This window comes from Lepidochelys kempii, chromosome 1, assembly GCF_965140285.1.
Source record: "Lepidochelys kempii isolate rLepKem1 chromosome 1, rLepKem1.hap1, whole genome shotgun sequence".
Classification (NCBI taxonomy): Eukaryota; Metazoa; Chordata; order Testudines; family Cheloniidae; genus Lepidochelys; species Lepidochelys kempii.
The window spans coordinates 127,376,287-127,448,375 of NC_136380.1; positions in this window are offsets into that span (position 1 = coordinate 127,376,287).

Sequence of the window (72,089 nt, forward strand, 5' to 3'; positions counted from 1 at the left end):
ATTGTAGATTTAGTTACATAATAAAAGCTCTCTGAAAATGATTCTCAGTAATCTAGTCCACATCATTCCTAGACCCCAATTCAGTCTATCTCACCATATAGTGTAGTAAGCCTCCAGCTGTTGGGGAGTGGAGGACAATGGACATATTAATGTAAATCAGGTGTAACTCCACTAAAGGCCATGGAGTTACATCAGTCTAAAGTACAGTCTGGGTTCAGAATCAGGCTCATTGTGGGTATATTTTAATTGGGTATTGTAGTTATGGTTAAAGCTTTTCTTCTGCTTTTGGCACAAATTGTAAATAAACCTGAAATTACGTTAAGCCAGTTGCATTCAGACAGTAAGATAAATAGTAATCAGAGGAAATGAAAGCAGTTGTTGTATTTCACTGGAATCCATTAACAAAAAATCATATTTTAAAATTATCTTTTTTATGCCAAAAACATCACATCAAATGCAAAGCAGGCAGTGTGCCTGTTTGGCTTAGATTTTAACAATCTTCATCAAGTAAACAAAAGCAGCCCATGCTTTGGTAACTTGCTTTTTATTCTTAATAATACTCTTACTTTCTTACCTTTGTCTCCACAGGGCATGTTTTAATTTTTTACCCTTTTCACCAACTGTTGGTCTCTTTTGAGTGACACTGTCAATCCAATCCAACACCTTTTCATATGTTAAAAAAGGCCAAATTAGAAAAAAAAAAGTTTGGCTATATAAAAAGGTGACTTCTATAAAATCAGCATCTCTGAAAGGAGTTAGTCTCTGAAATGGTCCAGTTAAAAAAGGCACAATTTGTGCTAATTGTTCCCCTACCTGCTAAGGTTCATGAATCATGGGAGTTCTGAGTTAGAAAAAACATTTTCATGTTGTCCTGCTTTACTCTTTCTTTTCAAAAAACTCTTTTCTAAATTGACTGTCTAAGGATCAACATCATGGCAAATCCTAAAGTGAACTAGCCTCCTGGAAGATCAAACACCATCTGGATCGATCTCTAGCTAGATACAGTACTTAAGGTGGTCTGGCTGGATGTTCAATTTATGTCCATCATTGGCAAAGTGATCATGCCACTGAAGTTTTGGTGACCAGGTGATCTCTGGCCAAATAGTGGCATTCCTTGGTAAACACACTTCATAATTCATTGGTCTTCCATTCTAACAACATGTCCATACCACAAAAGCAACTTAAATTGAATCAGTGCTGATGGAGGCAGCTGCTGGGTCCAACTACAAATATCTTCATTTCTGATCTTGCCTCAAGATGTCACACCTTTGTTATGGATTTACAAACCTTGCAGAGACTGGTTCTTGTACAAAACATGTTCACTTGGAAGGGTATGTTCTACAGAACCCAAAGCTCCAAAGGGAAATCTATACTTGCTTCAACTCCCAGTATCTTCTCAGAACCCCCAAGCTGCCCTCTTCCCTCTAGGCTTCAAGGATCTACCCACTTTCTATCAGATGTCTTCTGGGGGACCAGTGGCCTGATCATGGGGCAAGATTTGGCCCACTTTTCAAAAACTGCCTTTAAATTTGAGTCAGTCATTTTCCATCCAAAATCATTAATTCTCCCAACACCCACTAGCATACAAACTAAGTAGTTCAGTATCTAGCTACTTGATATTTTGGCATATACGTTGCTTGTGCATGCTAATTTGGGGGTGGAATTGAGGCCCTTTAAAAATCAGGCCCACACTTGGTAAGCCTGAAGTGTAATTCACAGAAACTAAGCAAAGTTTATGCTATTAAATGGTCTTTTATCATGTTAAGGTGAATTAACAAAGCCCAAGGTTCACATTGCTTTAAAATTTGCAAGATAAAAGCTTTTGTGAACATTAGACTTTTCCATGGATGTTTTATGAACCCGTAATCACAGATTTTTGCAGAGCTCTCTATACTGTTACCACAAATTAAACTGGACTTCAGGATCAGATTTTGTTTGTTTCTCTTTCCTTGCTGTTTTTTGGAGGGGACCATTACTAACTGTTTGGCTGCTTGTTTAATGTTTCATTTTTATTATCAATTGCTTTTTATTTAAAAAGCTTCATGTTTTTTTTTTAAATCTAAAAATAACAGTTTAATTGTGAAACCTTTTTTCAAAAGCAGATCTGTTTGAACAAAAAGTGGAAGGAATAGGAGTGAGAGTCTCACCCCGATTCTGGCCCATTTATTGCTGGGTAAAGGCCAGAGTGATGTAAAGAAGCTGCAGAACATAGGGCTTCAGAGGTGCTGGGCAGTGCCAACTCCCCTAGTAAGCTGGGGACAGGCTGCAATAACTTAAACAGCCTCCCAGAGCTGTTGTAGCTACCCTGGAGGCTGCTTCAGTCCCCTATGCAGCCCAGAATCAGCCTAGGATGAGGTGGGCCTCTCTATGAGTTTGTGTTGCTTCTCCTCCAGCTAGAAATCTCACCCTATGTGTGTGTGCACACGGGTATCTCATGTCAACTCTTCAGAAATACTGAGTCCAATCAGGTTACAACAAATACTTACTTTAAAGATTCTGCTACACTTACTCCCACTTCGCAGTATCTCACTCAGCAATTAGTCCATTTCATAATTTTTTTCTCATAATTCAAAGGATTTCCTCAATCACCTATCCTTTCAGCTATTTATCCAAGTTTTTGGATCATGTCTATTGCCCTAATATTACCCCCATCAGTTTCGTTCCATACGCTCTGCCAAAGAAAAGAAAAGAAAAGAAAAGAAAAGAAAAGAAAAGAAAAGAAAAGAAAAGAAACAGAGCAAGCACTGAAATTTTCAGGCCAAATAGTAAAATTTCAAACAATTCTGAGTGGAAACAGGGTGTTATAATAATGGTAGCAACTATAAGAATTTTATTTGAGTTTAAATGCTTCAAAGACAATTAAAACACTGAATGTGTTGTGAAACACAAAGCTAATGAAATTACATTATCAGTCTGAAATTATATCCGTGTAATAGAATTATTCTATTTTATATAGGTTCTTAGACCACACTCATCACCGTGAGTGTGATTGCCTTCTGGTAATACATTATGCAAACAGACTGTGAAACTCTGTTTGAAGAAATAAGCAAGTTACTTGGGGACAGAGTCTAACACAGTCATGCATGAGGCCCAAGTAGTCCCAACTGTAGTCAATGGAACTAGTTGCAGAGAAAGGTGCAATCCCCTAGGGGATGTCACAATTATTTATTAAATCAAGCAATGGTCAACACAAAATATTGAAGGCTGTAGCCTATGATCTAGCAGAACGAGGTATGCCAAAGCACAATTCAACTAGAAACATGCATAATGAAACTTAGTATACAATTGTTGTTTCAAATGATATTAATGGCACTAGAGCTACTGAATTATCTGGGATTGCAGTTGAAAATGAAAAAGCATAAATAAAAGAATATATGTGTTTACACAGATATACAATTCTAAACAGGAAAGAACATTTTAGTTGAGCTGAAGTTGGACAAAGAAAATAAATCAAATTTTAAAAAATGAATTCATGACTAAAAAGGGGAATATAATAAAAGAAATTTGATCATATTGAACCTGCTGAGGCAAACTTGGGTAAAACATATTCAAACCACGCTCTCTATGGGGTGAACAAATTTAGTTTGAAAATGTGAGTGAATATAGGTTTATGAAAGAAGGATTATGAGCATTGGCTTGACTCCAGAATAATGCAGGCAGGCACTGTAAAAATTTCCCATAAATCTCTGCCTATGCACCTTAATCCAGATCTGCACAACTTCTATTGCATCAGTCCTGGGTTTCTCATAAGCAGAAACTGCCAATCATGCCAGACTGCATAGTGGGTTGGGATGTGAACATACTTACATGAGATCTCCACATTCATTTTCATTTGTGATTTAGGAAAAGATTTGATATTTGTTTCCAGAGGTGAATGGTAACAATTCAGTACTGCATTAACTAAAAGAAGATAATAAACAAGATATAACCAAAGTAGGAGATTATAGGAGAGGCATCCTTCATCATTAGTTCTCTGTACAAATATTGGTTTATAATAAAAAGAGAAAAATAATAAAATTGTCTGAATAATAATAAGTTTGCTCAGTGATACAAGTCCCCTGTTTTTAAAGATGAAAAGTTGGTCAACATAAATTTGCTTTTGCCAGAATTGTCCAAAATTGTCCAAACTTTTGGGAAAGGCAAGGAAAATTTTGAGCTTCACAGATTCAACAAGTAGAAATTACATTCTGTGACCTCCATAACGAATAATAACGCTACAAATACATATGTGTATCTTCAGACAAATCCATGTTTCTGTAGCTGCTTATGTAGCCCTCTGTACAACAACACACACTCAACCACAAAGGTTTCACAGTTGAAAACATTACATTCAAAGTGCCACCACATATTGAATTCATTCATGTCTGCTCTCTGCTATTAAATGTAATTTAAAAAGAGAAGTACTATGATATAGTTCCTCAGAAAATTAGTCAAACCGTACTACTATGCTCCCAAGTTGATCAATGCATTTCAATAGAACTGATTAATTTTTTGGCTTATTTTTCAAACAAAGCAACTAACAGTCACTTTTGGTTGATTTAGTCTTTTTCAACTGGTTAAATATTTTCAGATATAAGCTACAACCTTTCCAATTAATTTAGCTGATACCTAAAAGTAAACACTGAGCTAACTCCTGATTCTCATGCTTATGATGCAACTTAACGTTGAACAGCTGATTGGACGTGAAATTCAGTTGTGGCACGAAGGCCCAGTATATGCCCCTTTGTACTACTTCAGCCCCACATGGGGGCTGTATGGGAGGACTACAGATGAAGAGCTAACTAGGCCATGGTGTCTGTATATGGGCTACATACTATGGAAAGTGTGACTACATGGGCTCCAGATAGGTAGGCATGGGAAGGCTGGAATGTGGATGTCCTAAGGCCATAGGATCTGCATTTAAATAGATCCAGTGGACACAAGGATTCACACAGCTGGTATGAAGGGGCTGCAACTTCTGTCCAACTCATAGAATGGATAGCAGCTGCAAAGTCAGTGTTGCATAGTCACCTGCATACAGGTATAGATACCAACTATCCAACTTTTCTGCAGTCTTTCTGCAGTCACTGCACTGGGTGAGTGGAATGAGTTTCACCCTAGGTGAGTGTTTTTAAGTGGTTAATTTTCTTAGCATCAGAGGTGGCGACTTTCTAATGAGCCAGGGGGTGCTCGATCCCCGCTCTGCCCCAGGCCCAGCCCCTACTCCACCACTTCCCCCAAGGTCTCACCCCTGCCCAGCCTCTTCCCTCCCGTCATCTGCCCCCACTCCACCTCCACCCCATTCCACCCCAACCCTTGCTCCTCCCTCCCCTCCAGTGCTTCCTGCATGCTGCAAAACAGGTGATCACGGCAGGCGGGAGGCACTGGGAGAAAGGGGGAGGTGCTGATCGGTGGGGTCACAAAGCTAATGAAACAAACAATTAAATTACATTATCAGTCTGAAATTATATCCGTGTAATAGAATTATTCTGTTCTACATAGGTTCTTAGACCACACTCATCACAGAGTCAGCCCCTATGCTAGCAATATTGCTCTAGGTGAAAACAACATTTGTCAGTACAGGTAACAGGATCAGCCCTGCAGGTTTTGAAAAGTGAGTATCAAACACAAAATATGCAGCTAGAAAACTAGTTCAGTGATTCCTTGGTTCAAGTTAACTTTTAAACAGAAGCAGGTAAATAGTAACTAAATGAGACTATCCGCCCCTCTCACACAAAGAAAAGGAAACCAAGTGCACAGACTCTGTATTTCCACACCGTCTTGCAAGGAAGAGGATAAAATCTTGGAACAGCCTGTTTCATACTTAACTAAAAATGACACCCACATACTGAAATGAAAATGAATTCTGAAAGCTTTCTAGCAGACATATAATGAAACAGCAGGTGGCAGAGAACAAAAAGTACTGTTCTTGCACAATAAATTAAATTCATGTATTCTGTGGAGTTAGAAATATTTAAAGGGATATTGTCTACCAGGAAAAAAAATCACATTTGAAAATCTTTTACCTCCTATTGTTACAAGTAACACATAGGATTAAAAACATAGATTTTTACCAGCATCACAGCAGCAGAACTGCTGCTGCTGCTGCTGAGTCTGGGGCCAGAAGGGTGTCCGCTTTCCCTGCCTGGAGCCAGGCAGCAACAGGAGCCAAGGGCGTGCCAGAGAACTTTTATTCTTTTCTCTCTCAGACTGCTGCACAGAGTTTGGAAATATCAGGAACTTGTGGAGGGAGGGACCCCTTTCTCTGCCTGGACATTTACATGGTCTCTCCATATCTCATCACAGGGCTAGGAAGCTATAGGTGCCTGGATAGAGGAGCATCCATCTTCCCTCCTTAAACCCCCTGCCCGAGGCTTGGGAACAATGGGAGTGGAAGGGGTAATAGGAGGGATATTGTTCATTTTCTGAAACTCTTGCATACATCCCAAGGATAGTGTAGAAGCTGGAGGGCCTCAGGACAGTGCTGCTAAAAGGGAACCACAGGACTGGGTACAGAAGGAGCAGGAAGAGACCTGTCCAAGCACTAGTGGACCTTATCTACCCTAGGATTTAAAGTCTGATGTTAATATGTGTTCACTAATCATAGAATCATAGCAACATAGGGCTGGAAGGGACTTCAAGACATCATCTAGTCCAGCCCCCTACATTGAGGCAGGACTAAGTATATCTAGACCACCCCTGCCTGGTGTTTGTCTAGCCAGTTCTTAAGAACTTCCAAGGCTGTGGATTCCACAACTTCTCTAAGTAACCTGTGCCAGTAATTAACTACCCTGATAGTTAGAAAGTTTTTCCTAATATCTTATCAATCTCTCCCTTGCTGCAGATTAAACTGATTATTTTTGTCCTACCCTCAATAGACATGGAGTACAACTGATCACTCTCCTCTGTGTAACACCATTTGACATTTATGACGACTGAGTTGAAAACTAATGTGCTAACATGTTGTAAAAGTCAATTATTAAAGGCAGTGTGCCTTGTCTACACGTGTGAAATTGGTGAAAGTAAAGTGTAGAGGAAGGTTTTGAAATCAGCTTGATTGTACAGAATAAGATACTATAAAATATAAGTGCAAATGGCTCAATTGGGCCTCAAAGGCTGCTTTATCAAAAACATGATTTTTTTAAAAAACTACTAAATTCAGGAGTCACTCAGCCCTTCACTGGAAGGGATCCAAAACAGACTTGTCTACACTAGGAAAACTTATTTTGTTTGTTGCTGACAGATGACAGGCAGGGGTGCAATTTGTGGCTGAACACTCTTTAACTGAAAGTCTAGCCAAGGACAAAATGGATTCAACACCATTTCAGAAAAAAAGAGATTTAAATTTAGGGCCCGCTCCCTTCATGTGGGAGGAATAGTGGATTTTTTTTTGTCAATATCCCCTAGGACAAACAATCTCTGGCAGTTTTAAACATCATTTCTAAAATGGTGTCAAACGCTGCTTGTCCTTGGTTAATTTTACAGTTAAGTCATGCCTACCACTGGTTCACCTGCACCCACACTTGACACCCATTTTTGGCACTTGCTCCTTTTCCTAGGGTAGAAAAAGCTAATATGTTAATCTGCTGGTTACATAAGAACATAAGAACGGCCATACTGGGTCAGACCAATGGTCCATCTAGCCCAGTATCCTGTCTGCCAACGGTGGCCGATGCCAGGTGCCCCAGAGGGAATGAACAGAACAGGTTATCATCAAGTGATCCATCCCCTGTCGCCCATTCCCAGCTTCTGACAAACAGAGGCTAGGGACACCATTCCTGCCCATCCTGGCTAATAGCCATTGATGGACCTATCCTCCATGGTTGTTCTCAAGGCTGGCTGAGACTGATCATTTATGGTTTACAATAAAATATCCTGTATGTATATTGAATTCCAGAAATCTGTAAGTGCAGTCTGAAGACACTTCACTAAAACACAGCTACTGTGCTGGCTAAAATTTTATATTTGTTTTACATAAAAAGATATAGGGAAACAGACAACAATGAAAACTGTTGTGAACTGCATGAAAACAGGGGTTTTTTATGACTTCACTCATCTTGATTTAATTGCTGCATTGACCTTATGGTTTATTGGTCCCAAGATTGTACAAATATTTGTCTAGTTAAATATATAAAGAATAGGGTGTGGTCAGTTTTGTTAATTTCAAACAATGTAAGAAACATCCATGTGAGGGGAGGAGGGAAGAAGATAGGTTCCTTGCATGACTTGCATTGCTAGACATGAATAAATGTGCTGGAACAAACTGGCTCGGTTTCAAATCATATGCCATTTTCTCTCTTTTTCAAAAACATTGGCAGGTTTTTGAGCATTTGTCTTACTTTTCATCGTACAGCTGCAAGATTTAATTTGCTCCAAATGTTTCATGCAGAAGACAGACAGAATGAGCCTGGCCAATTTGCCCATCCCTTCTGTTGGAAAGGAAGATGTACAGGATCCATGCAGTAATTGTCAGTTGTTCACTCCTGAATACAAACACCTCAAGACTACTTTTTTCTCTGATCAAGGCTCTGATTAGGAGTTTGTTAAACAAAGTCAATAGGTATTATCCTGAGCAATTTAGTCTCTATTTTAATTGCACTCTTGGGAAAATTATATGTGCCTAATTAAACCATTCTACTGTAGCCAAAATCTGCAAACCCTAAAAGCCATAGCCTGTATACAAGTTGATAAAAAGTGCAAAGAGCAAGAAAAATATGTTTAAATATCAGTCAGTAATCACTACAGAATGTGATCCTATAAGGTGCCTAAAATATATAATCATTATAAACTCCTATCATGCTATAAGGAAACAATTTTTTCATCAAGGTTTCAGTAACTGATTTGGCTATAAAGCAAAATGAAAATGGAGGCTCTTTAAATGATTACTATCTAAACAATCATTTCTTGTTCTTTCTTATTTTTTTTTAAATGTGAACTCCTTAGTTTTCTATAAATGTTTTTGAGGAGTCTGACTGTTTGCAGTGCTAAGGTAGATCATGATACATAGAAAGCAACTTAAAGAAATGAAGATAAACAGGTAAAGAGATAGGTTGTGTGAACAAGCATAGTTTAATTCAAGGTTAGGAAGCAGATATACTTTAGCTGAAAACCAAGTCTCAGAAAAGCCTGTAATGACAGACAAAGGCTTGGTCTATATAACAAACTTATGTCAGTATAACCACATTGCTCAGGGGTATGGGAAATCCACAATCGTGAGCAACACATTATACCTACCTAACCTGTGTTGTAGATAGCGCCATGTTGATGGGAGGCCTTCTCGGGAGGTGGAGTGCCTTTGCCAATGGGAGAGGTTGCATCCTCACTAAGCTCTGCAGTGGTGTCACTGTAGCGCTGTAAGTGTAGACAAGCCCCAAGTAGTACTGCCCCTTTTCCTGATTATGTGGCATCTCCATTACTGGAGGTTTGCATGGTAACCCATTCAGTATGATCCTCTGCTAATCTTTTTGTGGATGAATAGTTCTTTTGATCCATGCAGGATCCAAGAGCTTCTTTTTCTGCCTCTTGTTCTGTTTCTATTAACTTTCCTGTCCAGTGCCTCACCCGCTGAACCGCTTAAAATATGCCCTCGAAATCAAATCTTTCTTTTCATAAGATCTCTGACTAGTGTTTGCTGAGTCTCAATAATCTCCAGTACTTTTTCTTTGGTTATGTGGTCTACCCAGGATATTTTCAGAATTCTTCTATCACACCATAATTCAAAGGATTGTAATGTCTTTATTATTGATTGTTTGAACATCTATGTTTCATGGCCATAACTTTAACACAGGCCAAATGTAAGTTTTGAAGAGTTGGAATTTATTCTTAAGCTAGAAGCCCGGTGCCAGCTCAGGTCAAGGCCTTATTGAACACTTACAAGTGCATAGCTGGAAACCAGTTTTGTTTACCTGTATGTTAGCATTAGCAAAATAGGGGTTGGTCATTAAACTGATAAAAATGTGTTTAGTGTTTATAAAATGCTTGTGGGATACTGCGTATATTGATCTCACTTATACTTTCTATACTCCATGATATAAAGTTATATTGAGTGTTTGCATTGTAAACCTCTGTAATTGTATAACTCAACAAACGGAAAAAGAAGCATTGATTAAGGTTAAGCACTCACCCTGCATACGAGAATGACCGCTGAAAGCAACTTACGCATTGTGTAGCATCAAAAGACAGAAACTTTGTAGTTTGCATTCCTAACTCCCTCCAAGAAGGGCAGACCTATGCATGAACTCATCCCATCAGTTTTGGGCTCTGGACAGGATGGGATAAAAAATCCTAACAAGGAGAAACTGGATCTCTTTGATGCTGTCTGGCCTCTGGGGGGTGAGGATTCCTAAACATAAGCATAGAGATCCCAATGCTGCTCGGCATGGGTTAGCCCTGACAAAAGACATTTTGAATTGAGAAATCACTATTAACTCTGTCACTCTTAGGATTCAGACTGCAACTCATTTGTGTTATAAGCTTGCTTGATTTAACCAGTGAATAACTCCTTTATTTATTTTTCCAGTTAATAAACCTTTAGTTAGTGTATTATGGAATTGGCTACACGCGTTGTTTTTGGTGTAAGATCTAGGGTACCAACTGATCTGGGATAAGTGACTGATCTCTTGGGACTGAAAGCAATCTGAATGTGATGTGATTTTTGGTGTAGGAAGATAGACTGGAGAGCCCAAGGAAACTGTGACTGGTAAGACTGAAATAGTGATCCAGGAGTTCACATTTGTTACTGGACTGGTGAAATCTAATTATAGAACACACCATGAGTTTAGGGTGTCTGCCCTGCTTTTGACAATATGCCTTGAGGTTGGCACTCACCATCATGAGCCAGTCCAGACAGTGTGACAATCACCATAGTTTTTGTCTTGTCCACATTTAACTCTTAGACCAATATTTGTTGCCATGTTCATATATAACCTCCACTAACTTTTCAGACCTTCTTCTAAATCAGCCAACAGCACTGTCATCTTCATAGTGAATGTTATTCACCCATTTGCCATTCATCTTAATACCTTCTTCACTTCCCTTGATTAATTTAATCAAATGGTCACTGTAAATGTTGAATAAAGTCAGTGACGTTATACAACCTTTTCTCACTCCTCTCTTGATCTCTGTTAGATTTTCATTTTCATCTCCCATTATAATTGTTTCTGATTCCAGTATAATTGTTTTATTACATGGAGTTCAGATTCATCAATCCCTACAGAGCTAGACATGTTGAACCATTTGTAACAGTAGATTCTGTCAAATGCTTTTTGGAAGTCCATGAAACGCAAGTGTACTATTTTACCCATTTTATCTGATCTTTCTAATATGAGTGTGATGTTGCACGCCATATGATTTTATGAAAATATGCTAATGAGTGTGAATACAATGCAACTGGAATATGCTTCACGCAAAAGGTTTCTTGTAAGGTACCATTACAAAGCTTATAATCTACTGAGTGTGGTCATCCTATTTGTATAAATGTACCATTCTTGTATCTGAAACTAGAAATCTGAAATATAACTTTGAGGTCCTATTGTAATTATGCAAAGTGTGGGCCATTAATGGTGGTTTGGAATCTTGATGGCTCCCATCAACTACTAAAATTGGTTGTAAATTGCTCTGTTTACTTGCAAGCCTTCCTGTGAGTCAGGCCAGGAAGAATGAAGGCTTGGGGTCTCACAAGACATGTGACCATGTCACCTGGTATTGGAATCCACCTTAAACCTGGGGCTTGTCCATTTAGAAGGAGGGGTGGGAACACAGAGATACAAAAGATTCCCGCCTTGTGCCAAAGCTATATAATGGGGTGGAACTGAATAAAGGGGGCTGCAGTCATGAGAAATCCCCTAGCTACCACCTGAGCTGGAACAAGGATGTACCAGGGGAAAGGATTAGGCCCAGACTAGGAAGGAATACAGTCTGTGAAAGAAGCTTATTGGAACATCCCTGAGGGTGAGATCTTATCTGTAATCAGTTTCTTAATGTATTAGGCTTAGACTTGAGTGTTTTTGTTTTATTTTGCTTGGTGACTTACTTTATTCTGTCTGTTATTACTTGAAACCACTTAAATCCTACTTTTTATACTTAATAAAATCACTTTTTGATTATCAATAACCCAGAGTAAGTAATTAATTCCTGGGGAGCAAAAAGCTGTGCATATCTCTCTATCAGTGTTATAGAGGGCGGACAATTTATGAGTTCACCCTGTATATGCTTTATACAGAGTAAAACATATTTATTGGGGGTTTGGATCCCATAGGGAACTGGGTATCTGGGTGCTAGACACAGGAGCACTTTCTAAGCCATTTTCAGTGAAGTCTGCAGCTTTTGGGGGATGTGGTTCAGACCTGAGTCTGTGTTTGCAGCAAGCTAGCATGTCTGGCTCAAGAAGACAGGGTACTGAAGTCCCAAGCTGACAGGGAAAACAGGCTCAGAAATAGTCTCAGCACATCAGGAGGCAGTCCCAAAAGGATCGCTGTGACCCAACCCATCACAGTGAGCTTCAACTTCATAATGGTGTTTATTGTGCTCTTTCCCCCTTTCCTTGGAAGATTCTATAAATAGGACCTAGTAAAGTGAAGTAAAAATGACTTTTCAGGTTATGAAACACGTAATTCCTTGTCAGAGCACTAAAATTAAATATTGTTCAGAGTTAAACAGTGCCTAGGTTCTAAAAAAAAAAATAAAATTCAAAGTCCCAGAATGGCATCGTACCAGAAGTACTGGAACACACTATTCCAGCTCCCCAAAAGAGTTTTGGGATGGCATTCTAGCTCCCCAGAAAAGTGCTGGAAGAGTGTTCCAAGGCATTCTGGCACATCTTAAATGCTGGAGTTAGAGAACTTTTGAAGAGATTAGTCCACAGAAGTTCTGTAAACTTCCTGATCATCCATGCAACACAAATAGCATAAAAGGATCTAAGAAAAAAGGAGAGGCGTTTTTGTTATTAAGGCCCCGACTGGGATTCAGAGATCTGGGTTCAATTCCTGTTTCTGCCACAGACTTGCAGTGTGAGGCAGGTATCCTGGGGAAGTTTGTGCTTTGCAGTGTGAGGTAGCTATCCTGGGAAGTTTGGGCTTTGTGCCTCTATTCCCCATCCGTAAAATAGGTATGGATTCATTTTCTCTCCCACCGTCTATTTAGATAATAAACTTTTTGGAGTAGAATCTTTCTCTTACCATGTGTTCATGCAGACTCCAACACAATGGGACCCCAGTTTTAGTAATGACCCCAAGTGTAGTACAAATAATGAACTATACAAAACAACCCTATATGTAAATCTGCAGTCAGTATATTTACTGTACTTTTAGCTGAATCTCAGAAAATTAATTTGGAAGAGACCTATTAGCACATGTATTGATTGTTTCCTAAATTATATTTTGAGTAGTTATTCGAAACCAAGTTTTAAATGACTCAGGAGAAGAAGCTTCCAACACTCAACTGGGGAAACTATTACACAGACTAACAGAACTTATTTCTAGGGAATATTTTCTCTCTCTAAATTTTATCCCTTCCTTTCCCTCTTTAGTGATTACGTCCTTTAAAAACTAGCATTAATTTTCTCCTTCCCTCTCACACTCACCTCATCATTGAAAACCATCAAGCAAATTATTGTTAAAAACCAAGCAGACTGTCCAGAAAATTAAGGTTTCAGAGTAACAGCCATGTTAGTCTGTATTCGCAAAAAGAAAAGGAGTACTTGTGGCACCTTAGAGACTAACCAATTTATTTGAGCATGAGCTTTCGTGAGCTACAGCTCACTTCATTGGATGCAACGATGAAGTGAGCAGTAGCTCATGAAAGCTCATGCTCAAATAAATTGGTTAGTCTCTAAGGTGCCAGAAAATTAAGCATGCTCCCAATTTAATTGTACATTTTCTCTCTCATTCCTAATGGCCCACACAAGATTAATGTTCTGAATCTGAGCAATGTTGAGCATCTATAAATTCCCTTTGAAGCCAATGGGAGCTGCAGATGCTCAGCACCTTCCAGGATTGTGCCCTATGTTGAGTGTGGCTTGTTTAGAAATGCTCTGTGGAGAACACAGAAATGCAGTCCCTTGTAAAATAATGCTGGCTGAAAAACATGATTCCTAAGCCTTCCCCCCATGTTTGGCTCAGAGATGCTGACCCACTTGTAACAATGACTGCCTCCCAAAATATCTCTAGAAGATCAAACAATAACTTAGACACTGAGCAGCCCCCATGGTTGGTGTTTAACAGAAAGCTTTTTAGCTCTCACGGTCATGTATTCCTCTGAATGGGTACAGGTAATATCACGTAGGAAGAGAAGAGACATGGAAGATAGGGAGAGATGTGAGCTGGAACAATAAGAGCTACTTTTATACCTTGTTCTTGCAATAAAGAATAAAGGAAAATTAAACAATTCAATTTAAATCTCATTACCCTTTTCCCGAAGCCTATTTTGTACAACCGCATTTCTAACCTGTATATCTGAAAAGTATTAGCCAAGAACTTCTAAACCAGCCAGCAGCACCCTACACTATTTGCCAAGTTTTCCATTATTATTGCAGATTTTGCTTCGCATTAATGTAGGGAGTAGAGTATAATATTATGAGACAGAGGAGAAATATAAATTTGGAGAAGTAAACTTTGGATGTACTTGCATAAGAAGACGAGGATAAATATCTTAGACTTTAGCCTGCTGAAGGCCCGATTTCTTATATGCAGCATTTTCTCATAACATCTTGGAAGCACTACTTTGCTATTTAACTCCCCACAGACCTCCCACAATATTGAATATTTGTGTTTATAGAAGATAATCTATTTGCATTGTAAACTCAGACCTAGTGGCACCGAGAAGTTAAGGGGACTGATAGCACAAATCTTACATTATAACAAAGGACTGGGTAGAAAGCAGGTGCTGTGGGCTAAGCTTGTGGTTTGGACATTGCCCAATAGAGGTCCTCAGTTTTAACTCTTTTATACTGTTATTTCTCCTAAGGCTTGAATTAAAGTCACCACATTCATTTAATTAGTTTAAGGGCCTGGGAGTGAATTTGGAAATGCGCAAATGTTCCGTTTATTCTGATCAAATTTAGATCTTTACCATTCAGTGATGGATGGCACAAATTTCAAATGGAAATTCTCTTATTTTTCATGTAGGCATTTTTCAGCTTGACGTTCTTTTCTCTGTAGTTTGTTCAAAAAAGGAAGGAAACGACGACGCAAGAAATTTGTTGTTTATATAGCTCTGGTCAGATGGATTTCTAGAGAGAAATAATAAAATGCAACTCTAATTAACATAGTGCCTTTCTTACAAATTGAAACTTAAAATTGAGTACAAGACATAAAGAGAATATGTAGTGTGACTACAGAAAACAGTGGTATAAAGACTTGTAAGGTGGATTCAGAGAAGCTTTCAGGCATAACTTGATAACACAGAGGGATACAGCAAAGCTGTTTCAGATGCTAGGAGCTCCAGAGAAGGCTCACATAACACAGTGGTTTGATAGGCAGTGGACCAGAAATATTTCCAGAGTGATGGTGGCATCCAGGAGGGCAGCATGGTCCATACACTGCATGTTCTGTTCATTTTCAAGGAGAAGGGCAAAGGGTCAAAAGCAGTAGATAGAAAGTTCTTATCTTCTGTGAGACTTTGGACCCTCTAGCTACTTATCTGGGTGTCTTCCTCAGGACTAGAACTTCCCTATGTGAGGGATGGTATGGCAGGAAGCTGATCCTTTTATATCTTGAGAACATCACTTTGACCTATGACATTTGACCTCAGCTTCTAGCATTCTAGGAAATTTGGCATATTAGCCCTCTTTGCTGAAGACTAGTACATCCTTGTTGATGTAAATATTGTCTGGTTTGGTGCTTTTTTTTAAAAAAAGCTAAAGATGTAATTTTCAAGAAGGAGGTGTTGTAGCAATAGGATAATACTGAACCATAGAACTGGAAGAGACCTTGAAAGGTCACCTAGTCCAGTCCCCTGCATTTATGGCAGGACTAAGTATTATTGAGGCCATTCCTGACAGTTGTTGAGTACCAGGGTTGCTTGTTTGACTTTTTAAAAGCCTTTATGGAGCTTGAATTTTATTTTCTTTGGAATAAAAGGAAAAAGCTGGTCCTTTAAAAATGGAGGATTCTGGGTAATTCCTGAATATTAACAAGAGAACTCGCAAAAAGAAAAGGAGTACTTGTGGCACCTTAGAGACTAACCAATTTATTTGAGCATGAGCTTTCGTGAGCTACAGCTCACTGTTTTCGAATAGAGGGAAGTTGCTTCCATCCTTCATATAACCTAAGTTAGAAGTAGCCAGAAGCAGTCAGCAGGCTTCACAACTGCTTCCTGTGATGTTACTTTCCCCTTCTTTGGGCAGGAGGATGAAAGTCACCCCCCCCCCCACTCTACCCTGTTCAAGTTCCTAAATTTTACTCAGCTGTTGATAGAGTAGTGAATACAGCCTGTCCCTGCTGCCCAGTGACTGCAGCATATATGGGCTGTTCCTCCCACTAAAAAACATACAATCAACAAGAAAGTGTGGAAGAAAAATATGAGGAAAGACTAAGGAAAGCAGCCTGGAAAGGAGAGTTTGGGAAAGTCCAGGAGGAGAAATTTGTTATGCTCATGGCAGACAAACAGAGAAGTTAAATAAAAACATAAAACCCTCTTTTAAGAAGGCTTCAACATAACACGACTTTAATTCTTAAAATCCAGAGCTTTAACACAAAAGAACCAAAAAGAGAGAGAGAGAGAAAGCAGGTTGCCCCCTAAGGCATAGAAGCACAACTCATCCCACTTTGCTCTAGCTGGGCTCTTTACAGACTGACTCTGATCACATGATTCCCTACAGGGCCCTCTAGCCTGCAAACAGGACCAGGAAACACTTTACAAATTAAAGTGACAGTCTACAATTCACACACAGTATTGAAATGCACCCACAAAGCTGTGAGAAGTGGATAGTAATGTTTCCTTTCTCCCACCCTTTGTCTCTCTTGCCTATCTAGCTTGTAAGCTCTTCGGGGCAGGCACTGTTTCTTACTGCATGTTTGCACAGTGCCGAGCACAATGGGGCTGTGATCTCAGTTGAAAGCCTTTGAGAACTAGTACAAATAAACAACACAAATATCTTTTTCTACCAGCAGCCCCTTTGACTTCAGTAATAAGTAAGCTGAGCAGTGATGAGGCAAAAGGCTGGAAGCTAGAATATGGCAAGACAGTTCTTTCATCTTTTCTAAAAACAATTTTATATCATTTTCTTTGTATGTAGGAGATTTTAAACCAGCCCTTCACAACTACAGAGGAAATGTTTTTTTGTCCTAGGACCAGATCAGAGGCCTAACTGAAATCTCTGAAGAATTTGATTGTGTGAGAGATGCTATTTCTTTCAATCACTTGACTATAACATGAACAGTTATAAGGTCTTGGCATGGAAAGTGGAGGATCAAGAGAGGAAAGTTGTTGTTTTGCTGGGGTTTTGTTTGTTTTGTTTTTTTAAGAATGTGGGAGACAGTAGCATAATCTAGAAAACTGGAGAAAGTGCCAGAGGCAAAAGGAGTTGTTGGCAATAATGCAGGGAGTAAAATTGGAGAGACAAGACCAACAACAGAAGAAGGAAGGCACCAGAGAAAGTTACTTTTCTAGACACGCAGGAAACTTTTGAAGAACCAGGAGACACAAGAAGCTATTGTTTAGCTTGTCATCACTGGAGACTTTAATTTAGATCCTTATTAGACCACAATCAAAACAAGTTTTGATAGTTCCACTGATTTTTGCAAGTGAACTTCTGTGTACATCAGAAAAATCACAATTTGGCATTGTAAGTATGTAATCTTCTTAGTAAAAGTCCTGGTCTGGATAACAGGGCAATTATTTCTGCTAGGGATTGAAGTGTTATTGAAGCTTGCTGTGCTTTTGCCTGCACTTTGGCTGGATCTAACTACTGCTATCGTGCGCCCGCTTTCAGTAATTAGCATTAAAACTCTGCAACTTCTGTTTTTAAATGGAAATATCAGGCTAGTTGAATATCAGACAGACATTTGAACCTGTGAAATTTTCCTGGGTTTTCAAGTTGGGGTATGGTCTATTGTACATTAGTGTTTCAATAGCACCTAGCAGCCCCAGTGGAGATCCCATTGTGCTCCTCGGAGGGTTCCGGTGGGCTAAGCATTGCACAGTCACATATGAAGGCACATTCTCCACCCTGAACAAAATAGACAGAGGGAGGGAGAAAGAAAGTATCAGTATCACTGTCTTACAGATTGGGTACAAGGCCCAGCAGACTAAGTGACTAAGCACAAAGTTACACAGGAAGTCTGTGGTAGAGCTGGGGCTGGAACCCAGATTTCCGTCCGGAGGCTTAACCACAAGACTGTACGTTTGCACAATTCTAGCCACTCTTTGGCTGAAAGAAATGGATATTTGTTAGCCACTAGATATTAGGCACAGACTTACTGCAGGGAATTTGTTTGAAAAGCAAATCCTGCCGTGAAAGGCTGCGATGCGTTCAGCTATAAGAAGTTAAAGTGAAAATAAAATTGTTGCATGGATAAAACATTATTCTGTAAATTAAATAGTAAAATGTGTATTGGAAGATAGTTGACAAGTGACAAATTTTTACAAGCAGGCATCTTGGACTAGTGGATAGGGCATTAGGAGTCAGAAGGCCTGGGTTCTATTTTCAGCTATGTCACTGACTTCCTGTTTAACCGTAGGCAAGTCACTTGCACCTATTGGAATTCTACTTTCCCTACCACTCTTTGTCTATTTGGTGTATTTAGACTGTAAGCTCTTCTGAGTACAGACTCTCATATGATGTGTGTGCTTAGCACCATGGGCTCTGATCTTGGTGGGTGCTCAGATTTTATTGCTACATTCAGGGGTGTTTGTAATACATAGAGTTATATTAGAACAAAACTGAAGAAAATAAATATTTCTTACCAAACTTTCTGGGTTAAGTTACATTCTAATGACCTACAAAATGAACCATGTGGGATATTTTACACTGTGGTCAAAGACTGACAATTTTGGTCCTGAAGATTTATAGAATTTGGAGGTGGGAAAGAGTAAAGACATATTACATCATCCAGTCCACCCACCCATTCAATGCAGGATGTCTTAGCCTTAAAGACCAAACCCCCTCCTATGTCTGATCAGGTATGAACAGAAAGTTTGGTAGATAAATAGCATTACTGAGGTCACGCTATTGCATTTCCGTTGGCAATCTTTTCTCATTCCCTTCTGAGTATTCTCTAACCCTGTTGTTACCTATTCACAAGCCACGCACGGGATTACAGAACAAACACAGGCTGAGGGAAAGGTGAGAAAAAAAAACTACCCCGGTGAGACAAATACATACAGCTACCATTTTTTCACATTCCCCATGCCCACTTTCAAAGTCAGCTTAAGTTACCCTCTAATCATCTCCCAGCAGTGGGTCAGTGATTCTAGCCACAGGGACACGCTCCTCTTTCCCTTTGATGTGGAGCCATAAGGATGGGAGAAAACTGCATGACAACAACTAAAGAAAAATGGAACCTCCGTGCAAGATTTGCTCTGTTCTGGCATTAGGTGTGCTGTTGTGTATTCTTTACTTCAGTTCTCTTTCCTCCTCCCAGACAGAAGTCGGGATCTTGCAAAGTGCTGAGTGTCTTCTGCTCAACAGAGGTAGACAGCACTCAGCACTTTACAGGCTCAGGCCCAGAAAGCACTCTAATTATAGCTCTTTGAGCTGCAGACTACAAAAGCCTCCTGAAGGCCCACTTCTCAGATTTAGCAGCGTGCTTTTTGTAGAGAGAGAGCACCAATTAGGAAACCTGTATTTAACAGACCACACGTAATTGCCAGTCTTGTGTCCAAACACCAGTCTGATGCTCAGAACTTTTAGCTCATTGTTAGTGTTTACCAAAACTATTATCTAAGCAAAGCTTAGTAAAATAACACAATTTCCAGCACTGCAACATGTTGAAGCATTTTACCTTTGAGGCAGTGTAAATACCTATCAGACCAGTAAGGTCTTGAAACATACTTTGTTGTCAGTTTATTTTTTTTGGTTCCCGTAGCAATAATTTTAACATATGTTATCAATTCTCCTTCGGAACAGGTACAAAGGGACCTAAAAGAAGTAGCAAGACTGGGTCTATACTTGTCTCACAAGTATGCCTAGAAAAGTAGGTCAAGAGAATACCTGGTACACATAAAAAACAACAACAAAAAACAGCAAACAAAAAAACCCCAACAGTGTTTGGAAAACTGTGTGAACTATGACCACTGGAAATAAATGTGATATGCTGAATATTAGTTATACAGAGTCATATGCCAGGAAATTGAACCTCACCCTGCAGTTTTCTCTTGAGCATTCTGTTAGGGGCATGGGGTTTTCGGCTCCCCTGTACCTTTTGGTATATGGAAGAAGCAGGAGGCAGGATCTACAAAACCAATACATATCCTGAGCTCCACAGAGAAAACTCATAGCACCCAAGGACCCCAGTAATCCCAAACTTCTGCTCAAGGCTTCCACTTCCCATGGAGGCACGGTTTGCTTTAGAGCTGTGTGGCCATTGCCGCCTTGCTGGTAGCTACCCCACTCCCTCCTCAAGGGATTTCACAGTGCAGAGAGGGAACCTACGGAAGATAATGCCAGGGAGTTCATCTTAGCCTATATAGGAGTTATTTCAGAACTGCCAGGGTATCTTCCAGGGTCTGATGAGTGGGAGTCCATTAAGATTATAGGTAACTGAATCAGGCTCGTTTTATGGTTAAACACAACATCACTCCACACACACTGACACACACACAAATAAAATTGTATGAAGCATATGCCCCCCTCTATTAACATGGACAGACATTAAGGAAACTGGCCACAGAATAGCATCTTCAGAGTGTGCAACCACTTTTCCTATGGAAGTCCCTTTATCGACACTCCAAGAAGTTGAGACTCTATAGTATCATAGAATAGAATCATAGAATTTCAGGATTGGAAGGGACCTCAGGAGGTCACCTAGTACAACGCCTTGCTCAAAGCAGGACCGATCCCCAATTAAATCATCCCAGCCAGGGCTTTGTCAAGCCTGACCTTAAAAACTTCTAAGGAAGGAGATTCCGCCACCTCCCTAGGTAACGCATTCCAGTGTTTCACCATCCTCCTAGTGAAAAAGTTTTTCCTAATATCCAACCTAAATCTCCCCCACTGCAACTTGAGACCATTACTCCTTGTTCTGTCATCTGCTACTACTGAGAACAGTCTAGAGCCATCCTCTTTGGAACCCCCTTTCAGGTAGTTGGAAGCAGCTATCAAATCCCCCCTCATTCTTCTCTTTTGCAGACTAAACATCCCCAGTTCCCTCAGCCTCTCCTCATAAGTCATGTGTTCCAGTCCCCTAATAATTTTTGTTGCCCTCCGCTGGACTCTCTCCAATTTTTCCACATCCTTCTTGTAGTGTGGGGCCCAAAACTGGACACAGTACTCCAGATGAGGCCTCACCAGTGTCGAATAGAGGGGAACGATCACCTCCCTTGATCTGCTGGCAATGCTCCCACTTATACATCCCAAAATGCCATTGGCCTTCTTGGCAACAAGGGCACACTCTTGACTCATATCCAGCTTCTCGTCCACTGTAACCCCTGGGTCCTTTTCTGCAGAACTGCTGCCGAACCATTCGGTCCCTGAACTGTAGCAGTGCATGGAATTCTTCTGTCCCAAGTGCAGGACTCTTGTCCTTGTTGAACCTCATCAGATTTCTTTTGGCCCAATCCTCCAATTTGTCTAGGTCCCTCTGTATCCTATCCCTACCCTACAGTGTATCTACCTCTCCTCCCAGTTTAGTGTGATCTGCAAACTTGCTGAGGGTGCAATCCACACCATCCTCCAGATCATTTATGAAGATATTGAACAAAACCAGCCCCAAGACCGACCCTTGGGGCACTCCACTTGATACCGGCTGCCAACTAGACATGGAGCTATTGATCACTACCCGTTGAGCCCGACAATCTAGCCAGCTTTCTATCCACCTTATAGTCCATTCATCCAGCCCATACTTCTTTAACTTGCTGGCAAGAATACTGTGGGAGACCGTGTCAAAAGCTTTGCTAAAGTCATGGAACAACACGTCACTGCTTTCCCTTCATCCACAGAGCCAGTTATCTCATCATAGAAGGCAATTAGATTAGTCAAGCATGACTTGCCCTTGGTGAATCCATGCTGACTGTTCCTGATCACTTTCCTCTCCTCTAAGTGCTTCAGAATTGATTCCTTGAGGACTTGCTCCATGATTTTTCCAGGGACTGAGGTGAGGCTGACTGGCCTGTAGTTCCCAGGATCCTCCTTCTTCCCTTTTTTAAAGATGGGCACTACTTTAGCCTTTTTCCAGTCGTCCGGGACCTCCCCCGATCACCATGAGTTTTCAAAGATAATGGCCAATGGCTCTGCAATCACATCCGCCAACTCCTTTAGCACTCTCGGATGCAGGGCATCCGGCCCCATGGACTTGTGCACGTCCAGCTTTCCTAAATAGTCCCGAACCACTTCTTTCTCCACAGACAGCTGGTCACCTCCTCCCCATGCTGTGCTGCCCAGTGCAGCAGTCTGGGAGCTGACCTTGTTTGTGAAGACAGAGGCAAAAAAAGTATTGAGTACATTAGCTTTTTCCACATCCTCTGTCACTAGGTTGTCTCCCTCATTCAGTAAGGGGCCCACACTTTCCTTGACTTTCTTCTTGATGCTAACATACCTGAAGAAACCCTTCTTGTTATTCTTAACATCTCTTGCTACCTGCAACTCCAGGTGTGATTTGGCCTTCCTGATTTCACTCCTGCATGCCCAAGCAATATTTTTATACTCATCCCTGGTCATTTGTCCAATCTTCCACTTCTTGTAAGCTTCTTTTTTGTATTTAAGATCAGCAAGGATTTCACTGTTAGGCCAAGCTTAACAGTGAAAGAGTAGGAGAGTAGCCACAGCAGGAGAGGGCAAGGCTAGAAGATGGCCACTCTCACAGTGCAAAATACATTTTTTTTACTGACTCACTCATTGTAAAATGTATTTCTTTTCAAGTCAATTTTAGTCTAAAAATTGATAAAAGGATAATGGAGGGACATATCAACCCCAAGACTTTATTTAGTCATTTTGTTAGACAAACAATTTTGGCTTTAGCTGTCACCAGTGTCAATACATGTGTCTAGCTTTTACATAAGAAATACAATCTACTGCTGACAGTGTGTGGGCTCAGTTACGATGGTGATTTATCTCTTATAGCAGACAACAAGTCTGTAGTAAATTGAATTTGTATACATATTTCCTTGACAAGTGTTTGTTTCTTCAATATTACTAGGGTTTGGATGGTTATCCAATTAGTTTCATGTTTCATATTCCATTTCATGGTTGAAGTTTGCCTACCTGAAACAGCAATAGGAGTCGTTCCAGTGATTTTAGTGGAACTGGATAGGCCTTCCTGCCATGCCCTGAAGGGAAAAAAATAGAATACACTCTTTTCTATAGCATTGTTAAGACAACTTCTGGAATTCTATAGAAGGTATATAATTCTTTATGTATAAGTTGATTTCCTGAGACAGAATGTTATCTCAGATTACACATATAGAGCCCAATGTTGCCCTTGCTCAAATGGGTAGAACTCCTAATCAAGTCATTAGAGTTGCACCCATTTGAGTGATAGCAGAATTGGGGTCATATTATTTTTTTATTTTAAACAATTTCAAACATTATCTTTGCTCTGGAGATATTTCTTCAAAGTGTATCTTTGTAATCCTCTTCGTTAAGGCTAATTGAATCTGAGGGCATGTCTGCATGAGCACTTACGGGGTGGCCAGCTGGGGTGTAAATCTACAGCGCTCCAGTGTGCCATGCCCTAACTGTCCATGAAGCCCCCACTGCTGTGCACAAAAGTTCCATAGTGCACATTGAGATATTGTGGTTTGAAACAGCAGTACATCAAAGTGCACTAGAGAACTTCAGTGCACATCAGCAGGGTCCATATGGACACTTGGGGCTAGTCTACACTTACAGCGCTGCAGCAACGCAGCTGCACCCTGCACCACTGTAGTGCTCAGTGAAGATGCTACCTATGCCAACAGGAGAGCTTCTCCCATGGACATAGGTACTCCACCTCTCTGAGATGCATTAGCTATGTCGATGCGAGAAACCCTTTTGTCGACATAGCGCTGTCTATGCCAGGGAGCTAGGGCAGTGTAACTACATCGTTCAGGGGTATGGACGTAGTTAGACTGACCTAAGTTTGTAATGTAGACCAAGCCTTAGTGTGCAGCGTGCTAGATTTACACCCCAGTTTGCCACTTGGTATGTGTTCATATAGATATGCCCTAAGTAACTTCTAGGCTCAGTTTCATTAACATTCAAGTGCAACACATTGATTGCTTCATTTGTGCAACAGAGAGGATCATTCTTAGTTTAAAGTTTAGTAGAAAATACAACACACATAAGGTAAGACCTTGTCCATAACAATTCACCACTAGAAACTGCACTGAAACAATCCTTAATTTTACAGAGACCTCCAAATAACTCCTCTGATCATGTTACAGCTTTTGCTCACTATCATTGGAGAAACAATGACTCAGAGGTGGAAATCTATGTAGCTCATTAACAATCCTGATCCATCCAGTCTTTCTTCAGACGTATTTAGAACAAAAATATTGTTCTCTGAAACCTCCACCATCTAATAGGGAAAAAAAAACTTTTCCTAATGAAATGAACCTATCCAATTAATTGAGGAAAGAGGGGGTATTAAAATACCATGCAAGCGCTAGCTGATGAAACTATAAAGATGACTCTCTTGTAGCGGAAATGTCACAAAATGTCAAAAGGTGGTTTTTACTCAGTCTGTCCATCACAAACTAATTATTTATTGATTGATTTACTTACAACACTGGAGAATGAAGTAGGTATCAGTGATTAATGTTTGGTACATAGATATGGAGTGAGTCCCTGAAATGGACACATAGAGTCTGACTCTTTACTGTGAGTGCAAAACTCTACCATTCTGATTTGTCACTGTTTGACAGCACAAGTGGCAAAAGTGAAGCCAAGATTCTTCTTCAATGTTATTTCTGTTAGAATTTATACATATCTCTTCTCAACTAAGGACCTTGTAGCTGAGCCAAAGGAATCTTGGGGGGAGGGGGGAAATTCTCTGCGGCTTTTACAGGAAGGCAGCAGAAATCTCTCAAAGCAGACATTATGAGAGAAGAACCAGTGCTAGTGAGGAAGATCTGGGTTGTGAAATATTGCATGAGTTGCAAGTGATAATGTGGTATTGACAAAACTAGAGAAGAAAAAGAACTGCAGTGTTGAGGGAGCAAATGACTAAAGCATGTATCATAGTCTCTGCATCCTTTCAAACCAACATAATCATTCCTTAATTTAACAATAGTCTTAAAACAACAATGTACAAGAAGTTTAGATGTCCTAATTAAAAAGAAGATCTGATCAAAGGATAGATGAATGGCTAAAGAGCTTTTAACACTATCCTTTACTTCATGGATAAGGCCCCTGATTTGTAACTGAGGGTATATCTACACTAGAAGCTCTGCAATTGCCCAGCTATAGTATAGATGCTACAGTGACAGAAGGGGTTCTTCCTTCTACCTTATAGTGTCTACACCAGGGTTTAGTCAGCTTAATTACACTGCACAGGGCGTGACATTTTTCACAGCCCTGAGCAATGTAGTTAAGTTGACCTAACTTTTAGCGTAGACCAGGCCTCAGGTCCTTCAGGCTGCCTGGCTTTTGTTGGCCGCGGTGTTGTCCACCACCACTAGATACTTGCTTTGCACAAATTAAGGGAGGCTTGGGAAGACAGTGCGATCAAGTTAGTTATATATAACCTGAAATATAAGTCTCCCACTGCAAAACTAGACCTAATAGAACGCACCCAGTTACTTGGTGAATACCATGATTAAGTTAAGATGAAACAGGGGTTAGGATGTAGATTGCACAGGAGCACTAAATAGACCCTGGCTGAGCTATTAGAGTTTCTCTGCCTTGTGGCACTGGAACCTCAGAAATGTGTTGTTTTCATGTCCGTGAAAATGACAACTTTTATGGCTTAGCAGCTCTTGATCTCATCATGGCCATAAATACTCTGGAACTTTTTCCAGCTAGCTTCTAGATCAACAAATATAGATGGCCATAATCAGGAACTTGTGTTTGGCTGTGATACAGGAGATTACACACCCTTGTCATGGACCCTTGCTGTCACCTTCACCAATTCAAGCCTCACATGCACCCCTCCCACCTGGCCTAAGGATCTACTTTATTGATGTACCCTCCTAGAAAATATAAATGTTCCCCAAGGTGCTAGTTTCTAACACAAATGCTAACAAAATTGTAGTTTTTAATATTATAGCAGGGCATAAGGCAATTTAGATAATGCTTTAAATTGAATGTTAACTTAGCTTTCTTTTTCTAAACTCCAAATGCATGTTGCAATAATATTCGATCAACGTAATCCTTATATATTCAACGGAGGCTGCTCACTTAAAAAAATGTTGTGTATGATAGTTGAGGAATTCTTTCCAAAGAAGGAACATCAATCTTGCTCATCCTACATTGTTTGTTCAGTAAATCACTTCCATTTTTGGCAACAGGAATGGGGTTTTTAAGGTAATAAAATATTTCTGAATGGGGACCATGGAAACTGATTAAGGTTGAGGGTTACTGACTTGTTTCCAGTTCCTGTTTGAGTAACTAACAGACAGTTGTTTGTGTCCTGACCACTTAATGTGGAAAAATCAACAAGCAACTGTATTAGGTTTACGTCTTGTAGACTAGATAATACATGAAGACTATTGTGGACAATGCATATGTGCCCTGAGGAAAGAATAAAAATGGAGAGAATTATGCATATCATGGGATTTATTGCTCATTCCAGCATGAACTGCCTATAGGTAGCCACATTGCCATGGAACGTTAACAACTACATTTTCCAGTAGTGGCATAGAACTGTAGATTCCTATCCTCTTCCCTCAGCTGCCTCCAACAGCACTTTCCTGGGCATTTGGTGGACTTTACATTTTTTTTTTATTTGTAAATGTACACTTTTCAAAGTTGAACTAGAAGAATTAAATAATTCCTGACAGAGTTTTTCTTAGAGAAATTATCGGGTAAAACCAGGCAATCACCATCATCATGATTTTGCCGTTGGAGACAAGCAAGGGGGAACATGTTTTCTGCCAGGAGCAGGAGGTGGCTTTGCCTTTGAAGTCTACTCTTTGCCCCTGAGCTGAATAGCACTTCTCTAGTGGTTGAGTTAAGGACAGAGTTTCTGTTGTGGCTGGATAAAACAGCCAACTTAAGTTTGCCTCATTAAATTTTGAAGTTAAAATGCACCAAGGGAGTGTTTCTGGAAGCAACACAGTAGGCAAGTGCTTTCAACCACCCACTCCCTCCACAGCCCAGCTGCTGCTCCTACAGCTTCTTACAGGTGGCTTGGCGGCTGCCAAATTTGCTTCTATTAATCCTAGATCAGGAGCACGATAACTGTCAAGTTAGCTCCAGAACCATCCATGAGGAGCAGCTGAACAGGGGAGGAAAAGCAAGATGTGTGTGGCATGGAGAAGGCAATATTAAATATACAATTTACAAAGAAAAAGAGAGAGAGACTATATTGTCTTTTCCCTATTTTCCCTTCTCTTTCCACTCTGAACTATTTCTATGAGTGACACTTGTAACTATATTGAGGTTTTACTTTAAAAATAAATCAGATTTATTTATAAGTTGGCTGTTGCGTCATCATCCTCTCCTGCTTCTCAATCCAGACAAAACTAAGGCAATTACCTTTGGATGTGGGGGACCTGTAGAATCCCGCATTTTCCTCCCTATAGGGCTACTTTCCATAGATTCTATGCCACAATTAGTCCTTCCAGCTTGTCAAGAAGTGGTGAATGTAGCTTCAAGTGGAACTTGCCATAGCATTAGCCAAAGGAGGATACTTGAGAACAATGAAAAAGCACTTTTCCCACCACCCAAACAGACCATATCCTTACCCTTGTAAATCCTAGCCTCTGGAAACAGGTAAGTGCATCATATGTTTCCATACTTCAATATGTTAAGCTCAGTGCCTTAAAAATAACTGGAATTTAAGCAAAGTAAATTATAAGTAAATTTAGTACAAACTAAAGGCTATTTTTTCCAAAAAGCGCATAATAATAATCTAATAATCAAAGTTACCAAATGTGCAGACAGCCAAGAAAGTTATCTACGAATAGGAGTAGACTTTCTGAGCCTTTCACCCAAAAGAATTCCAATAATTGCTCAAGAAAGTCCACATGAAAACCACAGCACAACATCACAGCAATAGCAGACACTGAGAGATCACCAGATAATGCATGCCAGGACAGAACGTAATGTTACTGGCAACCATCAGAATCTGGACTGTATAGATGCAGGACAACCACAGTTCATCAGCAGTGTCTAAAAGCAGCATGAAAGTCTGCCTATCTAGGCTAGTCATTTGCTGAATGTAACACTACAGGTCAGAATAGAATACTATCTTAAGAGGAGAAGTCTCACCAGCAAATGGTAACACAGGGAGAAAAAGTACAATTTATGAAGCACAGAGGGAATAAGGTGGAAAATATATGAAGGAAAAATAATTACAGTCCGCCCATACTGCTTTAATTTACAAATTAAAACCATCAGGAATGGAGCATTCATATCAATAAGACAAATGAGTGAAGTGTGTTGATAGACTGCCAAATTTCAAAGCAATGTGAACAAAAATTAGCCCATCATCACAGAAGAATGTGGACTACCAGTAACCTAGAGAAGATAGCAGCTTGATAGCTCTCTGACAAGCACTCTGTTAATATTCTCTATCCAATATTGTCAAAAAGTGCAGACAGCTAACCGACTCCTCAAAGAGTTTCTCTTAGAGAAAGTGGATCCCCAAGCTCTGTAGAGAGGCAAAAAATGTCTCTTCCCTTGCTGAAGTCCAGAATACCATATGCCCCACAGACTCATTCTGACATTGAAGGCTGAATCCCATAAAGTGATGAAAACCATGAGTTCTCACTGAAGTGCAAGAGAGATGGGCTCACTCAGCACACTGCAAGATCAGGCCTCAAATTTGTTAAACAAAATCATATGGGGGAACACAGTTATGAACTTAGTTGTCAGTCTTTGCTTTATATCAATAATATGTTTAAAGATTTAATCCCTTAAAATGTTTTGCTTCATTATGCTAGATCTAATACTTTGCTTCTGCAGTTATGCAGGAAAAACAAGTTTCCAATTCTCTTCATCTAGGACAATAAGACTTTCATATTTATAAGACTGATTTATCTCAGGCTCCCTCTCTACTTGGGCTGGGTGAACAGTGGAAACACTTATTTTCAAATACATTAGCTAAAATTGATTGAGATTCCATTCAACCATGTCTGTGCCACCATATTTTTCACCTGTCCATGAACATTTCTGCAACCAGCCCATGTTTCCATAAATGTTTGGGGAGAAGTTTTTATTCATGCAAACACACACACCTGCAGGTATGATAGCTGCCATCTTGGTTGATGCAGTGGGGATTGAAATGGGCACCTCAGAGCTAAAATCAACAAGGCTCTCTAGCAAGGCTGTGAGCTACAGAGCCAAGGCTCTCCAGGTGGGGGTTGTAACAGACTCATATCCTCTATGGATCGCTCCTAGACAGGTACCTGTAACGCACTCACAAGTGTCTTTCTCATGCGTCTTTCTCTAAGGTTCTCCCCACAGCCACTCTGAGATATTCAATGTCCTAATAACATCTTTTATTAGCCATGCAATCGGGAAACAAAAGCTTTGTCATATAACTAGAGTGACCAAACACACGCGCACTGAATACATTTATTCATGTTTATCTTTCTTCCTGTGTGACTATCTCTGTTGTATCTGATTCTGAACAGTGAATATTCAAAAGTGATCTCATTCTGAATATGTTGTGAAACCACATATTTTTAACCAGCATATTTTGGCCTATTTGTCAAACAATTATGAATAACGGGTAACTTTTTTTAAAAAGTGTCCAAGTAATATAACAGCCTAAGTTCCATTGATTTGCAATGAAATTTAGCCTCCTGTTCATTTGGGAACTTATTTTTTTTTTAATCTAATGACCACATTCATAAAAATTATGATTGCTTCCATTGACCACTTACAAACAGAAGAAAGGACCAAACTGACAAATTGTTTACAACAAATAATCTGACCATCTACGCTCAGCAGGGAAATAGCTAGTAAACGGAATGTTACACAATATGTAGCTTACTAGAAATATCTTGCCAATTTTAGAAACACTCTGCTATTGTATACTATACCAGGAGACCTAGCTTGATCTCAAAATCACATTACCTAAGGGTGCCAAATCCTTTCCAATCTCCATTTATGAGTTTTATGCTGACTTCTGAAGGAAGTGTCATGCATGATAGTCACCTGTCCACAGTCATAATACCCGCTGTGCCGTGTACATTTTATGCATACTTTCAAAACTGGAAAATAAGCAAGCATCAAAAAAGGATGCTTCAGTCTTCCAACGATCGTACTGCAGTTCCAGACATAATTGGTTGCACCCATGTTGTAGACAATGAATGCCTTTTGACAAGATACTCAATAGTTGGCATTCCATAGCATTTTGATGGTGTGAAACACCTTGCAACCTCTTGAAGCTTGCTTCAGAATGGATATGAGAGGTATGCTATTTACCACTCACTCACTCTTTACTCTCAGAATAGCTGGAAATCCCCAAATTTTATAGAAATGAAGCATGACATGCTGTTAATTTCCAGGCTATCACAGAAAACCAATATGTCTGATTACTTTGCGAAAAACTGTAGTGAGCAACTAGCCCATTTACTGAGAAGTTGCAAATCGGACTAACTGTTATATCCCCGTGTAAATGCCCTAAAACCACTACAGTAAAAATTGTTCCAAATGCTTTCTGAATCCAAATTAAATTTATTAAAGAAAAAAAGATAAATTGCCTAGTTGGTGTCTGTACATGCTCTCTGAGGCATGCAGGAGAGAGCCTGGTATATCTTAAGCCGCTACAACGATCATCTTACTGACTACTTTTATGCTGTCACTAGTGACAAAAGATTTTTCATTCTTCAGCATTTGCAAACTTACAGTAATTGCCTTGCTTATAAAGAGTATTCATATCTCAGTACAGTGTGAATAGTAATGAGAGATAGGACATGCATGCAATTGAGGACATGTATATGGTTTTAAATGTACACAAAGGGGCCTTTCTGATTTGTTGAGAAGCTGGATAGGTGGGCTAGGTGATGATATTTTGCATGCCACAGAATCAACTTAATCTCAGAAGTAGCCATACAGTGGAAATCCATTCTCAGGTAGCTGCTCAAGCAGAGAAAAGGAATCAATAAATGTGAGGTTAAATACAAAGCACATGACACCCTATTCTTTGCTATGAAATCTTGTTGAGAACATAAAAGCTTCCATTAACAAAATTGGAAAGCAATTGTTCTTGTCAAGATTAATCAATATTTGTTCTTTGGGAACCTTGGATGAAAGATGCAAAACTAGTGCAAGGTGTTGATTATTAAATTAATTAATTATTATTGTTGTTATTAAATATTATTATTATTTATTCAGCACAAAGAATTCTGGGTGGCTTCACTGAGCTGTGAAGTTGTTCTACGGAGTTCCATTCTAAATATGGATCATATTACAGAGCTACCTTGCTCCCCATTTCCCCTGTACACATAGAGTTCCAGTCTGACTCTGTACAGAATGTCTGTGATCCTTTCATGAATCACCAGCAGTCCAATGGTCCACTTCACAAATTGTAACGTTTGCCCAGTAGCTTGCAATTCCCTGGTGAGGTAAATGCTAAGAGACAACAAGAAGCTTGCCTAAGATCACCCAAGATATCTGTGGCCAAGCAAAGAAACAGAACTCAAATTTCATGAAGTGTATAAGACTATCTTCCTTTTCATTGTATCTTTATATGATTCTTCATGTTCATTAGTGAACCAAATACAAAAATATCTGGTTTAACTGACAAAAGTTGTGTCTATTGTACTCACCCATCCAATTCATTCTTTTTGTGGTTTCAGATAATTATAAAATTATGGGAACTCCTTGCAACCAGAGTTGGAAACAGTTGGACCTAAATAAACATGTCTGTGTTGCATTCCAGAGACAAACGTCTCTCTACTTGCAAGTTCAAATAATCTTATTTTCTTCCTGAACAGGAAGCACAAACAGCCAACATTTTAGCTCATCTTGGCCTTTACTGAGGCTGGGTGAGGCCCAGCAAAATATACATTATAAAAACTAGGTGCTAATCATCTCTGGAAATCAGAAAGAAAACATGAGGATGGCACACATGGATGATTGTTGGCATGAGTCTGCTCATAAATGCATCAAAGTAGCTGCATTAAGGTTCATTTTACAACTATTTCTCCAGCTTCTGATAACAGGATGATGTTCCTCTGAAATGCCCAATTGTGATTTTGATCCATGTACTGCCCAACCAAAAGGATATGCTCACAATTTTGTTATTTTTTTTTCTAAAATCTAGCTCTTTTTATCAAAGAAATAAATTCAAATTAAGATCAGTTGATTATAATCTTCTGTCAGGGATATGAAAATGAAACAGCTACACAAAACGAAATTAATAAAGATTACCCCAACCTTTTTATTTACCTTCTTCATTTAAACTGAGGATTTTTCCTCAATCAAAAAGGACATTAGTTGAACCTGTGATAGATATCGAAGGTCCTTATGCTTTAGTTACTTATTTATTCCTGAGTGGGGGGAAAAATCCTTCTTCTATAATGATTTAACTGTAGGCTGAAAGAAAGTTCAATCTACTGTTTACATAGCTCACAGAAGATCTATATATACTTGCTGACAAGTTAACTAATGCTATGCAACAAATCTAGTTTTAGTGGAGAGAGATGAAAAACCGAGACGCTCTGAACGTACTGTGCATTTTAAAGGCTAACATAGAAAAGTTGCTAAAATTTAGGGCAAAATTTTCCTTCAGATTAGTACACTGGATCTCAGCTACATTATTCTGCTTTCCCTTCATGTCTCGTATTTCTGGGCATGTACAGGGAGTAGAATATTGCAGCTGAGATCCATCATGGAGCTTATGTTTTTGCCCTGAAGCTTTTTGCTTCTCTCTATGATTATATTTCTGGAGAACTTTCATTCTGCTCTTTTTAATTTTTTTGGAATTTAGTTGCCATAAAAATGCAGTTAACCTTGTAAAAACTCTGGCTTGATATCTGCTATGTTCAAAACAAAATAGTCCATTGTTTGTTGGCAAAATTATTGCATCTAGTAACTGTCTATGCACACTCCAAAATTGTACTTTGCTAAGATTTTCTTTGCTATTTTAATTTTAAAACTGTGTTAATTCAGTGGCTATATTTAGAGTAATTATAGATTAACACTGAAATATTTATATACTATACATATTTTTGGAAAAAGAAAAGGGACATGTAGCTTTCTATTAAAGGAAGACATAAGATAATGGAGAATCAGTAGATCTGAACTCAAAGGAATATCATATTTAATAAGTTAGCTAAGCAAACTATAATCTTACACAAGAGGTCTGTGAGTGAAGAATACTGGATCAGTTTTTAATCCCTGCCTAGTCCTCTGGGTGCAACCAAGCAAGCTGTGGTTACCAGATTCTTGGACCATTTTCACAGAGTCTAAGGTTTATAGATTCATGGAGTTTAAGACCAGAAGTGGCCATTAGATGATTAGACCATTACTCTGACCTGCATATCATAGGCAATTACATTTCACTCAGTGACTCCTGTGTTGAGCACAGTAATTAAAGGATATCTTCAAGAAAGGCATACAGTCTTGATCTGAAGAGATCAAAATATAGAGAAGACATTGTGTCGCAGGATATAGTTTAGAGCAGCCTCAGGACTCCCTCCTAAACTAAATTCGCTGGGTATGTCCCCTAGGAGCCATTACACTAGTTGAGAATATCCAGAGTGAGCAGTGCTCTAGTCATACCATGGACATGCTCCTTACGTTTGAAGCTGCCACAAAAACAGGGTCAGGGAAGAGGCAACACCATCTCTTGACCAGTTGGGAACTCCCACCTACACACAGGAATCCTCAGCTATGGAGATCATCACCTTTGCATCATAGCATCATAGAAGGGACTGCAAGGGTCATCAAAGCTAACGGTCATAAACAGGGTGAAGAAGAGAATCCAGCCCCTTATATAAATAAACCTAGTCTTATATACAGACTGTTATTATTAAACAAGTTTGTTTTGGTTTTTAAATAATTATTGAATATTAAGAAAAATGAAAGTTAGCTTTGAAGGTGCAACTAGACAATCAAGCAGCAGCAAGAGCCAGGTCAGTTTTTTGGCCTGGGTGGATAGCCAAGGGCTTGTGATTGTGATTCTTTATGAAGCAGACCCTGCAACTGGCATCCATGTCTTTAGTCCCTCAATTACACTATTGTAATGCGGTCTACATGTGGCTACATCGAAAATCCATCCAGACAACGAAGCTAGTGCAGAATTCAGTGGCCTACTTATTAAGTGATGTTTCCTATCATAAGTACCTAGGCTCTATTTTTGTTATATTTTGCATAGGAGTAATGGAGATTGTTGATTTTTAAAGGCACTGTCAAAGGCACTAGGGCTAGAAAAGGGCACTCTTCTGTTGGAAGTGTACTATGCATTGAAATAACTCAGAGGTTTGGAACATTAGAAGTAAACATGGTGAAGACTAGTCAGTAGGCAGAGTGCGTGTAAAGTGGTCAGGCATAAAATGCAAGTACAATCTATGATGTAGATATCATCATTGGTACTAAGCAAGTACTGCGGGAAAGGACAAATTCACTGCAACTGTGTTTGTGCCTCGTTTGGATTTGTATTAAAATGAATTAACTGGCAGAAATGTTCTCCTAAACAATAAATTTTAAGCAAATGTTACAGAATGTTACAAAAAAGTAAATTTTGAATTTGCAATGACCAGGATTGCTACAGGGAAACAGATTCTAAGATTTAGTATTTCCAATCTGAGAACAGAAATAAAACAGATTTAAGCATACTATCAAATCAATCTGGATTTTGAATAATAAATTATTTCAACAAATTTCTCAAACAAGTTAGAAAGTATTATGTGCATAAGTATTTGGTGACTTAGTAAATAATGAATAACAAATCTGAGAATATAAATCTGTTTGCAGACAAACCACCAACAGGAAGAGGCAAAATTTATCTAACAAATTATGTGTTGTGAATTATTTACTCAGCTTTGGTCACCATCCGATATGTGAGACAAATAGACTAGAGATATCTGCATATGGTAGGGAAAATGAGAATGTATAAACTCTTAACTGTCATCAATCCTAAAATCAAAATTTCTGTGTAGGAGCTGAAAATGGAACAAAATCACTCTTATTAATATAAAACTCTGCTCTGTTGAGTTTCATTTACCATTAATCAAAACTAGAACCCTGAGATTCTCATTCAGTTTTGGGGGGTTAATGTCAAATTTTTAATTATTTTGGTTTATAAGTGAGTAACTCAATCAACACCAATAAGTTTTGCTTGGTTTAAATGGAAAATTCATAGTTCCCCACGAATCTACTCAATTTTCTTGGCTTGGTTTTGTTGAAAGGTTTGCCAGAACCTGGCCAGAGTTCTGAGTTTGTAGCAAACCTGATACATCAGCAGCCTCTCACCTTAATCCTACTGTCTCTATTTTTGTGGTTGTGTTTAGAAGGACAAAGGAAAGTGTAATCTTCCAGTAAAGTTTCCCGCTATGCTACAGCTTGGTCAGACATGTCACATTATGTGTAGCTTATAGACAGTTTCACCTTATTTAAAGTTATTACAAAACGTTGAACATTCTAGTTTAAAGGCATGGAACCATTTTCATTAGGATTACTGTCTTCTGCCTTTAATGATGTAAATTTTTTTTTTCTTTAAATGTAGTGTCAGTAATTTGTCTGTGTGAAAAATTCACCAAGCACTCTTGACACTCCTAAAATCAGGATAGGTTAGCTGAACCCACAGACAATTGAGAAGCCCTTTAGGTAGCCCTCAGTTGATCCATTATGCCTAGGTTTTGCATCCCCCTTATTTCATAATAACTCCCTCTCTCAGTATTTGGCACCAGCCTTATCTCTCATTGTTTTTTCTAGGATGCTGGAGTTCTGGCCCCTCCCGCTGTCCTGGAACCAGGTGTCTCTACTTGTGGATTTCAGGAGATGTCCTGTGATTTGCCCCCAACTTTTTTTTTTTTTTGTGAGAAGGGGTGGCCAAATGGGGCCACAGCTTCCCTCCTCCAAACATGCCATTGTCTGAGGGGTCATAAAATAGTCTGATTTCCCCATCCTTCCACCACTATAGAGATGAATGATTGAAGAATCACGTGTCTTGTAGGGGACCTCCAAATGGGAAAAGTATCCCCAATCTCCAGGATCTTTAATGAGTGACAGAAGAATCAGCAGTCTAATGGAATCTGCTACACTGACTGGTCCAAAGTCCCTTGAAATCAATGGAAAGGCTCTCACTGACATCAGTTAGTTTTGGATCAGGTTCACAATGTTATCTGCCTTTGTCTTATTCTGTTTGCTGTGTTGTTGTAATCATGTTGGTCCCAGGATGTCAGAGACACGAGGTAGGTAAGGTAATCTCTTTATTAGACCAACTTCTGTTGGTGGAAGGTACAAGCTTTCAAACTACAAAGAGTTCTTCAGGTCTGGATGAAAGAAATCAGAGTATCTTAGCTAAATATAAATTGGGACAGATGGTTAAGCATAAGGGGTAACACATTGTAGGGAGCCCTTTATTTGGGGAGTGGTTTTTGGATGGTTTCTATGAGTCTTGATATTTCTTCAGTAAGATATGATAGGTCTGCCAGTTCTCTTGTTTGTGTATCTGGGGAACTATGTAGAAGGTTCTTGGTGTGGGTTCGTGGAGGATGAATTGTAGAGATTTTCTTGGAGTTGTTTGGGGAAGGATTTGTTGGTATGTTTAAATTCCTGTGTGAATTGTGGTGTGGGAATTGTGGTAATTTTAATTCTTTATACCAGGTGGTGTCAGACAGTTGTCTGATGGCCTTGTTAACATAATAATCAAAATTAAGGACTACCATAGCATCCCCTTTGTCTTCTGGTTTGATCAATTTCTGTTGGTCGGACTTCAGGGACTGTGTAGCTGTATAGCTACAATGCCCATACCCCCTACAACACTTTTCATAATTCATGGGTCCGACACAAGCCTATCACAACATTCAGTGTACTTCATCCAGTGCATTGAATGCTCTAATAACAAGTATGTGGGTGAAAACAGACGATCACTATGCTTTCAAATGAACTATCACAGAAAAATGAGAAAGACAAAAACACCATATCACCTTCAGGCAAACACTTTTCATAAAATGATCACTCCACATATGACCTCTCAGTCCTCATCCTCAAAGGAAACCTGAACAACACCTTCATAATACTGCTAGACATTTTGTTAGATCAGCTCCAATCTACGAGTGTAAAAGATATACTCTAGTTCAAAGAAGAATTCATGGAGGGAAGTCCTCTGGCCTGTGTTATACAAGAAGTCAGACTAGATGTTCACAGAGTTCCTTTATGACCTTCCAGTCCATGCATCTATATGAACCCTATATGAAAGGGTTTTCAGCCTCAGTGAGGCAAAGGGAACTAGGGATCATGACAGAAGGACTCATTAGGGAGAACTCTGAGAACAGCCAAGCTAGGGAAGAAAAGTACAGGGTGATGTTTATGTTTCATCAGCATTTGAGTTACCAATAAAACCAAACCTCAAGAAAGTAGATAAATTTGGATGGTATACTTTCTTTGGAGCAGGGTGGGAACTCCTCCTGCTTCTAGCAACCTGGAAGAGTCACAATTTCTCTACAGATCAGTTTTCCTAGCTGTAACATGGGAATTGTAATTCTTACCTGACTCATTGGAATGTTGAAAGTCTTAATTAAGTGCTTTGATATTCTTAATTGAAAGGTGGTCTAGGAAGGGTCCACTGTTGTTAGATGCTAGAAACAAAATAGAATAAAGTTACTTAGCCATACATCCCACTGAGCTGAATCTTTGTTGGGTTTGGAAATTCCACCTTAATATACAGTAATTTCCCTCCACCCTTGTCCAAAACATATGACAGTGTAACCTCATTGCCCTGGCTGTGCTAAGAAAGCTTGAATAGTCTTTGGCATGTTTAAGAACTGTGGAGGAGTTTGTGTCATAAGTGAAGTCATTTCAATAGGGAAATACACTTTGCTGCTGTTTGGTGCTCTCCCAGCACACTCCAAAATGCTTGTGTCAGTAAAAGCAATGGGGGGAAAATCCCTACAAGGTTCATGAAGGAAAAAGTGTCTAATGTCTGCAATCACAGAAGAAAATGGAAAGCTCTGAGACAGTTTTTCTGTACCATCCCAGCACATATACTTACCAAGGCACAAGTCAAAACACTGAGGCATCTATAAAAGAGACTACTGTGCCCTGACAACTTTTAGTTGTTGCTTCCCTGACATCTGGGACTGCCTGTCTTTGGCAATTTTGGGTGCTGACACAGTTTCATCACTTAAATCTGTGCTTAAGATTCTCTTGCTTGCCTTGCATTACTCACAACTATTACATGTGGTTAATTTTACATTTTAATAAAAAGCCTGGGAATATATGGCATGACAGGCATTTATAACTTATTTGATGGATGATATGCCATGTATTTATTATGGCTTTTCTGTCTCTGTTTAAATATACGGTTTCACTGCAGTCAACCATTATCCCAGGCTCTACTATAACGAAACAAATTTGGTTTCCAGCAAATCTCCTGGTTAGATCTTGAGTAAGAAGATACATTTTTCATAATCAGGATTTTTGCTACAATGATGTTTTAGAAGGATGGCATTGTGTTGAAAATGCAGGTTTAGCAGTGAGGAAATCTGGACTCTATTCCCAGCGTGGAGCATCTGTGCCTCAGTTTACCTATATGTGACCCAGAAATGATACTACATTGCATGGGGGTATCATAAGACTTAATGTATCCTGTGAGATCACCCTGAGATCCTCAGGTAGAAGCACAAAATATTATCCTCCTCATTCTGCCCCCTGTGAAATGCTGGATCTCAGAAAGGAGCAAAATCTGGTTTCAATACTCTTTTTAAACAAAGTAGCAGTGAGCTCCAGATAACAGAATAGCCATGCAGGAATTGTGAAATTTTTTCTCTGAAGTGTCTCAAATTTTGAGAGAGTTAACAGAAGAGACCAATCTTATGGGTACAACTTATTAAAACAATGCATCAAGCTCTGGCAAAGTTGTGAGAGAGGAAGTTAATGGCCCTAATTTTTCCCCATTACACATTTTCTTTTCACCTTCCTCATATACTTAACTTTGGATTGGGAGATATGCTATTCTTGTAAGGCTACTCTATAACCAAAGAGCAGAGATGAATGAGCTCCAGTTAAAAGCAAAGAAATGGTGAAAATGAATGAACAACAGCAGAAATAAGAAGAGCAGTGTGGTAACTGACTAGCAACAAAGACTTAGCATATGACCGAATTGGAAGAATATAATAAGACATCGCAAATCCTCTTCTCATTGGCCAGAAGCCAAATAGATAAAACATGGCTACTGAGCACTTAATGAGAATTCCTCATCCTTGCTGTAAACCAGTTCTTTGTTGTTCTCCTTCTGATTTATTCACTTTGACTTTGAAGTCCCAAATCCTGTGTCTGAGCAGTTTCCATCATGAATCCCAGACCTGAAGATTGATTTATACCAGAACCTCATGTGGCAGCAGTGCTGTGCTTTCTCTCCAGAATTTTGTCATATCTTGTTTTGTATATCTTGAGTATAAATGTATTTTCCACACAGGGAGGCTAGGGTTTGTTTTGATCATCATATGAACAGCACTCACAAGCCAAATGAGGAAAAGCAGACCAGACTTTCTCCACAGGATCTGATAAATTATTCTAATATGCAGCAATGTATATGTAAGGGTTAATGATTGTTGTGAACTGGAGCATCACATTTGAACCTCTGCGGATTTGGGAAAAATCTAGTTCTGAACTTCCCAGCTCACGCTAAAGACCTAATTTGGAAACTGACTGTTTGTTTATAAAGAGTTAGATGAAGAGTTTCCTCTTAATCCAATGTAAGGCGTGTCATGTAGCTGTACAGCACCAGAATAGCAAATTGTGACTCCTCCCTTGCTCCTGGGGATGGGGAATTAACTTACTGAAGCCCTTTATAATGTGAAGCTGAATTCCACATACCAGTAGTTCATACATGCATGTGGTGTGTTGTGGAGGGTACAGAGCCAAGTCTCTACCCACCTCTCTCTACTCCCATCCCACTTACTTGCCCCCCACTCATATAAATACAAGTTGATGAAATTGATGAGAAAAAAGGTTTGTCTGAGTTTTTACAACATTACCTCTGTATGCATCAGAAATGCTGAAGATACCAAAATGTAAACCTGGGGAAGAGCAGGAAGGGGCAACTGGAATTTCCTTCATATGTCCCTGTTAGGGGAAAACAAACAAATGAGTACAAGATTAGACAATATTTACATGCAATAAGGCAAATAAATAACTCTGCATACTTACTCACTGGCATATATTTCCATCCCATCATCAACCTCAGCCTGGACCAGTCCACACAAGAGATCCACTTCCTGGACACTACGGTGCTAATAAGTGATGGTCACATAAACACTACCCTATAGCGGAAACCTACTGACCGCTATTCCTACCTACATGCCTCCAGCTTTCATCCAGACCACACCACACAATCCCTTGTCTACAGCCAAGCTCTGCGATACAACCTCATTTGCTCCAACCCCTCAGACAGAGGCAAACACCTACAAGATCTCTATCAAGCATTCTTACAACTACAATACCCACCTGCTGAAGTGAAGAAACAGACTGACAGAGCCAGAAGAGTACCCAGAAGTCACCTACTACAGGACAGGCCTAACAAAGAAAATAACAGAATGCCACTAGCCATCACCTTCAGCCCCCAACTAAAACCTCTCCAACGCACCATCAAGGATCTACAACCTATCCTGAAGGACAACCCATCACTCTCACAGATCTTGGGAGACAGGCCAGTCCTTGCCTACAGACAGCCCCCCAACCTGAAGCAAATACTGACCAGCAACCACACACAACACAACAGAACCACTAACCCAAGAACCTATCCTTGCAACAAAGCCCGTTGCCAACTGTGTCCACATATCTATTCAGGGGACACCATCATAGTGCCTAATCACATCAGCCACACTATCAGAGGCTCGTTCACCTGCACATCTACCAATGTGATATATGCCATCATGTGCCAGCAATGCCCCTCTGCCATGTACATTGGTCAAACTGGACAGTCTCTACGTAAAAGAATAAATGGACACAAATCAGATGTCAAGAATTATAACATTCATAAACCAGTCGGAGAACACTTCAATCTCTTTGGTCACTCGATTACAGACCTAAAAGTGGCAATACTTCAACAAAAAAACTTCAAAAACAGACTCAAAGGAGAGACTGCTGAATTGGAATTAATTTGCAAACTGGATACAATTAACTTAGGCTTGAATAGAGACTGGGAGTGGATGGGTCATTACACAAAGTAAAACTATTTCCCCATGTTTATCCCCTCCCCCCCCCACACTGTTCCTCAGACATTCTTGTCAACTGCTGGAAATGGCCCACCTTGATTATCACTACAAAACGTTCCCCCCCCCCCACTCTCCTGCTGGTAATAGCTCACCTTAAGTGATCACTCTGGTTACAGTGTGTATGGTAACATCCATTGTTTCATGTTCTCTATGTATATAAATCTCCCCACTGTATTTTCCACTGAATGCATCTGATAAAGTGAGCTGTAGCTCATGAAAGCTTATGCTCAGATAAATTTGTTAGTCTCTAAGGTGCCACAAGTACTCCTTTTCTTTTTGCGAATACAGACTAACACGGCTGCTACTCTGAAACCAATCTTAATTGTGATATTTCTTAACTTTGCAACCTTAATAATGTTCTTTTATTATAATTTTTGTGTTTAATTTGCTAAAAGAAAGAAAGAATGAAAGAAATTCATGTAACATCATACTGACACCCATATGGGTCACAAGCAGGATTGGAACCTTTAGATCCACTTCAGAGACCTCTGCCATTGGAGCTCATGGAATACCTGGTTGTAGGTTGTCATCTCCCACATGGATCAACATTAGAGGGGAGTAGAACACTTTTCCAGTGGGTTTGACAGATATATGCTGATAGCAGAGAAATGGTAAGGAATCTTGAGTGTGCCCTGTTCCCTCCAAACTGTCTTGTCCCAGTCCTATTTGCCTCACCTCACCAGTTCCCCACCTCCCTGCTCTTCATCTGATCAGTCTCCCTCTCTCTCCTCCCTTGCCTCCAGTCACCGACACCCTCTGTCTAGCCACTGCCAACCACTGTTACTTTTCTTCCCACACCCAAGTTCCTTATCAGATCTGTCTACCTTCCACCTTCACATCCTTTCCACTGCCCTACTGGCTTCCAGTCCCAGTTTCCTTGCTCAGTCAGTCCCAGACTCCCCCTGAGCTCCCAGACCCAGCTTCCTCGCATAGCCAGTCCCAGTCTCCACTCCCAGGTCCCAGTCCCTCCACCCCTTCATCAGTCCCGTTTTCCTTCTCTCCTTCTGCCACACTCACCTACAGTCTCAGTCTCCCCGTCACCTGACCCAGGCCCCTTGTCCCAATCTACTCCTCCTTTTCTTCTCCTCCCTTCCACAGATCTGATTGTTGTTCCCCTGAATTCGAATTATGCAGCTTCCTCCTCCACACTGCTTGGGCTCATCAGGAGGCTCATTGAGAGCACAGGAAAGACAGTTTTTCTGTTCACAGTTCAGATGCCCGGAGCTGTAATTGCAGGGGAAGCTCTGCTCAGCCCCAGACTGGACCATGCTCAGAGCAAACAGATTCTTCCAGGAATTTTGCTACTAAAATCAAAGATGTCCCTACTGAACATACACAGATAGTGATTTGGTCAAATTTGGGCAGATTTTCATAGAGATGGGAAAAGGCACATCCCTGACACAAAGGGCAAATTTCAAGTCTCTGCTTCAAAGCACGGGGGTGCTACAGTTGTTCAAAGAACAGGTCACCAGATTATTTTTACACAGGCAAAATAACAATTTCTTTCCCCTGGCCTCATTCTCAGAAACAGCTGGACTATTTTGAGTGAAATGAAAAATAAAATAAAATAATAGAATCACCCTGAGGCAAGACAGCCACCGTGGACAATTTCAGCCCATACAGTTAAAGTATGGTAAAGTTATAAGCAACTGAAAACAGTGTATTACAATGGGAAGGGTCAGGCAACCATAATTATAGGAAGTGCTACCAGATGATCCACCTATAAAAACTCCTCACCCAGGCCAGATTCCCCAGTCTTCACTTTTACAGTCCTGCCAAAACCCACCCTCATCAACTGGGTGTGTTCAGCTTTGGCTCTCTGTAGTACAGCATACAGCTCTTCATGATAACAGTAAAGTGACAGTGCCTCTCCTTTAGAGTAAGTAGGCTGCCTTGAATCACGTGAGTGGGAGAACATCCTGTGTCTTAATTCACTGATGATCAACTATTGAAAGAAAAAACGTAAGACAAAATGTTAATTCTCTAAAAGATCAGGGAATAGAATGATCCTGAACATGTATAAAGGAGGTGACAAGGACATGGGCTACTTCTTGGAGTCTCTTATGGGAATGTAAATAAGCATAAGATCAGAATTGGTCAGGAATTTTTCAAAGAAATATTTTTGGCCGAAAACTTTAAGCAGGAATGGATTGGTTTTGATGAAATTTTTTGACTCAAAAAAATTGTTGACAATTCAGAAACATGGTTTCCTCAGCATGTTTTGTATCAACTGTTTCAAAACAAAAAATTCTGGCTTACCAGTTCAAAATGAGTTCTCATTTCAAAATTTAAGTAATTCATTATAAAAGTGGACAAAATCAAAATGAAATGTTTCAAAATTATCAAAAAGAAGATGGTTCAATTGATTCAAACCAAAATTTTGTCAGATTTTCATTTTGTGAAATATTTCAAGATTTTGACTTTTTGTCCTGATTGAGATGGGAAATCTTTCTGATTTTGGGGGAGAGGGGGGAATCATGGGACCGGAAAATGTTTCCTTCCCAGCTTCATATCAGATACTACATATTTAGGGCTGTGGTTCTGCCTGTCACAGGTCCCAAAGTGACTGCTTGTGCATCATAAATTGTTTCTCAGGCTCCTGTTCCTGTTGGATGCCATTGAATAAAACGTGAAGGGTAACATCTTCAGTTGTTAATGTTCCGTACATAAAGGACACATATTTTAAACTAGCTTTAGGTGTTATGTCCAAAATGCAGTTGGTGAAATTCTGCCTTCATCTATGTATATATGAGGCTCTCTTGTCGCATTTTCTTTCATCTGTCAAGATATTGGACAGCCATGAACATTAACATCAATGGGCATTGGACACATGCATTTCAAGGCAGTCATTCTTTAACTACTGCTTTTGAGAAATTATATGAGCACTGGAGATAAAGAATCACACTTTAAATAAGACCCCGGGGTATCTTTGCTTTGTTTGTAACTTTGACTTCACGTAAATAAAGTGTATGCTAGAGGGGAGGCTCGGGGAAAGGTTAAAAGGGGGCAAAAATGAAGTCTGATACATTAATTGGCTACCCAGGAAACACAAATAAACTGAATGAATTCTTCAATTCCCGATGTCTTCAAGCAAAGCATGGCAGCGCTGTGTTTATTTTTATGACTCACACACCGTACAAGGTTTCAATGAACTAAGAAATGAGTCAACAGACAGTAACCAAGTCAACATTGCAATGCAGTGTCTATAAACCACCAAGCATTGTGGTTAGTTCACCAAATTTTGGAGTTTTGACATGTGTAACATAACAGGCCATCACCCAGCATGACATCTAGATCTCTAGGTGAACAGCTTTAATTAATAGGTTATAATAAGAGAGTAATAGAGTACCTTCATTATCTAAGGGCCTGATCTAAAGTCCCTATAAGTCAATAGAAAGACGACTCCCATTGACTTCAGCTGACTTTGGACTAGTACCTAAGTGCACAAAATAAGACATAATGTGAGGACATTTGTTTTAAAAAAAATATTTGTTTTCTGACCGTTTTAGCTAAAACCATGAGAGAACCAGCATAATCAAAATGAAGTACAAAGATTGCTTTCCTGTTTTACTGTGAAATAGTCAACATGCTCCTTAACAGTTCAAAACCATCACCTACAATATTGAACAAAGTTATCTTAAGAGCTTACAAATCTTAGCCCTCATAATGCAGGTGGTCAGATTGGTGATCCTTTTGGCCTTAAAATCAATGAGTCAATGAAAGTTTCCACTAGCTTTTCCTCCTTTACAGTCTGAATGCAATTAGACTTGATAATATGAAAGTCCTGCTTTTGGGTCTGATCCATTATCTATTGAAGTCTATGGAAAGACAACCAATGACACTGGGAATTGAATTAGGCTTTTATCACCCTTCTCAACACCATTTTGATATCTGCTATAGCTTTATTAAGGTGTGAGGGATAAAACCCATCACAATACTGCAGATGAAGTTCCACTATGATCTAATACTGTATATTTAAATAATTTCTATTCCCAATTAGAGATAAAATCCATTTATTTTGATGTGATAACCTACATGTCCATATTCCATGTTTCTAAAATCTTTCCAGTTAGTGAATTTGGTGTGTGTGTATATTTACATATATTTAATACTATAGACAACTAAATATAGTATTGCCTATATTTTATCCTAAAATCAAACATTCTAAGATCCTGCATGGAATGAAGGAGATTTCTTCTTAGCAGTTTATCTGAAGTGGAAGTGGTTTACCTGAGCTGGAATGCAATCTGAGAGTAATAGGTAAAACTGTTACAACACCTAGTCCCCTGGCTTTTGGTTGCTTTTAAGACAGGCTAATTAAGTAACACTTTTTAAGTAGACATGAAATCTGTGGTACCCTTATTGCAGCTAAAATCAGAACATCTGTCTAGCTCATCAGCTTTTCCATGATGAAAAAGCCCATTTATTAGGCAGTGAGGTGCTGAAAATAGGCTACATGTAAAATAGCTGCAGTACTTAATGAAGAACAGAATGGCCGTTATCAACCACCTGGTAAATTTTGCTAAACAAATACTAGGTTAAGACTTTTGACAACAGTATAAAGATTACTTTGGTTACTGATATTAATATTTCTTCTTTATTCGTCTATCTAAAAGCCTATGTAACCATGTATTCCTATCACTGATATCCTTATTCTCCCTCACACGTTCCCTATTTTTTTTTTTTACATCCCCATGTGTTTTGTCTCAAATAAAATTATAAGTTCTTCAAGGTAGGGACAGTTTCTTATTTGGTGTTATTACATCACATAGCAAAATGAGATAGGGTGACCAGACAGCAAGTGTGAAAAATAGGGACAGGGGGTGGGGGTAATAGGCGCCTAGATAAGACAAAGCCCCAAATATCAGGACTGTCCCTACAAAATTGGGACATCTGGTCACCCTATGAGACCTCAGTTCTGGCCATTACTGTAGTACAAATAATAGTAATAATAGATACTGTTTGAAGGAAATCAATCTTGGTTCACAAATATAATTCATGACATCGTCACCAATATATGGAATAACAACAACTATAGATGAAAATATGTTGTGTAGTTTCAAACAGCATTGATCTGATATAACAAGATTATTTTTTTCCAGAGATAAATTATTGCCAACATATTTCTGTTTACTGTGCAACTTTTTCCATGCACATTTATAATACGGCAGTTGTTTCAGTCTGGTTTCCAGGGATACAAACTCCAGGGATACAAACTCCCTTTTGACTGCTTTTTTTATATCTTTTCTCTGATCCGTTTTGCCTACCCATCTCCCTAGATTTCAAAGCCTGAGCTTCAGACCAAGCCACAACTTCAAAGTGCTGTCTTCACTGCTGTTTTTATAGTACTAGTGTGAGCCCCCCACGGGCTCCAAAATGCTGAGTTGACATACCCTCGATGTGCAGATCTTCTCCTCACTGCATGGAAATGGCCTCTGAGGAACTTTCCCACTCAAAATTATTTAAAAACTAAATACTTGTGGCAATGGAGAAATGGGGAGAGATACTGGCCTTTTTTCCTAAACATCAGTGTTCCACATATACAAACTGAGGTAAAAGAGAAAATCTTTTTAAAATTACTATAATGTAATATTAAATAAATTATTGATTTTGGTGTGTGTTATATGTATGAGCCAGTGGTAGTAGATTTCAGAGGAGCATGCGATATGTGAAATAAAAGGATGAAAAAGGCAAGAGAAACTGAGGCAGCCATGTATCATGCTATCTGTACTGGCAGTCATAAAACCAGGGCAGATCCCCCAAGCTGGTGGTTTGTTCTATAATTAGATTTCACCAAGCCAGGAACAAATGTGAACTCCTGGATCACTGTACCAGTCTTACCATGGAGTCACAGACAGTCCCCAGCCTATCTCGCCACCCAGACAAGCTGGACTTTGTGATAAAAGGTTATTTGAACCAAAAAAACAAAAAACCACCATATCAGGTTGCTCCCAGTCCCAGGAGACCAGTCACTTACCCCAGATCAATTGGTACTACAGATCTTACACCAAAGACAATGCTGGCAGCCAATTCTATAGTAAACTAACTAAAGGTATTTTAGCTAAGAAAAAAAAGGACAGTTATTGAGAGATTAAAGCAGGTAAAGCATATGTACAGGGTGAATCACAGTTTGTAACTCCAAATGGTGGCAGTGATGTAATAAACTGCCAGTTTCCCAAAAGTCTTTTCAGGGTACCCAGATTGTCTCTAGGGATCTCCTCTCTGCATCTGGTACACTTCCCTGCAAGAGTCCAAACAGTCCAGAGATGAAGGATCTTTCCTTGAATCCATATTATAGCTACTTCTGACAGAAAGCAAGCTGACAGTGTCTCTACCCACATGGGCTTTTCCTTTGATGACAGTGGGTGAGGAATGCTCTTTGAATCATTGACCTCCAGTCACCACACACAATGGTAATTTGCTTTGAAATTAGCACTTTTTCTGATAAAGACCTTCATTAGCATTCCACAAGGCTTCTTTGGTGGGTTGTTTAGTTACATTTTAGTATACACAATGTAAATGTTTGCTGCTGCATCATAACAGAATACAGCAAACAGAAAACAGTGCAAGTAACGTCCCATTACTTTTATGAAGTCTAAACACCAAATACACTCTTCTACTTCAACAATCACTTTGATCTATACTAGTACACAAGTGACTGGGCCTGAATACACTCTGGCATGACCTGATCTGCCAGGGTCACAATGACCTAGTCGGTCAGGGTCACACCATGTTTGTCATTGGCAGATTAAAGTAACCAATCAAGTCACAGGGATTTGCATAACATGAGTAGTAGCAGTAAAGATATTATGCTTTCAGTCAGACCTCAGAGATTTGGATAACTGAAAAATAAGTTTACTGATGAAGGCTGTAATAGTAACTCATACCTGTACTCCTATGGGTGAAATAATTCCAGTTCAGTACACTCTTCCTTAAAGTTTTCTCTATAGTTAAGGCTACCCAATACTTTCCATCATAAGACCCTTTTTTCAGTTGCATATAACATTGCAAAACTTCAATCATTTAGTCTGAAATTTTCCATGCCAAGTGTTTGCCTCAGGCTAATTTTTTAAGTTACAGCAAAAACTAGTCAGTCATTTCAGAGACTGAGGTTCAGAAAAAACCACATTTGTTAACTTGAGTAAAACAAATTACTACAGATGTTCCATTGAGACGCTCTTTTGCCAGCATGCTTTGGATCAGGGCCTGGAAATTAGGCAGAGAGGCACACTTTACATCCTCTGAAAACCTACTCAAATTTGGCCCAATTATGAGCCTCTGAAAGTCACAGATCAGAGAGCTAGCTGTGTCAGTCTGTATTCACAAAAACAACAAGGAGTCCAGGGGCACTTTAAAGACTAACAGATTTATTTGGGCATAAGCTTTTGCGGGTAAAAAACCCCACTTCTTCAGATGCATGGAGTGAACATTACAGATGCAGGCATAAATATACTGACACTTGAAGAGAAGGGAGTTACCTACAAGTTGAGAACTAGTGATGACAAGGCCAATTCAATCATGGTGGATGTGGTCTGCTCCCAATAATTGATGGGGAGGTGTCAATCCCAAGAGAGGGAAAATTTATTTTGTCATGAGCCAGCCACTCCCAGTCCCTATTCAAGCCCAAATTAATGGTGTTAAGGTTGCAAATGAATTGTAGCTCTGCAGTTTCTCTTTGAAGTCCATTTTTGAAGTTCTTTTGTTGAAGGATGGCTACTTTTAAATCTGTTACTGAATGTCCAGGGAGACTGAAGTGTTCTCCTACTGGCTTTTGTATGTTACCATTCCTGATGTCTGCTTTGTGTCACAGTTTGCATAAGATCAGTAGAGGTTTGAATTCTCCAAGTGTTCCATCTTCACTGAGCATGCACCAGTCTCACACAGCTTCCACGTGATGACCGAACTGACCATACTCCACCCCTACAGAACTTACTGAGCATGCTCCAGCTTGGTGCTGAGTTGCTTTTCCTGTAGTTGCTCCTCCTGGCTACTGGGATCCATTGAGGTGCTGGACACTGGAAGAAAAAGCACAGACATTTTTTTGTTCTGTGCTCTCAATGCCTCCTTCTCCCCCCCTTGGAACCAGGCAGTGTGGAGGAAAAAGCTTGTTTCATATACTGCATTCTGGGTAATAACATGACAGGACATCATGCCTGCAAAACTAAATGGCTCTTTCTTAAGGAAACTAGCATTCTAGACATGAGCACATGGCTGCTGGGGAGAGGAGGGAAAATAATATGGGCAGTTTGCCCTGGGCCCCCCAAACCCATGGTATCTGAACGAATGACATTGTGACCTGGCACATGGGGTCACAGCACCACCCAGTTTTGGCCCAGGCACCCCTCTGTCATGACCAAATTTGAGTGAGTGCCAGCCCCGTGCACCAGGTCACAATGCCATTCAATCAGATTTGGCTTGGCTACCCCTCCTTTGACAGAAGCAGCTGGGCCGAACCTAAACAGCACTGCAACACCATGCATCAGGTCACAACACCTGGAGCAGGGAGCCCAGGCCTGCAAAAACCTCTTCCCTTTTGCAACCTGTTCTCCTCTCTCCAAGTTCCATGCAGTTTGCTACAAAGAGGCAGGAATACAGAGGGTTGAAGTGGGGGCAGGGGCAGAAGGGGACAGGAGGCAAGTGGCAATGCAGGGACAGAAGCAGAAAGAGAATGAGCAGGTTTGGTTGGGATTCAAGCAAAGGGGAGATAAACTCAAAGGGACAAGAACAGAAGAGGCAGGTGTGAGCAGATGGGGCAGAAGGGTCTGCAAATTACTAAAGCACACTCTCTCTAGAACCTAGAATAAAACCCAGAATTCCTAAGTCTGTGTCCCTTTAACACACCACTTCCCTTTCCCTCCACTGCACCCCACTCACAGCTGGCTGTCCTTGGTTAGCGAAGACACTGATTTCAGAGGTGCATTCACAGGCTTCATTCCGGGGGGAAAGGAGAGTCAAGCAATGCTTCTGCTGCAACCACTGCAACTGGCTTACAGCTGCCATAGGTTCTCCACTGCCACTGACCACTGTCTCTCAGCCACCAACGGTCACTGCTGCTTCTCTGCTGCCACTGGCAACCACTGCTTTCTGTTCCCTCAGTGTCACATTCTGAGATGCCATCACTGAATCCAGCTGTCAGTGATTTCAGCAGGCAGTGAGGAACTTCAAAGCCAGTGCAATTTCTGTGTTGTCTTCCACTGTCCCCATACAAGGTCTAAAGCTTAACTGTTAGACCAGCTAAGCAGTGATGTCACCTCAAGGAATCACCAACCAGAAACAAGGACTCAACCAGTCTGATCAGCTCCATCATTAAACATTGAAGAGGGACAGGTCAAATGGTGTTTAGGACTCTTTGGACAGAATCCAAATCCACCAGGTAGGAACATATATCCCCACCCACTTATCTTCAGTGGGATTTCACATCCCTACCCCTTGATTAGCAAGTGATACTCATTTTAGTGTGACCCACTCAATCAGGGTGTACTAAACACAGCTCTATTGCCATTTACTTTACAGTACAGACAACATTTCATTACCCCTGCATTCAAATCCTAGAGTGATTTGTAACTCAAAACCAGCCAGAATTGATAATTTTGGCAAAGCAGCTCCATCATGCTGCATACCTAGGCAGAGTAGGCATGTCTATGCAAACATGGTCTCCTCCCAAAGTCTTTTCCCCCAGTGCATCACTAGATGTCAGGGGACAGCTCATTCAGACCCTGCTTACATCATAGAATCATAAAAGATTAGGGTTGGAAGGGACCTCAGGAGGTCATCTAGTCCAATCCCCTGCTCAAAGCAGGACCAACACCAACTAAATCATCCCAGCCAAGGCTTTGTCAAGCTAGGCCTTCAAAACCTCTAAGGATGGAGATTCCACCACCTCCCTAGGTAACCCATTCCAGTGCTTCACCACCCTCTTAGTGAAATAGTGTTTCCTAATATCCAACCTAGACCTCTCACACGGCAACTTGAGACCATTACTCCTTGTTCTGTCATCTGGTTCCACTGAGAACAGCCTAGCTCCATCCTCTTTGGAACCCCCCTTCAGGTAGTTGAAGGCTGCTATTAAATCCCCCCTCATTCTTCTCTTCTGCAGACTAAATAACCCCAGTTCCCTCAGCTGCTCCTCGTAAGTCATGTGCCCCAGCCCCCTAATCATTTTCATTGTCCTTCGCTGGACTCTCTCCAATTTGTCCACATCTGTTCTGTAGTGGGGGAGAGGGGGAAGCAAAACTGGATGCAATACTCCAGGTGTGGCCTCACCAGTGCCGAATAGAGGGGAATAGTCACTTCCCTCGATCTGCTGGCAATGCTCCTACTAATACAGCCCCATATACCGTTGGCCTTCTTGGCAACGAGGGCACACTGCTGACTCATATCGAGGTTCTCCTCCACTGTAATCCCCATCATGAATGAGTGAAGGAGTGCAGGAAGATAAAGGATGGTCTCATGGGAAAAGCAGTTGAATACCACTCTACTTATGCTAAATGATCTGTTCGACTTTGCATTCTGCTGTGAGACTTTGAGTTCTTTTCCCAGAATTGAAGAAGAGCTCTGTGTGGCTCAAAAGCTTGTCTCTTTTAGCGACAGAGTTGGCCCAATAAAAGACATTCCCTCACCCAGCTTGTCTCTATAATATCCTGGGACTGATAGAGCTACAACTACATTGGCTTACCCAAGAAATTGACTTTTATACTGCCTCTGCCACAGAGTTCCTGTGTGATGCTGGGTAAGTCACTTCAACCAAACTTTTCACAGATGGCCACTAAGTATTCCTCATTTCTGGATACCCAACTTGTGCCTCTTGTGGCTGGATCTGCAGAACGCTGAGCACTCACAACTGCAACTGAAGTCAATGAGAGGTCTTCTCTGAACAAAGAAAGTGCTATAAATATATTAAATCCTCTGGAAAATCAGGTCCTGTGCATCTCAGCTTGGGCACCCCAATTAGTAGATACTTGTGAGAGTTTTGATGTTTATCTCTCTGTGCCTTAGTTCTAGAGTTGTAAAATAGGAGTAACAATACCACTTTACTTTACAGGAGCCACCAGTGTTCCCTTATATATAAAAATTGTATACAATATACAATGGTATGTGGTAATATTACATTTTCATTCCATGATTTATGGATGACTGCATTACTCACCTGGCAAACCATGTGTGAATTATTCATGTCTTCTCAAAAGAGTGAAAACAAAACCTTTCTAATATCCATCTATTTTGCACAGTTTGTATACATCGTTTATTTGGTTCAATTTTTTTGTCTGTACTCTTGTTCTTGTTTTACCCTCTTTTTGCAATATATTAGTTACTATTCTGGAAAGAGAAACATAATTCCTATGGGCTGATTTGGTTGCAGCCACAAATTCTCTCATTATTAAGCATTCATGCCAGGATTCTGCAACCACTTACACATGAGAAAGCCAAGCCAAGCCAATAAGACTATCCAGCTAAGTAAAATTACTCATGTGAATGCATGTTTTCAGGATCAGGCCCTTGTATAGTAGCATTAATCTACACTGCACTTTCCAAAATGTATAAGATGCATTTTGTGCCCTTTTAAGTGATGGATGTAACAGTTATCATAACAAAATAAGTACAGTTCTACATTACATCCTGTTCATTAAGCACATAGTTTTACTTGAAGCATTTATTTGACATAAGGAGGAAATCACTGTGGTAATCTAATGTTGATATTGATCTACTGGTAGTAGATGCTAAAATACAGGCTTTAAATTCACATCTGCCAAATTTGTTGTCATGCTACAGCTGGGATTAATTTGGGTGACAACACCACCTGAAGAGCAACAGGTGGTAAGAGTCTCATCCCTGTCACAACTGGAACATTGTAATGACATTCTGATAGGACTTGAAAGAGAGTAACTTTAATCAAGATGGCCAAGCAGCTCTGGTTTCTGCGCAGTGGGAAAGTGGGAAATTTTGAATCCATATGTTCAGCTTGCAGGTTTGTGATCCTAAAAAAAAAAAAGTCAGTCAAGCCAAACAAAACAATTTCCTAAAATGTTTTTCTAAGATTGTTTTTTTAAAGCTGTAACCAGCTCAAGGTTATACACTGGTTAGCGATCTAAATCTTTTAAAATTACTCTCTGAGGCATATAAAAACACCTTACCATATGCTGTAAACAAAGAGAGCAATCCTGCAAGTAAACAGTTTCAAAGAACTTCTTACAGGCTGTATTATTCATTAGTATTACTGTGAAAAATGATATTTCATCACTAACAGGTAGGCACACCAGGGAGCTGCAATACAGCCCTTAAATCGTTGCTATTCCAGTTTACAGACTGGAGTCATGACTGCTGCCCCTCCACAGGGCTTTGAGAATAAGTGGCACTAATTAAAAGTACATCAAGGAGTTCCTGGCTGGCCTGACCCCCCTCTGACCCTCACTTCCTGCTTGAATCCAGACAAGAGCGATATAAACAGTCAGAAGTCACAGCATAAACATACCAGCGAGACAGACTGTGGGAATTTGTCCTCCATTTGTGTATAAGCTTTGCAACTTGGGGGGAGGTGGTCTTCTTGGATGCCCAGCTGCTACTGGGTGTCCAAATAACCGCAGATGCCAAGAGTGCTTCCTATCATCTATGTTTGGAAAAAAATATTTGCTGAAGCAACTGTAGTCCAAAACGCAACTACTAAATACATTTTGGCTGTTGGATCCATGGAGCTGCAGACCTACTGATATGCCTCCAATCACCCTGTCTCCTTTTGAAGAGATTGCCATCACAGAGCTGTGCTCTATGGTGCACATTCTGTCTGTGCAAATCCTTTGTGTCTGTCCCTTTCATTGTACCTAGGATTTACCGTGCCTAGGGCCTTCTCCGACAATTCTGTAGGCCAAATAATTCACTTATTTGTCTTTTCACCCTTAGTCATTTACAAAACGCTGTCATACACCCTTTAGTCGCTAGTTAGCCAAGCTGTACACATTTAACCTCTCTTTATATCATTCCCCCAGCCCCTTCCAGTGGAGTCCTCAGATGTCACTTGAAACCTGCATAAAACTCCAAAATGAACACAATTATATTTAACCTGCTAATAGTCCAGAATATCCTGGACTAGGTGCCTGTTTTGGTTGAAATCCAAATACATATATTTTTCCATCCATGACTGAAAAATGTCTACTATCTTCACCTTCTGAGCTGTTCTGTAAATTACACTGGCTTCAGCCCTTTAAAGAATTGAAAGAACTATGAGGGATTTTATTTATGCTTCAGATACCTCCTCAAACAGCTGTGACAAGTAAAAATGTACCAACTCTTTCAGAATGAGCTGTTTTCTATTTGCCTAGTTGGACCTCCCACTGATTTTATTTGGTCTTTTAGAACAGGAATCACCAGAATAGCATGTTGGTACTGAATAAATGTTTCCTTCTTTAAAAATAAACAGTGTAGCTTCACAACAGAAAGCTCATGTATATGATAGAAAATTAGTTAAAGTAGCTTTAAGGTGGAGGTTTAATCACATAATAACTGGAAAATTTAGAGTTATATTTCTCACAGCATTCTAACCTCTGTCCCATTGTATATATCCATTACTATATGGTCTTTGTGGTCCCAAAACAGCAAGGCACTTAGGCCTGCTTAACTTTAAGCACTTAAGCAGCATTAGCTTTTGCTAAAATGCACCTAAGTAGCATTTCATATTACTTCCTGTATGTTGTGTGAAATGTAATCAGACCCAGATCTAGCAAAAAACTTAAACGCCTGCTGGAATGCATGGTAGAACAACTATGTGCTTAACTGTAAGCTGGTGCTTAAATGCTTAGGCTGGGTCAGGGTCTAATTACATTATCAGAAAACCTATGGGCAGTAATAGAAGATGCTACCCTATGTGCATCTGAAGAAAAATGGAGGTTAAATTTACTTTATTCAATTTATTTATATATTATATTCTTACTGGAGGAACTGTAAGAAAATTTAGCATGTGAGCACAAAGGGTCAAATGCCCTCATGTAAAGTTTGCTCAAATTCTAATGAAGCCAAACGAAACCCCATTGGGTAGAAATATAAAATGCTGAATACTGACGGGCCAGTTTCTGCTCTCACTTGCCGTTCAGCAAGGGGGTTGCACCAGTTTAGATGAGAGTAAAATTCTACCACTGGCCTGCTGTATGATCTTGGGCAAGTCATTACACTTCTCACTGCCTGTTTCCACATCTGTAAAATTAGGATAACAATACTTACCTACATTTGTAAATTGCTTTGAGATCTGGGTACAAGAGCTAAGTATTATTCTGAGCCAGATTCTGCCCCCCTCTTACTCAAGAATAGTATTTAGTAAGAGAGAAGTCCTGTTGATTTCAATGGGTTTACTTGTAGAGAAGTTTCTTTGTTACATAAGTAAGAGTGGCAGAATCTACCTCTATATACGCACTACAGAAATAGAAAACAGTACTGTTCCTTCGTACTGTATTATATTATATTATTTGCTAAGTAGTCACATTGCTAGTGGTTTATGATATCACCAGAACCTTTAATAAAATAATCAGTAATAAACCTTACTTGCTATATTTGGGACTGATAAATCAGCTACTACAAGTCAAAAAGTTATTCTGTATTATTTAATAATAATGTTTTTTGAAAGGTATTAATGTACTCCTCCTATTTCCAGGGATTCCTCTCTGCTGTGCAAACAAAGGGATAGTGTTATGCACACCAGTTATTTGTTATGGTTGCTTTCCTAACCCTGGGTGTGAAATCCTCTATGAAAGGTACTTTACCAGCCTAGGCTTTTAATTCAATCAATGGAAATTTTAACATTTATAGGTTTCCTTTTTCTCCCTGTTTATACACACCCATAGAGTTTGATGTTTTGCAAATGTGGAAAGTCCCCTGATGTACTGGAAATAGCTCAAGTTAAAGCAAACACAGACTTCACCCACAATGTGGCAGAATCCAATAAATTAATTAACTCTGTGGAAATAACTTAATGATGGGGGGAATTGTTTTGTGAACCATATAGCACATTTTAAGACCATATGGATAAAGGTATCAGGACTAGGACCATGATCTTGAAGTTAATGTAATCCTTCTGCCAACTTCTGAATGCACAAAATCTTGTAACTACCGTGACCAAATGTAGATCCTTCGGGCTCAATTTTTTCCAAATTTAATAACATTTGTTGCCAGAAGGTTGAAGGCAGAACCAGATCCCAACTGAGTAATTTACATACACTTGGGTCTATTTCCCACTTAATATATCCTCCCTATTAACATTAAGGAAAAGTGGTGTTAAACGCATATATGGAAAAATAGTCCATACCTAGTGAATATAAATATTGGCACCTCTCATGAAAATAACAGCTAGAAATGTCCTGAAAATTCTAAATATTGGATTATATGCCAACCTGCAGACTAATAAATAAGTATGAGCAAATTCCCTTTGTCTAATTTCAAAGCAAGTCATTCACACCAAATTAAACATTAATCTATACGGCAGCACCATGTTACACTGCTATATCAGCAATCGGGGTCCATGTTTTAACCTCTAAAAAGCTGGTATAAAGCCGCACTATGCTCTGGAATACACAAATTTAGATAATTCCACCATGGCATAAACTCTGTTCTTGCCAGTTATTTCGTAAAAAACCTGTCTCTCGTCTCAAAGCAATGGCAGTCTCAGTACATTTGAGTGATAAAGGTTTGTTCCAAAGTAATGGAATTCCATCATGACAGACTAGCATTTATATGAAAACATTATTCGTTTTCATTTTGTATCCCCAGGAATTCGGACATTAGAGATAGATAGGAAAGTTATATCTATTGTTTTTCTGGCTGCTTCCCATTTCTTTGTTAGAAATTTTATATCTCCAGAACATTTGCCCCCTTAAATGATTATTTATTCAACATTATCTTAAGCTGTGGTATCTCACTATCGTCACTTTTGGAGGTGTTTCTTTCAGACACAAACTTATTCATCATGGCATTGCACATCAGAATAAAAACAGGTGACATAGCCACATTACTTGGCCTTGTCAAGGGCAATCCCTAGTGTTCAGAGGTACCCGCAACATGCATATTTCTATTCATTCTAGCCCTACTGCATTTGAAAGTTTGCTAGATACTTTTACAGACAAAAAGAGGGGTCACTGCACTGAAGATCTGACAATCAAAAGAGAACAGAGAGACAAAGGATGAGTAACAATACAACAGAAAGCTGTAACTGAACTGTGAGTTTAACACAAATGGTTAGTTTCATAATTTTTCCATTAGAATTTTTTTTCTTTAACTTTGCTTTTGTTCGTCTACTAAATATTTCTTATAGTGGCTGGCTAGGGTTTGTGGACCTTTGAAATTTCTTTCATTTTAAAGAAACAGCAAAAACTCTTTAGGATTCCTGAATCACATAATGCTGCAGTATTTATTCCTCCTGGGAGAGGTAGTGTTACTTACTGCTTAAGCATGACAGTTTTATCTGATTATTCCCAGCTGCTAGTTGTTTCGTTCTTTCTTTTTTTCAGCAGATTTCTTCATATTGGGTATTCCATTTGACAGTACAGTAAGGGTAAGTAATAACATACCTAGCAGACTGTAATTAAATAAGTCTGGTTTCAAGACCATCATTAATAATACTTAACTGATAAATCAAATTTTGATCTACGAAGGGGAAGAAAGAAAAAAGGGACAAAAATGCTGAACTTTTTACCTTACAAAGCAGAGTGGAATAACTCATATATACTTAAAATGCATCTAGCCTAAACAAGAATAGTTTCATTTCATTCTCAAAATATAAAGCAAATCATCTGCTGCCTAAGGTACTGTCCACACTACAGCTTCTAGGTCTGGGAAGTGGTTTTCAAACATGTTCATGACCAAATATGGCTATAACATAGTTTGTGTCTACACCCAACATAGCTGCAAACTGTACTCAGAAACCATGCTAGTGGTGATCATCTAGCATTGTTCCTTCCATTATGGTCCTAAAAAGCTGTGTTCAGGCAGGTCTGTATGTGAACTATCTAGTATCATTTTAATACAGTGTTAGGAGCCTATGTGTATGTTTACACAGCATTTTTGGAGCCAGTGGGAGCAAGCCTCCCATCCAGGGTCAACAGATTTGGACTAGGGGGCTCATGCTGCTGCTCTAAAAATGACAGTATAGACAGCACTTTGCAGTTCCAGCTCACTGCAGCTCGGGCTTTGAGAGCCAATGCCCTTCCAACAGCTTGAGCTTAGCCCAAGCCACAGGTTCAAAGCACTCTCTATACAGCTCTTTCTAGAGGGCTAGCACAACCCCCACTCCACAATGCTGTGTAGATATACCCATACACCCAAACTGTGTTACAGCCATGCTAGCTACTAGTTCATGCTGCCCTTGGCGCTGTGAAGTGCAGAATATGCTTACCTGACACTGAATTGAGTGGAGAGTGTTCTGCTCCCCGCAGGAAGCACCCTGTGTCCCAGAGCATCAGGCGCAGCAGAAAGGTGGCCTACGGGCCCAATCTTTTTCCCACTGAATAGTAACACCTTTCTCCTACTTAGTGCTTTTCTTTACTAGGTCTCAAGGTGGTTCACAAATAGAATTTCAGTCATCTGAATTAGGAACCATTTAGTTTGCACCCAGAGCGTCCACACGGGGAGTTACAGTGCAGCACTTTGGTGTGCATTGCTATTCATACCCTGTAATCTAAACTGTAGGGCAGTGTAGTTTCAGACTTCAAAATAGCATGGAATCCTTTAAAAATGACATTGCAATAACACTGCAGCCTCCCCCTCGTGACAGACATGCACCTAAAATATTCATCCAGAGATGGAAATAGTGCATTTCCCCCTCTCCTCTTATTAAAACAGACTCACTTCGTCTGTGTATCAAAGAAGAGGAGGGGCTTATTGCAGGACTATGAAAGAAGAGAGTTGTGGTTTGGGTGAACTAGGCCTGGACAGTCATTTCATACATAGGAGACAGCACAGAAAAATGCCCAGAACTGAGAATGGGAAAGGGAAGGAATGAGATCAAGCAGTGTACTTTAATGCTGTACCTTAAGAGATACTGGAAGCAGAGATATAGAATAATTCACTTGTTTTTCCCCTGTCACTGAACCAAAATATAAGCAGGCAATAGTAATAGAGAAAAAAATAAAATATTAGATAATAATGGATCCATTGGGCATCTCAAGAGACTGAAAAGAAGTGGTAGCAGAAAGGTAAGTGGACAGAAAGGTCAGGAGTGGGTTTGGGGGAGGCTTGAAGAAACAGAAAAATATGTGGAGGTGAATGAGAAACTTTGCAAGCAGGAGTTAAGTTGGGAAAAGAAATCTTGGAACTTCCAAAGCCCTATTAACTTCAGCCCTATTAATTACACATAGCTGGAGGGAGTCAGGGTGAGGAGTGGAGAGGGGGAGAATAAAGCCCATAGAGAGTAAATAGAAAAAGGCTTTTGAAGAGAGGGGAAGATATCTGAAGTAAAAAGCTGCATTGAAAAGGGGGACTGCAGGGAGTCGAATGAGAAGGGAAGAGGCAAGAAAAGAGAAAACATCAAAATCAAGAAGAATTAATGAGGGTTTCTGAAGAGCTCTTGAAGTTATAAGTCCTGAGGGTCATACTTCACCTTCAAAATTATCTGAACTATTTTGATAAAAATATATTTTTACTTTCTTTGTTATCCTTTCCCATGAAAAAACAGTAATCCCCCCCCTTCCTTTAAAGTGGTGGTGTTTTTTTAAAATTCTGACCCATTAAAATATACAACATCTAAGGAGACTTTCATCCCTATCGCACAAGACAAACTCTGGCAGACTTTAGATCAGTACAGAATTCTAAAATTGGACATAGATTTATGACTAGAGCTCATAGCATGATGGTAAAAAAGATGAAACTTGTTTCAAAAATGACCATTGTGTCTTGGCACCATTGACATATCATTCTCAATGGACTTTTGAACTAACAAGGTTTTTATTCCAAGAAAAGCTGTGTATGAAACAAAAGTAATAATATTTTCCTCAGGCAGTATCCACAAAAGAACAGTGAGATACTAACCCTGACATTAGGCGGTAATGTGGAAATCGTGGCTGGCTTATTATCTTTTACGGCTTAGCAACTGGAGAGAACTGTCAGGTAAGGTTGAAAAACGTTACTGTGTAATTTATTGGAGAGGGAAAATATGAGAGAAATGTATCTGCCATTATGTGAATGAAATAATATATTGGGCTGATTTCTCGCATATTTTTCTCTTAAACTTATTCATTTCCCAACAATAAAATAATAGGATTTTTCAAAGGGTTCTACAGGGGGAAAGTCTTCAACTCCCATTAAAGTCAGTGAAAGTTTTGGTGAGATCCATGAAGACACTTAGATATCTAAACCCCACACCTAGGTGCCTAAATCTCAGTTTTAGGTACCTAAGTTCCAGTTTTGGTTTCCTCAGTGATCTACAAAACTCCTGCTGAGCCCTGTAGGCAACTAAAGTTGCTTGGCACATAAGTTTTTTAGAGTAAAAGTTCCCTAGCCACGTATGTTCCTGCTTCCCACTAGAGGCCCAGACACCTATCTTCCACATAAGCCTCACAGCAATTCATGAAGCCAGGAAGGCAGACATTCAGCAGCCGAAGTCATTTATGGGACCTGATTTGGTAGGTGTACTCAGAGGCCTACCATATCAGGTTCCATTCAAAATCCTGACAGAGGCGGTAATGTTGCCACCTACCTTATAACTTTTAGACCAATGGTTAGGGCACTTGTCTGGGATGTGGGCAACCTGTCCCCCCTGTCTGCCGGGGGGGGGAAGGGTTGGAACAGGGGTCTCCCACTTCTCAGGAGAGTGCTCTAACCACTGAGCTATTCCCGATGACCCCCTCAATTTCTCCTGTTGAAGCTGTCACACGGTGTGGATAAATAATAAAGGAGCAATTGGAGCTGGGGGACTGGACCCAGGGTCTCACATCTCCCAGCCATCAGACTACAGGGTCATTCCCATTCCCATTCTCTCCCTCTCTGGGCTGACAGCCATTTGACTTTGTGGATTGCAATGCTGTTCTGGTGATTTTCTAGGTGCCTAAATGTTAGTCACTGTGATGCTCAGCATTGCTACACCTAAGTCCCTTCATGGATTCCAGCTTTAGATGCTGAATTCCCTAGAGTTCTTTTGAAAGTCAGTGGCAGTTGCGTGTCTAACTCCCCTAGGTTCCTTTAAAATTCCAGCCAGCATCTGCAATGGATGTAGTGTTGTCCAATAATGGAGCAAGCTTTTCTCTGTAATAAATCATATGTCTCCACTGCCAGTGCTGGAAAAAGCTGTGCATCTAGACCCAAAGCTTTTGCTGCCTCACATTTGGTGATATAGGTCTTGTTCAGTATTTGACACCACAAATCACTAGTCTTTAGCACTCCGGGGCCATTAAACTTGATAAAAGTTGTAATATTTTGTGATGCATGGCATCTTCATGAAACAGGGTACTGACCTTTCTGAAGACAAATGACAGGCAAGGACAAAGATCTGGCATCCCTTGTCTCTGACATACCACTGTATGCAAGCTCCTCTCAAGAGGAATCAGTACTACTCTCTTTGACCATTATCATTTCAATAGCGAGAATACTGATTTTGAATTTGGGAGACTGTTTAATTCATTGGCCTCTCACAGATTTTCAGTGCTAAATGTTTGGTTTTCAGATTCAGTAAGTAACTCAATCAATGTATGGTTTGAATTATTCTCCTATGAGCACATGAGCTATGAATAATAAAATAAAGGTTGACGCCTTCTTTGACTGCTTCAGTCTGCACTAAAGAGCAACCTGGCATGTTAAAATTGACTCATACAACAAGTATTAATCATACCATGGCAGTGAGTGTTAGTCACATCATCATGTTAGACCTCCTCCTGTCTCTGCTGCTTCAGAGAGCCATGGCAACTGACATTTGGTGGTTACCCAATTTTGCAAGGCAGCACAGCTGGATAAACACAGAGATCAAGTGGTGGGATAATCAAAAGAAGGAAAAGCTTATTTCAGCTACAAACTATTTTTGTTGATATTCAAATCTCCAGAACTGTAATGGTGCAAGACTCAACTTCATTTTTCAGTAGGATCTCATTCTGTGAATGTTTATAGTAATTACAATATTTCTTTTATCTAGCCATTTAAATCAGGCAGACATTAAAAAAAAGAAAAGAAATTTTGCATACAATTGTGGTGTGGGTGGGGGGGGGAGTTGAAGTGTGTGTGTGTGGGGGGTGACTGAAGAACTTTACCTGGAAACTGAACACTGATATTTTGATACTGGTTACAGAGTAACAGCCGTGTTAGTCTGTATTCGCAAAAAGAAAAGGAGTACTTGTGGCACCTTAGAGACTAACCAATTTATTTGAGCATAAGCTTTCGTGAGCTACGATGAAGTGAGCTGTAGCTCACGAAAGCTTATGCTCAAATAAATTGGTTAGTCTCTAAGGTGCCACAAGTACTCCTTTTCTTTTTGCTGATACTGGTTAGAAATTCAAGAATTCTGTCTAAGTAAATTTCTTGAAGGTCATAAGCAAATGATGATGCAGAAAATTTCAAATATTATAAACTAGCTCATGGAACTCTGTGAAGGCAGTTCCATTAGGTTTATTCAAATTGCTTGTGTTGGTCCTCGCCAATGTTAATAAGAAGTGAACAATCTGGCACTGTCGAAGTATTTGTATTCCCTCACCAGGGAAACAACATGATTTCCTAAATTTTCAGTTTACCATGTTGGTTAAGAAAACTAGATTTATTAGCGATATTTGGGTGACTGCATGGATATCTGGTAGAGCATTTGCCTTGGAAAACCTAAAGATCTAGGGTAAAATCGTAACCCCATTGAATTCAGTGGAAAAGCTGTCTAGTTTTCAGCTCTGGTTTCTAGTCACACAATTGGTGTCTCCTGATATTAACTGGCTTGTTTTCTTAAAGAATGTAATTTCACCCAGGACAATATATGAATCTACACATGCACAAAACAAATCATTTTGCCATTTTTTAATTTTTTTATAGCTGAGCTTGTAGATAATTGTTTTATGCAGGAGTATTTCTCACAGAAATGTACTTTTCCTGAAGTGAAGTCATAATCCTGTGTTTTCCAGCTCTACAGTCTGTTGCTATGGACATTATTTTCATGTCACACATTCTCCATTATGGCACCATTGTGGAATCAGGAGAGAGAGAGGGATTGCAAGAAAACCCTTTCTTTAGAAAGCTTGCAGAAGCAAACTCAGGAAAGATACTTGCTTATGTGTAAATGAAATATGTTTTAAGGTTTGCCCCCGGGAAGAAGTCCTTTTTGAAGAGGTGTATGGTGGCCTCTAGTGGTTCATATTCAGAGAAAAAGATCATAATGCCATATTTTTAAAAAATATCTTGTCGCATGGCCTGGTATATTTAAAATGTAGCGTGTCATACTACAGTAAGCTAATTGACAGTTAGCTTTATTGATTTATGGATGCACTTAATATGCTGCATATTTTTAATCTTCTGGTAAGAATTAACTATAATTATAAACTATTACTATAAAACACATCAATTAAAGGATGGCCTGAACTAAAACTCTTGACCTGAACATCCTCAAAAATAGGCCACGTTTGGAGCCAGATCCAAAGTTTGAGGCTCCAGCACATCTGCCATGCAAACATCTCTATGGCCAACCTTCGCTTCAGCTTACTGTGACACGGAGAGCAGAAATTAAATGGGAAAACTGCGACAAGCCTGACACAAATCTCAAAGGTCTGCCTATCTGCCTCTTGAGGCAGTTAACTTAAGTGCCCTATTTAGGCACATGGACATTTCCATAACTGTTTCTCCTAATCCCAGAGGCACCTAAATCCTTGCCAGCTGATATTTTTAAAGCTGCCTATGCCCTGCCACTACCCACTGCTAATGAGCAGCTTGAGGTCCTAATTCAAGCTGAAGCCCCAGAGGCCCTGCAGAGGGATTCTCAAACTAGGCAAGGTAATGTCCACCTCACCAGTGGGGCCTGATCCTGTAAGTGTGCTCTGAGCATGCCTAAGACCTGATACCTGTAAGATCCCACAACAGGAGGGTCAGAAGCCGGCTAGAGATAGGTGCGGGACCAGGAGGCAGCCACACAAAAGACAGCTGTGGGTACAGGGAGTCATAGGGTGAGCATAAAGGAGATATTGAGTGTTAGGAGAAGAAAGAGAGAGACAGACAGATTCAGCTGCTAGGGCTTGAGCTACCTAACAGGTTGATCTAACTGTAGGAGAGAGTTCGTGGCTGGGGATCATGATCTGAGGGTGAGCCTTTCTCTGGCCCATAAGCCAAGCACACCAGGCTTAAGCACCTAAACCTCTCATTTCTTCCCACCCCGCTCTGTGGTATGTCATTCCTGTTTAGCTTAGGTGAATCCACACACACTTTGCCAGCTTCTGAGGATGCCTTTCTTCTGTGTCTAACTCTCCCCATGCAATGTATGACCAGACTAAGTGCTAGCTCACCGATGAGGATTCCACCACTGAGGTTCTGGACCTAAGTGATGAAGACACATCTTGCTATTTCTAAGGCCGCATCTGCATTAAAACTAAGTTGGGCATCTCACTTATGGTTAGAATTTACAGTGCTGGTAGGACCTAAATGTGTCCCTGTAAGTGAGCTAACACCCTGGACTGTCCATGTCTACGATGTTTATCTTTTTATTATTATTATAATTAGAAGGGGTTCAGACACTTTCTCAACTGCAACTATAGCATCTCACAGCAAAAAGATGTTCAAAGACAATCAGGTATGTTGGACAGAAAGCTGGCAAGATCGTCGGGCTCAATGGATAGTGATCAATGGCTCCATGTCTAGTTGGCAGCCAGTATCAAGCGGAGTGCCCCACGGGTCGATCCTGGGGCTGGTTTTATTCAGTATCTTCATTGATCTGGAGGATGGCGTGGACTGTACCCTCAGCAAGTTTGCAGATGACACTAAACTGGGAGGAATGGTAGATATGCTGGAGGGTAGGGATAGGATACAGAGAGACCTAGACAAATTGGAGGATTGGGCCAAAAGAAATCTGATGAGGTTCAACAAGGACAAGTGCAGGGTTCTGCACTTAGGACTGAAAAATCCCATGCACTACTACAGACTAGAGACCGAATGGTTAGGCAGGAGTTCTGCAGAAAAGGACCTGGGGATTACAGTGGATGAGAAGCTGGATATGAGTCAAAAGTGTGCCCTTGTTGCCAAGAAGGCTAACAGTATTTTGAGCTGTATAAGTAGCAGCATTGCCAGCAGATCAAGGGACGTGATCGTTCCCCTCTATTCAACATTTGTGAGGCCTCATCTGGAGTACTGTGTCCAGTTTTGGGCCCCACACTATAAGAAGGACGTGGAAAAATTGGAAAGCGGAGGGCAACAAAAATGATTAGGGCACTGGAACACATGCCTTATGAGGAGAGGCTGAGGGAACTGGGATTGTTTATTCTGCAAAAGAGAAGAATGAGGTGGGATTTGATAGCTGCTTTCAACTACCTGAAAGGGGGCTCCAAAGAGGATGGATCTAGACTGTTCTCAGTGGTAGCAGATGACAGAACAAGGAGTAATGGTCTCAAGTTGCAGTGGGAGAGGTTTAGGTTGGATATTAGGAAAAACTATTTCACTAGGAGGGTGGTGAAGCACTGGAATGCATTACCTAGGGAGGTGGTGGAATCTCCTTCCTTTGAGGTTTTTAAGGTCAGGCTTGACAAAGCCCTGGCTGGGATCATTTAGTTGGGGATTGGTCCTGCTCTGAGCAGGGGGTTGGTCTAGATGACCTCCTGAGGTCCCTTCCAACCCTGATATTCTATGATTCTATGATTAGTTTATTAGTCACCAAACTAATGAACCATTAGTGTGCTGCAGACTTAATTCTCAAGAGTTCTGCCACCACATACCACACATTTGAAGAGGACATCATGAGCAGCAGATAATTCTGAATCGTTACAGAAACAGAGACCAGTAGAAAAGCAATGTGTAAACATGGAACAAAAAAAATGGAATACAGTACAATCAGGTGTTGTCTATGCCATAACCACAGCTGTTTCTATTAATAGTTTCAGCTAGGACAGATGGGCCACCAAAGGGTACAGCTTTGTTCAAAGTTTTTATCATTGATTGAGATTCCTCATAGTTTCAGCTAATGTGCCCATTTACAATCGTGTCACCACCATGCTGGCTCAAAATGCCTGTCTTTGTAGTTTAGAAAGTCTTTCAATTGTTTCCTTCTAGAAATGGAGACTTATTCAGTACAGTCATTAGTAAATGTTTTAAGGGGTAGAGTGCTATAAAACATGAAATATTTTATTTTTATTTATGAGCATGCAAGTTGACAAGGGAATCTGGACTGACTGGAGAAATTATGGCAGTTTATAAAACCTAGGAAAGGAACCAACTCACAACAAAATTCCAGGTGTATTACATCAATCTGCTTCTTATTGAAAGTTTGTGGCTATCCATTCCAAGGCAAAGAAGTGGAAAAATGCTTAAATTAATAGTGTTTATGGCCACTTAATTATGTTACATTAGTGCAAGTGTTTTATTCATTTGCTGTTTTTCATCAGTTTCCATAATTCACAAGAAAACAAGATTAGAGAACTCCTGAAATGTTACAGCAGCGAACTGTGGAGACAGTTAATTTATGTCCTGCAGACACAACATTAATAAATGAAAAGGTGTTAACTGCATGCAGGTGACACTGTGGTAGTTTGAAAAGTAATTCTTTACATCCTCATTAACACTTGACAATAGAATCTTAACAACTGGACTAATCAGAAACAGATGCTACCATCTCAAATAAGTGAGACAATTTGTTCCCTCATCCTGGGCTATGGATTGTATTTCTTCTAATCTTGAAGATCCTGGCCCACAGTAAGTCTCCTTTACCCAGCTCTGTCAGCACAAGGAGGACTGAAAGCTGCCTTCAGTGGGCAGCTGAGGATTCTCTTGGTTTTAGGGAACCATTGGGTGGATAAGACCCAGATCATCTTGTTGAAGAGCCAGTTATATGCCACCCCTTCCTGGTCCCATATATAAGCATGCCCAGGGCTGGCAATTCCTGGTGAAAGACTCATCAGGGGCTGTTAAAAACTGGCAAAACTTAGAAAAGCCTTAAGAATGTTCAAGTTGTGCTGTGACCTACACCTAACTGCCCCCAAGATTGGGATGTGGGGAGTCTCAGAAAACCACTTTGGTCCCCTGGTATGCCAAGCTGTCCAGTCAGAGGTGTTCAGTGACAGTGGCTCTATATCTTTATGAGATCTCTTTTGGGGATGACTGGAAGCTGTTTTAATTAGTTAATTCATTTAATTAATTGTTTTAATTCTTGAGAGACTCCCAAGATGATGACAAATGAAATAGCTGAATAGTGTGATCGCTATCCTTGTAAGTAAACAGGTGACCAAAGCTTACAAATAGAGCTGGTTGAAACATAGGGAAGTTTTCTGTGAACAATGCATCCAATGAAGTGAGCTGTAGCTCATGAAAGCTTATGCTCTACTAAATTTGTTAGTCTCTAAGGTGCCATAAGTACTCCTTTTCTTTCTAATGTATTCTTTGTTGTTGTTGGCAACATTTTGATGAAAAAGTTTGTTGAAAAATCAAAATTTGAAAAATTTGCACCACCTCTGCTTACTAAAAGATAAAGTGGCATGCCCTGCATGGATACAATCAGAAATATTTTACAAGTGGTCATTAATGCAGTGTATACAATAGTTGTACACAGACGATAGAACTCTCCTAAAGATTTACGTCTCTGTAATTGGTAATAGTTAAAAGGTAACTGTTTTCTCAGTGTGATGTAGGAAAGGTTCTCTCATTGAATATTTAACTGGAAAAATCATCCATAAACATCTACGATTACCACTCTAGTCCCAGAGAATATGAATACAACTCAGAGTAATGGTATGGAAGTGGCTGAAAATTGAATTATATGGTAGAATGATTTTAACGTTATTTAAAAGATTCCAAATAATTGTGAAACAACAAACAGAAATTAGATGGGTCCACTGGGAAAGCCTCATTCATACAGGCGTTTGCAATGTTATACTCCTTTCAGCACTTAAGTTAAACAGTAAATCTTTATGTGTATTTTACAGAGCTCTATTGGGAACTGTGAATCCTTCATTTTTTCTGAAGACTGTGTGTTGTAAAGGGACAATTACCAATGGATTTCAGTTGGGCATAAAGTCTAGTCAATAGGGCTAGCCTTAAATGTCCAGACACTGCAGATCCAAACTCTCTTCCCACCCATTCTGGGTTCAGTACAGCACCACTCCACCTATACCTCAGTATTGGTTCCCATCTAAACCATGCCAATCCCTTCTGCCTCAATGAAACCTTTGTCTCCCTCTTCTTCTCACTGCTCTCTATCTTTTATCAAGCTGCCCTCTATTCCTGCAGCTTCCTCTTCCTTCTAGTGTGCCAAGCAACCTCTCCCACCTCCTCCAAGACTGTCCTCAAGAAAAAAAACCAACCTTTTTTTCTTCTCTGGTCTGTCTACTAAAAAGAAAAGGAGTACTTGTGGCACCTTAGAGACTAACCAATTTATTTGAGCATGAGCTTTCGTGAGCTACAGCTCACTTCATCAGATGTTTACCGTGGAAACTGCAGCAGACTTTATATACACACAGAAATCATGAAACAATACCTCCTCCCACCCCACTGTCCTGCTGGTAATAGCTTATCTAAAGTGATCAACAGGTGGGCCATTTCCAGCACAAATCCAGGTTTTCTCACCCTCCACCCCCCCACACAAATTCACTCTCCTGCTGGTGCTAGCCCATCCAAAGTGACAACTCTTAACATAATCAAGTCGGGCTATTTCCTGCATAGATCAAGGTTTTCTCACATCCCCCCCGCCCCCATACACACACAAACTCACTCTCCTGCTGGTAATAGCTCATCTAAACTGACCATTCTCCAGGTTTAAATCCAAGTTAAACCAGAGCATCGGGGGGGGGGGGGTAGGAGAAAACCTTGATCTATGCAGGAAATAGCCCGACTCTTGTTTTTTCCTACCCCCCCCCCCCCGATGCTCTGGTTTAACTTGGATTTAAACCTGGAGAATGGTCAGTTTAGATGAGCTATTACCAGCAGGAGAGTGAGTTTGTGTGTGTATGGGGGCGGGGGGGATGTGAGAAAACCTTGATCTATGCAGGAAATAGCCCGACTTGATTATGTTAAGAGTTGTCACTTTGGATGGGCTAGCACCAGCAGGAGAGTGAATTTGTGTGGGGGGGTGGAGGGTGAGAAAACCTGGATTTGTGCTGGAAATGGCCCACCTGTTGATCACTTTAGATAAGCTATTACCAGCAGGACAGTGGGGTGGGAGGAGGTATTGTTTCATGATTTCTGTGTGTATATAAAGTCTGCTGCAGTTTCCACGGTAAACATCTGATGAAGTGAGCTGTAGCTCACGAAAGCTCATGCTCAAATAAATTGGTTAGTCTCTAAGGTGCCACAAGTACTCCTTTTCTTTTTGCGAATACAGACTAACACGGCTGTTCCTCTGAAACCGGTCTGTCTACTATCCAACATCCTTTCACATGCTATCTAGTCTTGTTTTCATGTCTGACTCTTCTACCCCTACACATAATTATATACCTCAAAACAGCAAATTCAAACATATACAAGTCTGGTCCCAAAGAACTGAAGAAATGACTTTTTAATTTGTAAAAAGAGCAGGAGTACTTGTGGCACCTTAGAGACTAACAAATTGATTAGAGCATAAGCTTTCGTGGGCTACAGCCCGCTTCATCGGATGCATAGAATGGAACATATAGTAAGAAGATATATATATACACATACAGATAAGCACCTACATGCTGCCACCCTCCCCAGCTCAGTCACACTGCTCATTGCACCCTCTTCCTCCCATCCTCAAGGCTCCCACTCAGGATAAAGCTCTCCACCCTATACCTGCTATTGGTCATGGAATCTCCAACAGGAATTCCCATTTCTTACTTGAAGACTCCCAGGCTTCAAGCCCTGACTCCCCACCCATGCTTTCCTCTCTGCCAAGAGTTCTGCTACCTGCCAGTTCCCCACCCAGCTCCAGGGACCCCCCTCTCCCACCTCACTGAGATCCCCTACTTACTGTGGTCCTGGCCCTCATTGCCTAGTGATGGTCTTAGGAGAAGCCATCTCCAGCTGATTTATTTTTACTTAAAATCAACTGGCAGAGAGGAATGTGAAGAGATGGCCAGTGGCAGGCTGATGTGACCAAGGGTAGCTCTTCCAAGCCTCAGAGGCTGATAAGAGGAGGATAGGGCAGCTCAATTCACACTGCAGCATTTTTATTTTATTTATTTTAAGCCCAAAGGAAAGGAGAGAAGCAGTAGGAAGGAGACATGGATTTGTTTGAACTATAAATAGCCAGAGGAAGGGACTGAACCGGGGCTCTCCAGGTTTAAAGGCATGAACCTCTGCAGCTTGAACAAAAGCAGACCCCTTCCCCTTTCTATAGTTGGGAGCTGAAGCAGACTCTGTGCAGGGGAAGCGTGTAACCTCATGGTCACTGGGAGTTATGTGTCCCCTTCTGTGTCTGATCTTCAGAGAATATGGGTCTGTTGCAACTCCCAAGTGTGGAGCCTGGCTCTTTAGCTCAAGCAATAGAGACTCATGTTTTTAGCTCTGGAGGTGCCTGGTGTTGAAGATCCCACTCACTCACTGCCTCTCTACTGCAGTGCTGTTGCTGGAGGCACCACTAAAGGCTGTTATTAAACTGTTCAAAGTGGGAACACAGTAGGGAAGAGTATTGAGCTCAGCTGCTTGGCAAGGTGACATCTGTCATAAATGTAAAGGGAAGGGTAAACCCCTTTAAAATCCCTCCTGGCCAGAGGAAAAATCCTCTCACCTGTAAAGGGTTAAGAAGCTAAAGGTAACCTCACTGGCACCTGACCAAAATGACCAATGAGGAGACAAGATACTTTCAAAAGCTGGGAGGAGGGAGAGAAACAAAGGGTCTGTGTCTGTTGGTATGCTGCTTTGCTGGGGATAGAACAGAAATGGAGTCTTAGAACTTTTAGTAAGTAATCTAGCTAGGTATGTGTTAGATTATGATTTCTTTAAATGGCTGAGAAAAGAATTGTGCTGAATAGAATGACTATTTCTGTCTGTGTGTCTTTTTTGTAACTTAAGGTTTTGCCTAGAGGGATTCTCTATGTTTTGAATCTAATTACCCTGTAAGGTACCTACCATCCTGATTTTACAGGGGTGATTCCTTTACTCCTATTTACTTCTATTTCTATTAAAAGTCTTCTTGTAAGAAAACTGAATGCTTTTTCATTGTTCTCAGATCCAAGGGTTTGGGTCTGTGGTCACCTATGCAAATTGGTGAGGATTTTTACCAAACCTTTCCCAGGAAGGGGGGTGCAAGGGTTGGGAGGATTTTGGGGGGAAAGATGTTTCCAAACTATGTTTCCCAGTAAACCCAGTTAGAGTTTGGTGGTGGCAGTAGTTATTCCAAGGACAAAGGATAAAATTAATTTGTACCTTGGGGAAGTTTTAACTTAAGCTGGTAAAAGTAACTT